Raw genomic sequence first — 60,948 nt, forward strand, 5'->3', positions numbered from 1 at the left:
CGCGGTAAAGAAAACGTCTTTAGCGCCAAATTTTGTTAAGCAAAAAATATTCCGGGAATGCCAAATTTAATTAAGTGTGAATAGTTTGGGAGCTCTAAGTAATCACATATATGGATGTGTTAAAAAACACATAATCGATAAATAATTTTTTTAGGTGTATCCTTTATTGGATAAATCCGTATGCTTTGTTCTTTTTTCAGAAAATATCAAACTTCATTGGGTAATATATGTATCCAAGTAATATCGATATAGCTTAATAAAAATAATAAACGCAATGGTAGATCGAAGTTGGGCTTGCCACTCCTCCGCGCGCTGCCGTGTCGACCGCGGACGCCGCCCCGGCGTGCCATCCCTTCACCTAGCCCTGTCGGCGACGGGGGTGGCAGCGTGCAGCGACTCCTCCAAGCCGATCTAGACCCGCTGGTCATTGATGCGGTGTCGGCGTCCGATGTGGCAAACGTGGCCCGACATTGCGCCACTCTTTTCACTCGTCCTCCTGTGCCACCCTCTTGGCCGACATCAGGGTGTTGTGTGACGATGTGTCGTCGCCATGTGGAGGTAATGGACGAGGCACCCTGGATGGCTCCTCCTCCTTCACGACCTTTGTCACGCCAGTTGCGGCGCGGCGATGATGTCAGTCTGTCGAAACAGTCAAACGTGTTCCGCAAGGGGGTGGCTCCTATTTGACGTGACGTCCGGTTTGGTCTCAGCAGTTTCATCAGAGGGGAGAGGGCTCCTCCTCAACATGTTTATTGGCCAGTGTTGGTGCCGTGCTTAAGTAGCCAGGGCAGGCAGACCGACACTGCTTCAATGTGACACATCGACCGGAGTAGGCTTCTCAGTCCCCGTGTTCATTTATGCTTGTAGCAGTGATCAACGTAGTACCTCACTTGAAGCACCGTGCCGCCACTCATTTCCAGCATCTCATGCCGCCGGTCGTAGTCCACATCCAACTCCGGTTGGAGCAAAAAATGCAGTTGGTCCGAAATAAACCTGCCACACCGATTCCAACAAATCGTGTGGCTGGCTCGAGCGTCCAACAGGGCCACCATCACCATTTCCAACTCTCAGCGTGGCCGGTTGCAGCATCTCGCGCCATGGTGTTTTTGTTATAAATGACCGGCCCAACTAAAGCACAAGCGCGAACCTCCCTCTTGCTCCTGGGTTTCGAGGCCCCCAAAAGCTTCCATGGTTCGGTTCTAGGAATCATCCAGAAGCTTGTCAGTTTTTTTAAGTTGGTTATCTTTTATTTCAGTTTATTTCGGTCAGGCTTTACTATGTTTTCCTGGGTTTTCCTTTTTTTCCCTTTATCTTTTATTTTTACCTACTGTTTTAATTTTATTTATTTTTCCTTTCTATTTTTCTATTTCCCTTTCTGTCTTTTTTTTAATTCTTCATGTTCTTCCAAATGTGCGAACTTTTTTTTAGAATTCCCAATTTTTAATTCGTAAATATTTTTTTCAAACCGTTAACATTTTTCAAAGTCACAAATATATCTTGAATTTGTGAATTGTTCCCTAATTTGTCAAAATTTCCAATTTTTTTGCAAAAAACCTTTGAAACCATAAACCATTTTCAAATTTTTGAAACTTTTTCAAATACTCAAACTCTTTAAAGGTCATCAATATTTTTTAAATTCATTTTTTTAGTTTGTGATTATATTTCTTTGAATTGGTGAACTTTTTTTCAAATTCATGAACATGTCCAGAAGGTGTGAACCTTTTTTCAAATTCATGTTTTTTTTTCAAGACCGCAAACATTTTCAAATTTGATTTTCCCCCAAAAAATTAACTTTTTACAAATGTCAGTGGCCATATGTGGCCGTTCCCAGGATTTTAAGAATAACAAAAGAAATGTACTAGTTACTGTAACACTTCACTGATTTCACCAAATATCCCTTACTGCTTTTGATTTTTATGATTTTCAAGTTTCTCCATCTTCGTTCTGATTTTTATGATTTTCCAGTTTCTCCATCTTTGTTGCCTATAATTTTTTCTGGTTAACTGGGATGTCAATCGTGCAAAGTCGATGTCATGCACTTGCAAAATATTATTGAAATATTGACTAGACTACTTTCATTTTCTATAAACTAGCACAAAGAAGCATCCAATCAGAACAAGTGAACCTGAAGCACACTTCATCAGAAGGTTCCAAAATTTAGCAGTAGTACTGTCACGTGAATGTTAAAAAACTATTCAAAGAACTAAACGGATAGCCATACAACTGTTCATTCATAACAAAAGGGAACATACACATTAAAAAAAAGACCATAGGCTCGTTCATCACAGAGTCACATAGGGAACAATACATTCTGAAGAAGATCCACCCAGCTGGAATAATTATGTTGGAGTAATTCTACCTAGGAGCATGGATGACAAGTGCTCAACCTATATCTTAGCTGCAGTAACAAGCTAAAAGCACAAAGACTACTCTGTTTCATCTGAAGATGGTTCTCCACCCATGTCAAAAATATCACGAGGTTTGAATTTCACCATGGTATTCCAATTCTCACTTCTCGGATTTTGAATATAGAAGACCTGGTCCACTTGGGAAGAAAATACAAAAGGATCATCCTCTAACTTCTCCCCTGTATGTATTTTTCGGGAGAAGTTCACATGAGTGAATCCAAACTCATCTCTTATAATACCAGCTTTGTGATGAACATCATACCAATCACATTTAAAGAAGACCACCTTGTAATCTTTGTATGACAATTCAAAGATGTCAGATAACCGACCATAATAGGACACACCATTTTCAGCAAGGTTCACGACACCACTATTTTGTGTCACGCGTCCTGTCTCGCGACTGATAGTATGAAACCTGAAACCATTAATTATATAGCCACTATAGCGCACCCCGCATTTGCTTGGTTTTGCGGCTAATGCTCTTATCTGTTCTGTGATATCCGATCCATCATCTAGTATAACCTGTATGTAAGAGTGGTTACATTGAGTTCACATGAAACTACAATGAAGGAACATGCTAAAGGTGAATTATACCTTTTGTTCCAACCAGTCAGCAAAGTGTCTACTAATCAAATCCTCATTGTCATCGTCCGTCAAATTTAAGTTACCCGGTTTCCTCTTCTCTTGGTCCACAAATTCTCTGTAATAATAAGACTAATAACATCATGATTTTTTCCAAGTTGTGAAAAATAAAAGAAATAGGAGATAGCATTGAAGCACACCTACGGAGATCATCAAGCTCATCAGAGTGTCGCAAGACACATCGATGTGCTTGAACTAGAAGCTGATCGTCCAATTGGCCTATAGTGACAGCCTTTCCAATTGGCTCACCAACACTATCAAACATGTACATGCCCTTTGTATTATCTGAAGGATCAGGGTTCCTAGATGTTCTTGTGAAACGTGTGGTTCCTTCTAGAAATCTTGAACAAAAGGTCAAGCATTCTTCAACAGTATATCCTTCAGCAATAGAACCTTCAGGATAAGCTCTATTGCGCACAAGTGACTTTAGCCAAACAAATGATCTGAACATCATAAAACAACAATGTTATATGCATAATGGGAAACAATAAATCAAATCATATACTTAGATGCACTGTGGAAAATAACAAATCAATCAAAGTAGCATACCTCTCTAGAGGGTACATCCACCTGTAATGCACCGGGCCACCAAGTTTAGCTTCTTCAACTAAATGCACCATTAAATGTACCATGACAGTAAAAAACGATGGAAGAAAAACCTTTTCCATATTACAAAGTGTCTTCACAATACTCTCTTGCAGTTTGTCAAGCTCAGAGAAATCTAACACTTTGGAGCATAGTTTCTTGAAGAAATTAGCCAGCTCAACAACTAATATCATGACATCTTTACTGGGATAACAGTGTAAAAGTGCCACAGGAAGGATGTCTTGTAGAATAACATGGCAGTCGTGGCTTTTGAGGCCAGTCAATGTCAATTCTTTCATGTTCACACACCTTGAAAAGTTTGATGCACAACCATCAGGTGTCCTACAATTCTTAATCACTGTACAAAGAATCTCCTTCTTTTCTTTATACATATTAAAAGGTGCATGCGGCAATTCAGTTTTACCCTTATCACCTTCATGAGGTTGAAGGCTAGATCGAATTCCAATTTCTCCCAAGTCAAGTCGTGCATTAAGGCCATCCTTTGTTTTAGAATCAATATCCAGTAAGGTTCCAATTAAATTTTCAAAGACATTTTTCTCAATATGCATGACATCTAGATTGTGCCTTAACTTGTTGTGCTCCCAGTATTCCAAATCAAAGAATATCGACTTCTTTTTGAAACAATCCTCAGGCTTCTTTTCAGGTTTACGTGCGACGTTACCTGATTTCTTGTTAGGCGCTCTTTTACGCTTCTGTTTTTCAGGACCTTCAGTTCCTTTTTCACTGTCTTTGCCCTTCTTTTTCCCTTTCCCTTTCTTTGCCACAACAACCTTTTTTCCTAAGACAAACACTCTGCCCTGCAACATCCTCAAAGCTGAGCTACCACTCATTGTTATAGGTGCAAGTTCCATCTCTTCGGTGTTATCAAACTCCTTCTTTCGTCTCCGAAATACATGATTCTGTGGTAGCCATCGGCGATGACCCATATAACAAAATTTCTTACTCTTATTTAGCCAATATGATCTTGTGAAAGGACCACAAGACGGGCAAGCATATTTAAACTATACATTTGATACTTAGGTTCAAATTGTATAATATGATTTACCGCAATCATTCACCTTACATTACAAAACATAAATCGAGAAGTGTCTTTACTAGAAGAATTTATGTGAAGTACATAAAGAAGTTTTCATCGATGACAAAAAATGGATGTCTCCAATGCTTGATTTTTTTCTGCATTCAAGTGACAAACAGCAGAAGGCTAGCTGGTGTAACTAGTTACTAAAAATCTACTCCCTCCGTTCGGAATTACTTGTCACAAAAATGGATGTATCTACAACTAAAATACATCTAGATACATTCATTTCTTGGACATGTAATTCCGAACGGAGGGAGTAAGTAATATCCACTAGTTTCGCTTTGATAAATCAAGAAAAGTAGAGATGACACACAACTTAGGTAATTCAAATTTTGCATCACACTGCTGAATATTCTTCTCTGGCATTCATAGGCAGTTCCCCCTAACCAGATCGACTTAAGAATATTATGTCATAAATGAGCGCCATCCAATCAACAGTACCACTGTTTTTAACAACAATTGTTATTCAACCACCAAAAAGGTTCACCGATTTTTAACAACAATTTTCAAATTGCAATAATACAGTGCATCACAGTAAGATAGAAAGGGAAAACACAAGTGATATATCTCAATTCGAGCTATGTTCCACATGATGCAGAGATATAAAAAAAGAAAACAACAACCTGCGGGCAATCTTCTGGCAGCAGAGGCGTGTGGGTGAGCTCGTTGCCGAGGTCGGCAGCTGAGAGAGAGGGGCGTTGGCGGGGAGCTGCGTTTTGGCGGGGCCAACCGGCGTCCGGGTCTGATGTACATTGGATAAACATTTCAATTTCCATAGTAAGAAGCAAATGAATCACATAGTAATTAGTAAGTAGCAATCATTTGTGATCATACGCAGCGAATGAATCAAGTTCGATTTAAATTTACAAGCAATCACAGAATAATCTTCAATTTGTTTAGAAAATAGAAACGGAGGGAAAGAATAGATGCACTACATTGTGGCTGTTGAGGAACGGAGGCCGGACTGCTGGATGTTGCTGCCGCCGCGCTCGGGAGGCCGGAGGCGGACTGGTGGCCTGGCGCCTGGGGGAGCCGCGGAGGAGAGGGCTGGGCGCCGGAGGCCGAGGGCAGGGGAGTGAGATGGCCGGATGGAGGGGAGGGGAGGGGAGGGACCGAGGGAGAGGCAGGAGAGCCGGCCGCCGCCGCCGGACCAAGAATCGCTCGCCGCCGCCAGAGCCTTCAGCTAGCGCTAGGTTGGGGAAAAGTTGGAATCGAGGAAGGGAAACACGGTCGGCTACTCGCGCGCCTGACCAGACCACCACGTCCCTCGTGTCTGGTAACAAGCGTGGCTGCCTGGTTGTGTTTGGGCTCATGGGCCAACGGCCTAGTCACTCATTACCTTATAATACATGTAGTATTTGTTTTGCACAAAACTTTTTCGTAGTCAAGGATTAGCGCAAAAAGGGCCGGCCATTCCAACGAGCGAACCTAAAAAGAGAAATGCCACCAAAAAATGGACTAGAACCCGCGACCCATCGCGATATAGCAGCTTTGTTCCCCACTGCACCAGCGACTCACCATATGTTAAATTACAACGCTCAAAGATAGATATTATGTACAGAGGTAGATCCGCCTTTTAATCATTCCTTCAAGAAATGAATAACGTTTTCTCGAACAAAATTTTAAAACGTGATTTTTACAAAAAAAGAACGTGAATAATTATTGACCACAGATGAAACTCCAAACATTTGTTGAATTTTTATAAGTTTCAAATAAACATTGAATTTTTTGTGAATATATGCCGAACAATTTTTTAACTACACAGTGTAAATTTTTGTGATATATGATGCACAAATTTTAAATATACATTGAACATTTTTGTAATATACGTTGAACTATTTTTAACTACACATGGAACAATTTTGTTATATACACTAAACCAATATTAAATATATATTGAACATTTTGTGATATACGCTGAACTTTTTTGAATTTTGAACATTTTTTTAAAGTAAAAAAAATAAATCCATGAACAATTTTTAAAATCATGAACAAAATTTGGATTTCGAACCATTTTCTTGAAAACAAAGTATAAAAGTAAAACGAAAAAGGATAAAATGAAAGAAAAGAAACAGAAAAAGGACACAAAAAGGTTTAAAAAAGTAAAAAACGGAAAAACTAGCAAAAGAAAAAAACTCGGTTTAAGGAACCTACTAGAAGGTTCCCAAAACCAGGTCTCGCTCGAAGTGAGTCAGCCCGTGCGCCTCGTTCGCTCGCTTCGCTTCAGCGAAGCAGCGACGAACGGACGGACACGGGCGTCATATAGGATCTGCCCCGAATTCCCAGGAAGGCCCCCAGCTCCGCCATCGCGTCAAGCGACGGGGGAGCTTGGGCTAGGGGGAAACCGGCGTCGGGTGGCAGGGGAACTTTGGCTGGAGGGAGGATATCAGCATATGGCGGCTGGGGAACTTGGCTGGGAGAAGTAGCGGGGGGCTGCGTGGGAGCTCTGGCCAGAGGGAACAACCATCGAGCAGCGGGGGAGCAGAGTGGAGCGAAGCAGGAGTTGAGGCTAGGGGCGAGTGGCGGTGGCGTCAGATCTATGATAGGTGGCGACCGTCGGCGGCTTGAGAGCTCTGGCTGGGGGCAAACGGCGGCGGGAGAGCGGCGGCTGGTGCCGAGGTGCCGAGCAGCGGCGGCGCTAAGGACGAACCCTCATAGTAGATCGATTTGTTTAGTCCAGGAGCCACGTATAGTAGTACAAAGCATATTGCAAAAATACCAAAGGGTATTTAGGTCATTCCACTAGGATTTATCAAGTTAAATAAATTAAAATTCAGCAAAACGCCACTCAGGGCAAATGATCAGTAAATTAATGTAAAGTATATATAAGTCTAAATCAAATGTTGCAACTCATCAAGTGCCAAACTATAATAGGGCAAATCATCAAATCCCTTGTATCTTTCGGATGACTAAGGATTTTTTTTCCAGGGAGAGATGATCAAGGTTTTTGTTTTAACATGAGAATATTAATATAATATTACTTAGAAGAATATTATGAATGTGATGATTAAGGTCGCAATCAAATAACAAAATGCCTCTTGGTCAATTTGTTCTGCAATTACTCGGGTCATCCATTCGAATTTTACCACAACTACAATTTTATTTGCCTTTTGAGTACACAAGATTAGATTATAGTCGCATATAAACGTCTCACAAATCGTCTCTAAGTTAATTAAAATTATATACCTATTTTCTAAATGGCCAATTATAAGCAAAAGTTTGTGACGCCCCATAAACGTCTTAAGAAGCGTCTTTAGCTTGCTAGTGTTCATGGGCACAGAGATGAAGACAAATAGCGTCTCAGAAAAAGCGACCATACAAGCCGTTTTTGTTGTAGTGGCAGGGCTTCGCCTAAGCACAACGACGGTATGACCGGAGGAGTAAACTGTGGAGGGGGCACCACACACGGTTAAGAGACAACTATTGTGCCTTTGGGGTGCCCCCTGCCCACGTATATAAAGGAGGGGGGAGGAGGAGGCCGTCCCAAGGGGGGGCGCCAAGAGGGGGGAGTCCTACTAGGACTCCGTTCCTAGTAGGATTCGCCCCCCCCCCCATTTCCTTCCAATGGAGGGGGGAAAAGGGGAAAGGAGGGAGAGGGAGAAGGAAAGAGGGGGGCCGCGCCCCCTCCCCTTGTCCAATTCGGATTGGGAAAGGGGGGCGCCACCTCGCGTGGCCTCCCTCATCTCCTCCACCATGGCCCATTAGGCCCATTAACTTTCTCGGGGGGTTCCGGTAACCTCCCGTTAGTCGGAAAAATCCCCGATCTTCTTCGGAACCATTCTGGTGTCCGTATATAACCTTCCAATATATGGATCTTTACCTCTCGACCATTTTGAGACTCCTCGTCATCTCCGTGATCTCATTCGGGACTCCAAACAAACTTCGATCACCAAAACACATAACTCATAATACAAATCGTCATCGAACGTTAAGCGTGCGGACCCTACGGGTTCGAGAACTATGTAGACATAACCGAAACACATGTCCGGTCAATAATCAATAGCGGAACCTGGATGCTCATATTGTCTCCTACATATTCTATGAATATCTTTATCGGTCAAACCGCATAACAACATACGTTATTCCCTTTGACATTGGTATGTTACTTGCCCGAGATTCGATCGTCGGTATCATCATACCTAGTTCAATCTCATTACTGGCAAGTCTTTTTACTCGTTCCGTAATGCATCATCCCGCAACTAAATCATTAGTCACATTTCTTGCAAGGCTTATAGTGATGTGCATTACTGAACACGGAGTGACAAATCTTAATCTTGATCTATGCGAACCTAACAAACACCTTCGGGGACACCTGTAGAGCATCTTTATAATCACCTAGTTACGTTGTGACGTTTGATAGCACACAAGGTGTTCCTCCAGTATTCAGGATTTGCATAATCTCATAGTCACGGGAATATGTATAAGTCATGAAGAAAGCAATAGCAATAAAATTAGACGATCATTATGCTAAGCTAACAGATGGGTCTTGTCCATCACATCATTCTCTAATGATATGGTCCCGTTGATCAAATGAAAACACATGTCAATGGTCAGGAAACTTAACCATCTTTGATTAACGAGCTAGTCAAGTAGAGGCATACTAGGGACACTCTGTTTGTCTATGTATTCACACATGTACTAAGTTTCTGGTTAATACAATTCTAGTATGAATAATAGATATTTATCATGATATAAGGAAATATAAATAACAACTTATTATTGCCTCTAGGGAATATTTCCTTCAGGATTTGGGGGAAGTGGCCGGGAGGGGGGGACTGGGGATGAAAAACCGCGTGGGGGTTAAAAAAATAGCAGTAGCGCTGGCCCAGAAAAGCGCTATAGCTAACTTAGCTATAGCGCTGCCTGCCAAAATGCTCTACTGCTATAGGCAGTAGCTATTTATTTTCCTTTTTATTTTCTTTTTTCCTTTTCCTTCTCCTTTTCCTATTCTTATTTACTTTTCATTTTTCCTTTCTCCTTTATTTAAGGAAATTATTTATAGCGGGGGTACAAGGAACACGCTACTACTACATTAACTATAGCGCTTGTTCTCAAAGCACGCTACTGCTACACATTTCTCCTTTATTTTTCTTTTTATTTTATTTTCCTTCACATTTTCTTTTTTACTTTCCCCTTCTTATATTTCTTTAATTTTCATTTACTTTTCTATATGTTTTTCATTTTATTTTATTTTCATTAGCAGTAGCGCTTTTCCCAGAAAATCCGCTGCTACAACAAACTTAGCAGCAGCGGGCTTTACCTAAGCTCGCTACTACTATTCCTAGCCTGCCGAGAACAGTCTGGGAATTGTAGTAGTAGAGCTTCTTCCTGCAGACGTGCTACTGCTATAACCTTAGCTGTAGCGCGTTTTGTGACCAAGCGCTAGCAGTAAATAGCAGTAGCGCTTTTTTTTGACCCGCTCTATTGGTAAGCTTCTGTGTTTAAGGTTTTCCCTAGTAGTGCACGAATATGCCCGTTATATTGCAGAATAACACAGGAGCGGTACAACCAGGGGTCGCACCAGTAGTACTAGTCGGACGAAGCCATCCCAGAACTACTGGGCTACCACCACCCACAACCGCTCCACAAACAGTAGGGAGTCACCTGTGACCGGTAGTTGGAGGGGTACAACCGTCTGGACCAAGTATTGGCGGTGGTTAAGTCCAGAGCGATACAACCGCTCTAGCCAGGATAGTACCGGTACGCCAAAGCCATCCAAAAACTACCCGGCCGCCACCTCCCTACTACCGTTCCACAACAGAAGGGTATCACCCCTTTTTCCGGTGGTTGGAGCAGTACTAGGCCGGTACAACCACCGAGCAGTGAACCTGGAGTGTGCCAAGTTCCAGGCGGTACAACCGCCGTCCTGGAGCACTACGAACCCTAAGGTATCACCCTAGCGCAGTGGTTGTCCCGAAAGTACTAGTTGGCCGGTACAACTGTTTCCACCAGCGTTACAACCGCTAGTGAAGCAAAAACCAGAACTGCCATAACTACTGCAATTGAACTCCAAAATTAGCAAACTCCAGCTTGTTGGATGGAAGACGACAAGCAATATCCAACTGCGAAGGAGAAGAGATGACAATAGGATAAGGAAGAGGACCTTCCCCAAATAAGAACCGACAAACTCTCCAACACTGAAAACTCAATGAATATGAAGAGAAGTTATGAATCTTCAAATTCCGTGGACTTCTTTTTAGATCAATGAATTTTTCCAAGTTCGATGAACTTTTTCTCCATTTTGATAAAGTTTTTTTTCATATTCAGTGAACTGTTTTCAAAATCGATGAACTCTTCCTTCAAAATCGGTGAATTTTTTTTCAAATTCAATTAACTTGTTTCAAATTCGGTGAACATTTTTTCCATATTCGATGAACTTTTTCCAAATTTGATGAACTTTTTTTCCATATTCGAATATATAAGAAAAAGTCAAAGAAAAGCCAGAGAAAACTTAAGAAAATAAGAATAAGGAAAAAAGAGAACAAAAAACCATAAAAAGCGTGGCACGTCTTGTAAACACAACAGTTAGAGGGTGCTCCTATGCAGCACCTACAACACTGCAAATGGGAACTAACGCTCACAGTAGTCCCTCGTGGGTCGGCACACGAATGCGACGCAGACGCGAATTCTATTCTGTGGCACAAAAAAATAGCATAAAATTAAATAGCCTCTTACAGGAATCAAACACACACCCTTACACTGGTGTATGTGTTAGGCTAACCACCGGACCTACTTAGCGCTAGTGACTGAATTCCTCGGGACCTTCCTAAGAACAACTGCAGCCGGCTATTTATTGCACAGAATATTGTACGGTTTACTTTATAGATTAGATTTTGAATTTCTTGTATACAGATTGGGAAAACATGATAATTTTGGGAAAAAATGTGAACAACATTTGAAAGTTCTCAGATTTCAAAAAAAGTTCACAAACATGTACAAAAAGTTCACAAAATCAAAATAAGTTCATGTATTAAAAAAATCACAAACTAAAAAAACATGAAGTTGAAAAAGTTCATGAAATGTCGAAATAAGTTCACAGATTAAAAAATCATCAAATTTGGAAAAAGATCATCGAATACGAAAAAAGGTTCATCGAGTTAAAAAAAAGTTCATTAAATTTGGAAAAAAAAAAGTTCAACAAATTTGGGGAAAACACCAACGGGATGGATCCTCCGTTCATGTGCCTCGAGGAACCAGCTACGATGCGAAGGAGCACGTCGCATGGGTGAAAAAATGTTTATACAATGTAAAAAAATGTTCGTGCAAACTTTGAAAATGTTTCATCCCATTCAAAAAAATGTTCAATATGTATTTGAAAAACTGATAACACATATTCTAGTAATCTTCCAAATATGTATGTAAAACATGGTCATCATGTATTTGACAAATATTGAACATGTATGGTGTATCAGAAAAATATTGCATGTGTATAACAACATTTATTGAAAAAGGTAGAACTGTGTGAAAAAAGGAAGGAAAAACTAAAAAGTGAAGAATAAATACAAAAGGCTGGATCAACAAGAAAAAGCCAAAGAAAACCCATCGTTCATCTAATATGAAAAACAAGTTCATTAATTTTGGAAAGAGTTCATCGAATATGAAAAAAAACTTAATCAAATTTGACAAAAAGTTCAACGAAATCAAAAAAATGCATTGATTTTAAAAAGGTTCACAGAATATTGAACTTTTCTTCAAATTCTGTGAACTTTTTTTTAAAATCAACAAACTCCTTTTGGAGTCCGGTGAACTTTTTCTCAAATTTAGTGAAGTGTTTTCATATTTGATGAACTCTTTTAAAAATCGACGAACTCTCTTTTCAAAATCGATGTACTTTTTTTGAAATTCGAATATATTTTTTCAGATTCGACAAACCTTATTTTCATATTTGACGATCTTTTTCCAAATATGATGAACATTTTTTCCATATTCAGGTAAATAAGTAAAAGTCAAAGAAGAGCAATAGAAAACTTATGAAATAAGAATAAGGAAAAGGAAAAAGGAAGAAAGAAAACAAAAAACCATACAACAAAAGCGAGAAAAAGCATGGCACATCTCGCAAGCACAATAGTTACAGAGTGCTCCTATGCAGCGCTTCGAATGGCAAAATAAGAATGGGAAATGGCACTCACAGCAGTCCCTTGGGGTCCGGCCCACAGATGCGACACAGACACAAATTCTATTCTGTCACACAAAAACTTACCAGAAAACCAGCGTCTTACATGAATCAAACACACACACACACACACACACACACTTACTTTGGTGTATGTGTTAGGCTATCCACCTGACCAACTGAGCGCTAGTGACTGAATTCATCGCGAGCTTCATAAGAACAACTACGGCCGCGCTATTTATTGCACACAATATTGTACGGTTTAATTTATAGCTTAGATTTTCGAGTTTTTGGAACAGTTTGGGAAAACATGATTCTTTTTTGGAAAAATGTGAACAACATTTGAAAGTTCTAACATTTAGAAAAATCACCAACATGTACAGAAAGTTCGTCTATTCAAAAAAGTTCACAAAATCAAAAGAAGTTCATGTATTCAAAGAAAAGTTCAAGAATTACTAAAAAAAATATGACGTCGAAAAAGTTCATGAATAGTTCGAAAAAATTTCACATATTCGAATTTTTTTTATCAAATTTGGTAAAATTTCACCGAATATTAAAAAAGGTCGGTCCAATTTTAAATAAGTTTATTGAATTCCAAAAAAAGTTCATTAAATTTGAAAAAAATCATTCATTCTGAAAGTTCATCATTTTGAAAAAGTTCACAAATTTTGAAAAAAGATCTCATCGATTTTCAAAAAGTTCATTGAATATAAAATAAACTTCATCAAATTTGAGAAACTGTTCATCGAACTTGAAAAAATGTCATTCATTTTAAAAGAAGTTCACAGATTTTGAAGAAAAGTTAATCAATTTAAAAAAAAACTTCATCAAATCGGAAAAATAGTACATCAAATTTTAAAAAATATTCGTGAATTTGAAAACAGTTCATCGAACCAGGAAGAGGAAAAAAGAAAAAGAAAGTGAAAAGAAAAAAGAAGAAGAAAAGGATAAAAAGATGAAAGTAGGCACTTGAAGATTTGTGACTAGGTGGTTTGTGACCGAAGAGAAGATGCTCGAAGCAGGAGGTCGCCGCTTCGAGTCGCCAGCGTGTTCACTTGCAGTTTGTTTTACTGTTTGAAAAACAGAGAATGCAAAGTTAGACGGGCGCCCGTTTGTGAAAACGCAGGCCCATGACGGAGGGTATAGGCGACCGTTTGTGAAAACGCCAGCAACGGGCGGAACATCCTATAGCATGCTCAGCGCGGCGTAATCTCAAATTAAGAAATTCAGTGGCCCGGCCCATTATATAGCGTTCATTTTTTCGTTTTTGTCTCAGCGCGGCGTTTAATTTGTACTTTTTCCTGTTTTATTTTTCTGTTACTTTTTGTTTTTCCTTAAATTCAATTTTTTTATAAAACTATTCATATTTTTTTAAACTAATTGTTCACTTTCGAAATTTTCATTTTTAGGATATTCCAACCAGTAAGTCCGTTTCAAAAATTGTTTGCAAATTTAAGAAATGTGCCAGTTTCCAAATTTGTTCAGGAGATTCAAAAAATATACCATTTTTAAAAATTGTTCAGAAGTTTCAGAAAATTTTCATGTTTTTAAAATATCGCTTGAGGTTTCAAAAAATATTTCCATTTAAATAGTTTTTCAGAAAATGTAAAAATGTTCTAATTTTTAAATTTCGTTGCATAGCTTAAAAAAAGTTCCAATCTTAATAAAATGTTTGTGTTGAAAATATTGGTTTGGAATTTGAAATATATGTCCCCGTCTTGAAAAAAATTTGTGTTATAAATTTTGGTTTGGAATTTCAATGAAATGATCCCTTTTTGAAAGTAATGTCCTAGTTTAAAAAAAATTCCAGAAGTTCAGGAGTTCAAAAATTGAAAAACAATTGTTCAATATGTTCAAAAAAGTTCTTTTTTTTGAAAATGTCTGAGTTTTCCAAATTTCTTCACTAATTTGGAATGTGTTCGCGTTTAATTTTTTTTTTTTGCGTTTGAAATTAGAAAAAATGTATCGGCTCTAGTTATGGTTCGTAACTATTTCGCGCATCACTATATTCAATAACATACGCTAGCTCCACTGGTAATAGCACCTCTTCGGGAACATGAGATCCAGGGTTCGATTTTTACTAGTGTCCAATAGGATCTCCCTCAACATGTGCATAAGCCCCGAATAGGGTTTGCCATAGTTACATCCTTCGCCCTTGCTAGATCCTATTTAGCTTTTAAGAAGCTGGTTTTAGGGCTGGCCCAAGTAGATTTTTTCCATCGGCTCAGGTTTGGCAGGGTCTTTCTAGACGTTTTTTCTTTTGATTTTTTCATGCACACTTTTCACATGTTTTTTCTTCTTCTTCTTTTTTCCTTTCTCGTTTTCATCCTCATTTTCTTTTTAATTTTTACATCTTTATTTTCCACCAACTTTCTTGTGAATTAGTGAAAAAAATTAAGTTTTAGAAACATTTTTCGCATCCGCATTTTTTCCCAATTTCCAAACAATTTTCAAACTCATGAACCTTTTCAAATTAGTGAAAAAAATGCAAATTGGTAACAATTTTTAAATTCCCAAAAATCTTTTTTCAAACTCATGAACTTTTTCCAAATCCTTGACCTTTTCCAAAATTTGAACTCATGATCAATTTTCAAATTTGTTAATATTTTTCAACTCATGAGCTAATGGCCCCGTCCTAGCTGGCTCCCTTCGAGCGCTGGAAGTGATTTGTGGCGTATAACGCGCTGTATAGCAAGCGCTCCTTGCTCTCACAATGCGGCGTCCCACCAAATTACATTAAAAAGTTGTTATTGTGTTCCGTATTCTTCGTTTCCAGTCTTATCCCTTTCTAACCTTTTATATATTTAAAAAACTCTAAAATATTTTTGGGTTAGTTCATTTAATTATAAAAATTGTATACCATGTACTTATAAAATGTTCACCCACTACTTGTTTGTGTGTGATGTCTAGAAGAATAGTTTGCAATGAGAGTAACATATACCCTGGCACTTGCAGTTTCATTTGCCAAATTACATTAAATTTTAAGTCTTTACCAATTGTTACTGGCTAAGTTCTTACACTACTTCCGATAACTATTATCGTTTCTAGATAACTAGCCGCCCATTTGATGGTTTTATACTAGATTTATTTTTGGGATGTCCGATAAAATTTCCTAGTAAATAAAAATATTGTTATAGTTTTAGCGGTTTCTCTTACTTTTAGGATTCTCTTATTCGATTTTTCAGAATCATTATTTATTAATATATTTTTTCAAATTTCTGAGCAGGAAATTTTTGTTCGAGTTATTTTTTTACTGAGTAAGTTCTTTATGTTATTGGGTATTTAATTGATTTTTAGAGTACCTATTTACGAACAAGTATACTTCGACGTCAAAAGATAAAACCACATTAATAATGAGTAAAGTGGCCATTCAAGGGTGTCTTCTTTGTGCACAAAAGGTCCTTTGATCTATTAAGCATATTCAACATTAGTACAAAGTACCCCAGAAAGTAAAAAAAAAATACAATTACAAGTAAGGCCATGGACCACCTACCGATGGCTATTAGCACCAAAACGAGCTGAAGGAGCACCACGGACATCACTACTTCCTCATTGAAGGCATGTAAACCTTGTTGTGGCTGAGAATCAGGGAGTATTTGATCTATGGCCCCAATTGTCCAACACACAAGAACATGATCCGTTGCCAACGAAGAGAATCAAATCACATATAAGAAGGATCCGACCCGCAAACACAACAACAATCATAACATCATATGGTTTCCACATCCGCCGCAATTCATAGATAGTTCGATCAAATAGATCCGTTGGGACCACACTAGTAGAAAAAGGGTCAAATGAGACACATTAGTGTCGGTTTGCATTTGAGCCGGCACTAATGTGTCCATTAGTGCCGGTTCAAACGGTTAGGTGGGAGGAGATCTTTAGTACCGGTTCGTGGCGAACCTTTAGCACCGGTTCGTGCCACGAACCGGTACTAATGAGGCTGTGGCCCCACGAGCACCTTTAGTACCGGTTCGTGGGATGAACCGGTACTAGAGTTTCTTACTAAGCTGTTTTTTAGTCCCACCTCGCGAAGAGAGAGGCACTAGGAGCGGTTTAAAAGCCCTGAGTGCAGAGACGATGAAGAAGAGGCGCAATGCTCACCTTTACGTTGCTTAGCTTAAAGCCTTGAGGAATAGGGTAGACTGCACGGAGCTATGTGCAGTGCAGTCTACACTATTCCGAAAGGCTTGAAGCTAATTAACGAGCATTACGCCTCTTTTTTATTTTTAATAACTTATTACAACTTCGAACTTCTTGTGTTACGGCAAAAACTGGATGCACTTCATGTACAAACTGGACAATACGGCAAAAACTGGATGCACTTCGTGTACAAACTGGACAATCTCTTTCGAAGTATCAGGGCCGGTTTTGGACGAAAACTCATCTGTTACACCGGCACTTCATTTAGTACCGGTTCATGCCACGAACCGGTACTAAAGAGAATGGGGCCCGGCCAGCACCTTTAGTACCGGTTCGTGGCACGAACCGGTAGTAAAGAGGTTGTGGCAGGCTGTTTTTAGTCCCACCTCGCTCCCTTAGCAAGATTTTTACCACCTTAAATATGTTACTTCTCAAACTATCACAAGCACTTGGTCTTCATTGAACTCTATGTGTAGAATTTGTGGTCGCAATATGAGTCTTCACCGGTTTCTAAACCGTTGAGGACTCATATTGACAATTCAGATTGTACACAAAAAGATAATTGATAATCAATGTATTTTTTATGATAATCACCTCGTGTACAAACTGGACAATCTCTTTCGGAGTATCAGGGTTTCGGACGAGAACTCATCTGTTACACGGGCATTTCAATGTTTTTTAAACTTATTTGAACTCCAGCCTATTTTTGCGTTCAGTATGCATCATCCAAAGCGACGTCATCAATTTCCAACACGTTCTGACATCATTTGTTGTTTTTCAGTCATTTACCGATTTGTTTAGAGAGCTAAATGACGGTGAAATTGAAAATCACTACAAAATGAACTCTGAAAATGTTGAAACTTGGCATGGTATCATCATTTCACTCGCATAGCATGTGCAAAAGAGTAGAGAGGGTCACGGCGAAAACTGGACGCACCTCGTGTACAAACTGGACAATCTCTTTCGGAGTATCAGGGTTTCGGACGAGAACTCATCTGTTACACGGGCACTTCAATGTTTTTTAAACTTATTTGAACTCCAGCCTATTTTTGCGTTCAGTATGCATCATTCAAAGCGATGTCATCAATTTCCAACACGTTCTGACATCATTTGCTATTTTTCAGTCATTTACCGATTTGTTTAGAGAGCTAAATGACGGTGAAATTGAAAATCACTACAAAATGAACTCTGAAAATGTTGGAACTTGGCATGGTATCATCATTTCACCCGCATAGCATGTGCAAAAGAGTAGAGAGGGTCACGGCGAAAACTGGACGCACCTCGTGTACAAACTGGACAATCTCTTTCGGAGTATCAGGGTTTCGGACGAGAACTCATCTGTTACACGGGCACTTCAATGTTTTTTAAACTTATTTGAACTCCAGCCTATTTTTGCGTTCAGTATGCATCATTCAAAGCGACGTCATCAATTTCCAACACGTTCTGACATCATTTGCTGTTTTTCAGTCATTTACCGATTTGTTTAGAGAGCTAAATGACGGTGAAATTGAAAATCACTACAAAATGAACTCTGAAAATGTTGGAACTTGGCATGGTATCATCATTTCACCCGCATAGCATGTGCAAAAGAGTAGAGAGGGTCACGGCGAAAACTGGACGCACCTCGTGTACAAACTGGACAATCTCTTTCGGAGTATCAGGGTTTCGGACGAGAACTCATCTGTTACACGGGCACTTCAATGTTTTTTAAACTTATTTGAACTCCAGCCTATTTTTGCGTTCAGTATGCATCATTCAAAGCGACGTCATCAATTTCCAACACGTTCTGACATCATTTGCTGTTTTTCAGTCATTTACCGATTTGTTTAGAGAGCTAAATGACGGTGAAATTGAAAATCACTACAAAATGAACTCTGAAAATGTTGGAACTTGGCATGGTATCATCATTTCACCCGCATAGCATGTGCAAAAGAGTAGAGAGGGTCACGGCGAAAACTGGACGCACCTCGTGTACAAACTGGACAATCTCTTTCGGAGTATCAGGGTTTCGGACGAGAACTCATCTGTTACACGGGCACTTCAATGTTTTTTAAACTTATTTGAACTCCAGCCTATTTTTGCGTTCAGTATGCATCATTCAAAGCGACGTCATCAATTTCCAACACGTTCTGACATCATTTGCTGTTTTTCAGTCATTTACCGATTTGTTTAGAGAGCTAAATGACGGTGAAATTGAAAATCACTACGAAATGAACTCTGAAAATGTTGGAACTTGGCATGGTATCATCATTTCACCCGCATAGCATGTGCAAAAGAGTAGAGAGGGTCACGGCGAAAACTGGACGCACCTCGTGTACAAACTGGACAATCTCTTTCGGAGTATCAGGGTTTCGGACGAGAACTCATCTGTTACACGGGCACTTCAATGTTTTTTAAACTTATTTGAACTCCAGCCTATTTTTGCGTTCAGTATGCATCATTCAAAGCGATGTCATCAATTTCCAACACGTTCTGACATCATTTGCTGTTTTTCAGTCATTTACCGATTTGTTTAGAGAGCTAAATGACGGTGAAATTGAAAATCACTACAAAATGAACTCTGAAAATGTTGGAACTTGGCATGGTATCATCATTTCACCCGCATAGCATGTGCAAAAGAGTAGAGATGGTCACGGCGAAAACTGGACGCACCTCGTGTACAAACTGGACAATCTCTTTCGGAGTATCAGGGTTTCGGACGAGAACTCATCTGTTACACGGGCACTTCAATGTTTTTTAAACTTATTTGAACTCCAGCCTATTTTTGCGTTCAGTATGCATCATTCAAAGCGACGTCATCAATTTCCAACACGTTCTGACATCATTTGCTGTTTTTCAGTCATTTACCGATTTGTTTAGAGAGCTAAATGACGGTGAAATTGAAAATCACTACAAAATGAACTCTGAAAATGTTGGAACTTGGCATGGTATCATCATTTCACCCGCATAGCATGTGCAAAAGAGTAGAGAGGGTCACGGCGAAAACTGGACGCACCTCGTGTACAAACTGGACAATCTCTTTCGGAGTATCAGGGTTTCGGACGAGAACTCATCTGTTACACGGGCACTTCAATGTTTTTTAAACTTATTTGAACTCCAGCCTATTTTTGCGTTCAGTATGCATCATTCAAAGCGACGTCATCAATTTCCAACACGTTCTGACATCATTTGCTATTTTTCAGTCATTTACCGATTTGTTTAGAGAGCTAAATGACGGTGAAATTGAAAATCACAATGAACTCTGAAAATGTTGGAACTTGGCATGGTATCATCATTTCACCCGCATAGCATGTGCAAAAGAGTAGAGAGGGTCACGGCGAAAACTGGACACACCTCGTGTACAAATTGGACAATCTCTTTCGGAGTATCAGAGTTTCGGACGAGAACTCATCTGTTACACGGGCACTTCAATGTTTTTTAAACTTATTTGAACTCCAGCCTATTTTTGCGTTCCGTATGCATCATTCAAAGCGACGTCATCAATTTCCAACACGTTCTGACATCATTTGTTGTTTTTCAGTCATTTACCGATTTGTTTAGAGAGCTAAATGACGGTGAAATTGAAAATCACTACGAAATGAACTCTGAAAATGTTGGAACTTGGCATGGTATCATCATTTCACCCGCATAGCATGTGCAAAAGAGTAGAGAGGGTCACGGCGAAAACTGGATGCACCTCGTGTACAAACTGGACAATCTCTTTCGGAGTATCAGGGTTTCGGACGAGAACTCATCTGTTACACGGGCACTTCAATGTTTTTTAAACTTATTTGAACTCCAGCCTATTTTTGCGTTCAGTATGCATCATTCAAAGCGACGTCATCAATTTCCAACACGTTCTGACATCATTTGCTGTTTTTCAGTCATTTACCGATTTGTTTAAAGAGCTAAATGACGGTGAAATTGAAAATCACAACAAAATGAACTCTGAAAATGTTGGAACTTGGCATGGTATCATCAGGGTTTCGGACAAGAACTCATCTGTTACACGGGCACTTCAATGTTTTTTAAACTTATTTGAACTCCAGCCGATTCTTGCGTTCAGTATGCATCATAATAAAACAGAAAATAAATAAAACAGAAAAGACAAAAACTATATAAAAAATTTACTCAAAAATAAATAGCAGAAAATAAATAATGCAGAAAAGAAAAAACTATATGAAAAAAATTTATATTCACAAAGAAACTAAATACAGGAAAAAAACTACTCAGAAATAAATAGAAGAAAATTATATAAAAAATTGTTGGGGCGCTGTCCAGTGGGCCTGCCAGACCTAGGGTTTGCAAATACAGGCCCAGAAGGGCCAGCAGGCTCACAGGGCAGCGCGCCGAAGTTAGGCCCAGAAGCCTGCTATATAGAGAAGTTCGAAGGAGCAGCCGCGGCTGGGTTTATAAACCAGTGCGGCTGCCCTTTGCTCGGCGAGGTGGGACTAAACATTGTGCACCGCCGGTGGCAGCGCACAACCATTAGTACCGGTTGGTGGCTCCAACCGATACTAATGAGTGGGCCTTTAGTACCGGTTGGAGCCACGAACCGGTACTAAAGGGGCAGTTTCCCGCCCCTTGGCCTCGCGAAAATTAGCCTTTAGTACCGGTTGGTGGCTCCAACCGATACTAAAGGCCCCTCCTATATATATGGCACTTACGAAAAATTCAGTTTCATCGACCACCACTTCTCCAACTACTCCACGCGACATCGCGGCCGCCGCCGCGCCATCGCCCATCGCACGCCGCCCTCGCAGGCACCGCCGCCCTCGCCGCCCCCGCCGCCCGTCGTCGCTGTCACCGCCGTCGCCCCGCCGCCCGTCGTCGCCGTCACCGCCGTCGCCGCCGCCGCCCGTCGCCGCCGCCCCGTACTACGTCGCCGTCTCGATCGCGCCGTCGCCCCCGGCCCGCCGCTCGTCGTCGCGCCGTCCCCGTCGCATCGCCATCTCGCGCCGCCCCCCCCGCTCGTACGCACACACACATATACACACACACATACACACACACACAGACACACACACATATTGTTTTTACTTATTTTCTGTTTTCTGTTGTTTAGATTAATGTTAGATAAATTACATAGATAAGAATGTTAGAATGTTAATGTTAGATGAATTATATGGAAAAGATGTTAAATATTAATGTCAATTTTAGATGAATTTGCTAGATATTAATTAGGTATATATATGAGATTTGAACTAGTTGAATTAATATAACTAGTTTATTTTTAGTATGAAAATTAACAGAACAAGTTTATTTTTAGTAAGAAAATTTAGGTATATGAGATTATTTGAACTAGTTGAATTAATATAACTAGTTTATTTTTAGTAATGCTTAGTTGAACTAGTTGAATTAGTAGAACTAGTTTATTTTTAGTAAGAAAATGTAGGTATATGAGATTTGACGATCTAATTAAAATATTACTATATATAGCTACTTTATATATTTTAGTAAGAAAATTAATAGAACTAGTTTATTTTTAGTAAATTCTTAGTTGAATTAGTTGAATTAATAGAACTAGTTTATTTTTAGAAAGAAAATTTAGATATCTGAGATTTGATGATCTAATTAAAATATTACTATATAGAACTAGCTACTTTATTTTAGTAAGAAAATTAATAGAACAAGTTTATTTTTATTAAATGCTTAGTTGAATTAATAGAACGAGTTGAACTAATAGAAGTAGTTGAATTAGTTGAATTAATAGAACTAGTAAGTGTTTAATGTTTCACCTATATGAACATAGGAAATGTCGTCTGACGACGAAAAAGATTTCATTAAGTGCGAATACTGTGAAGACCAGCACGGCCTGTGCGACAGAAATATCCTTGTTGATGATAGGCGCTTCAGCATCAAGATGGTGAGACCTTCGAAGTGGATACAGTAAGTCACAACGACAAGTCTTTTTTCATAATTAAGCATGACTTATATATGCTTCATTTGCTTCAACTTATAATTTTAAATTTTCACTATTCTACTAGCGCATCCCCTGCCATGCAAGAATTTTTGTCTTGGATAAGATAGGTTTCAGTGCTATGGAAACTATGAAGGTAAAGAGAGTTTACCTGAAGACCGAGCATGGTTATACTTTCAACGTCAAATTATACAACGCAGACATGTACACCTATTTTGAATGCAAAACTTGGCAAGCACTATGCCAGGCTTATGCATTTGAGCCTGATATGGTTATCACCTTTGATATTCGTCCGGAAGATGATATTGAAGGTAATAGAGACATATGGATCGATGTGCAGACGCCTCCAGTTCTACCATTATGTGAGTTTCTCAACCATATTTATGTCTTTGATATTGTTTATTCAAAAATAGTTGACAACTAATTTCTATTGACAGCTTATTTCCATTCAAGCAAACATGTCCGGCGCTTGGTAGACAGGACCTACAACTGTCCCGGAGCTGAACTAAACTGCGAGGAGATAAGTCATTATGTTTCATGGCTTGAGGATCTTCATACTGTTAAGACAAATTTTCTTCCTGCACTTAGAAATGTTCACTACTGGAATCAGGGATTTTGTCGTCTGCCAGTTCTTTGCCGTCCGCTAGCAGACGGCAAAGAAGGTCTTTGCCATCAGCTACCAAAAAGCAGACGGCAAACAACTGGCAGACGGCAAAGAAGGTCTTTGCCATCTGTCAATTCTTTGCCATCAGCTGGCTGACGGCAAAGAGAGAGGTGGCCCCCACTAACGAGCCGATTAGAAAAAACTTAACGGCCCCCCTCTTTGCCGTCTGCTAGCAGACGGCAAAGATAAAAAAATGCGGACGGCAAAGGATTGGCCGACGGCAAAGGCTAACTAACCTAACCTAACTAACGGCCGATCGAGCCCCCCCCCGCCCGTTACTCCTCTCTGTTTCTATCCCTCTCTCCTCCCCGACGCCACGCCACCAGATCCACCCACCGCCGCCCGGCGCCGCCCCCGCCCCCACCCCCGCTTGCCCCGTCGCCCCACCACCCCGCCGTCCCCACCCCACCCGCCGGCGCCCCGTCGCCCCACCATCCCGCCGCCCCCGCCCCCGCTTGCCCCGTCGCCCCACCACCCCACCGCCCCCACCCCACCCGCCGACGCCCCGTCGCTCCACCATCCCGGCGCCCCGGCGCGCCACCACGTCGCCGGCCCACCCACCCCACTGCCCCGACCGTCCCATTGCCCCGACGCGCCAGCACGTCCCCGGCCCACCCGCCCCACTGCCCTGACCGTCCCATTGCTCCGGTGAGTTATTTTTTCTTTTTTTCTATTTTTCATTTTTTTGCTGTTTAATTGTTAGTGATAGATTTAGTGCTAGATATGTGTTATATAGTGTTAGTGTTAGAAGAAAAGAAGTAGAAGAAAAAATAATATGTAGAAGAAAAGAAGAAGAAGAAGAAAAGAAGTAGAAGAAGTAGAAGAAGAAGAAAAGAAAAGAAGTAGAAAAAAGATGAAAGAAGAAGAAGAAGAAAAGAAGTAGAAGAAGAAGAAAAGAAGAAACGAAAAGAAGTAAAAGAAGTAGAAAAAAGATGAAAGAAGAAGAAGAAAGGAAAGAAGAAGAAGAAGAAGAAGAAGAAGAGAAAGAAAGAAAGAAGAAGAAGGATAGAAGGAAACACCCCGACCCCCTGACCCCGACACCACACCCCGACACCCCGACCCCCTGACCCCCCTGACCCCGACACCCCGACCCCGACACCACACCCCGACACCCCGACACCACAACCCGACACCCTGACCCCCTAACCCCGACACCCCGACCCCGACACCACACCCCGACACCAACACGACACCCCGACACCCTGACCCCTGACCCCGACACCCCGACACCGACACCACACCCCGACACCCCGACCCCGACACGACACCCCGACCCCCTGACCCCGACACCCCGACCCCGACACCAGACCCCGCCACCCCGACCCCGACACCCCGACCCCGACACGACACCCCGACCCCAAAACAGCACCCCAACCCTGACACGGCACCCCGACACTGACACGACACCCCGACCCCCGACACCTCCCGAAAAGGTGCTCTTTGGCCGTCCAGAGGCCGACGGGGTCATATATTTGTGAATTATGAGTTAGGTCATATATTTTTCGATTTTGTTATGAAAAACATCATATATAATTGTGTTGATCGGGTGGATTTAAATGTGCAGTTGTTTCATCGCTGCGAGGTTTGGTGTTCGACGACCTCGCCGTGCGTTTGACGAGCTCTGCCCCTTCGTTCGTGGGTGAGCACAAATGACATGTCCTCCTCCCCCATCAATTATTTGCTCTGTTCCGGTGTTCGTGCCGATGAAACTTGATAGCTAGCTATATATGTGTCTTGAATCATCAGTATGCGTAACCAATATGTGTCTCCCGTTCGAAAGCGTTATAGTTATAAATATGCATGCATTTGCATATTTATAACCTTGATTCTTTCGAATTGTCCAACGCTATCCATGGATAGCCCGAGTATGTGTAGATTGGGTTCGTTTTCCCATATGCTTTGCTCCGGATCCGACGCATAAATTTCGTCAGTGCCTCCCATGTTGTTCTCCGGGTACACATCCTCTCTGTTTATTGCAGAGACGTGTATCAAGAGAACAGCGGGGAGGTGCTGCCGAAATTTTGCGTCGGATCCGGAGCATAGCATGGGAAAATGAACCCAATCTACACATACTCGGGTGGGATTAGGACCTATCATTACCTATTAGAGTGTAGGTTGCATGGACGTAATAAAATTGACAAAGTAGATCAACTGATGAATATATACATGGTGAATTATGTATATATTTGTTGTGTGTCCAGTAGCTCTGAAAGTCAAGATGAGTGATCGTGCGTGGATGTATACCGGTCACACTGGTCAGAACAAATGGAGCGCTGAATGGTTCACAAAAACCAAGGGGTTTGTGCAAGCCGCATTTGCAAATGGCCAGAGGAAAACCTGGTGCCCCTGTTTTCGGTGCGGCAATTGGGAAAAGAGGACAGAGGATGAAATGGGCAAACACCTGCAGAAGAGTGGTTTTACGCCCAATTATACGGTGTGGACATATCATGGTGATTCTGCCCAACGTGACAGAGCTGAGGTGGATCGTCGTTGCACCGACGAGCATGGTACCGGGGTGGAAAACATGGTGCAAGACTATGATGATGCTCGGGATTCGGACGAGGAGATGGAGGAATCTGCAAAGGCCTTCAATGAAATGTTGGAGTCTTCAAAACGTCCGCTCCACGAGCACACTGAGCTTTGTCCGTTGGATGCCATCTCACAAGTAATGGCTCTGAAGGCTCAGTTCAACTTGGGCAGAGAATGCTACGACGCAATAATAACAGTATTTGGACGCTTTCTACCCAAAGGCCATGTAATGCCTGCAAACCTGTACCAGTCGGACAAAATCCTCTGTGCACTGAAGATGCCCTATGAGAAGATACATGCCTGTGAGAAAGGATGTGCCTTATTTAGGCTTGACTATGCGGACTTGAACTATTGTCCCATTTGCAAGTCTTCCAGGTATGTTGTGGTAGACAACGGTATGGGTGAGAAGACACAGACCAAAATCCCCGTTAGTGTTCTTCGGTATATGCCAATCGTACCAAGACTTCAACGTCTTTTCATGGTCGAAGAGACGGCCAGACAGATGACATGGCACAAAACAGGCAAAAGAACTGAATTAGATGCAGAATGGAATCTGATGATGGTACACACATCGGATGGTGTTGCGTGGAAAAAGTTTGATGAATTACATGCTGACAAAGCGGCAGATCCGAGGCATCCTCGAGTCGGCATCAGCACGGATGGGTTCAGTGTGTTTGGTATCATGGCAGCCCAATACAGTTGTTGGCCCGTATTTGTCTTTCCACTCAATCTCCCCCCGGACAGATTATGCAAAGAAAGAACATTTTCCTAACGTTGATCATTTCAGGGCCCAACTATCCGGGGAAAAATATGAATGTGTACATGCAGCCGCTTAAGGACGAAATGCAAGAAGCCTGGGATAATGGGTTCAAGACATACGACGCCTATAGCAAACGGAACTTCATAATGCGTGTCTGGTACATGTACTCGACGCATGACTTGCCGGCGTATGCGCTATTCATTGGCTGGTGTGTGCATGGAAGGTTCCCGTGCCCCACATGCAAGGGAGCTCTTGAGTTTCGTTGGCTCCAGGCCGGTCGCAAGTTTTCTTGCTTCGACATGCATAGACAGTTCCTGGATCCTCGCCATAAGTTCAGGAAAGAAAAGAAGAACTTCATCAGAGGTAGAGTTATCAAAAACTCTGCACCACCTGCGTTGACAGGCCAACAGACCCTGGATCAGTTAAACGCTCTCGAGCCAGATCCAGAGCGTCCAGGGTACTTCAAGGGGTATAATTCTAAGCACGCCTGGACTCACAAGACATGCTTATGGGATCTGTCTTACTTCAAAGACCTCCTTTGCCCACACAACATCGACGTGATGCACACTGAGAAGAATATCGCCGAGGCACTTTTTGGTACATTGTTCGGCATAGATGGGAAGTCAAAGGATAATACTAAGGCTAGAGTCGATCTGGAGGCGCTATGTGATAGGCCGTTACAAAACATGAAAGAACCGAAAGGAAAGCAGAACTGGACGAAGCCAAAGGCATGGTTCAATCTTGGAAGGCCAGCTATGAGGGAAATTATCTTGTGGGTGAAAATGCAGTTGATGTTCCCCGATGGGTATGTAGCGAATCTAAAGAGGGGAGCGAGTCTTGATAAATTGAAGATATTTGGTCTCAAGAGTCATGATTGGCACATATGGATTGAGCGGGTAATGCCGGTGATGTTGCGTGGCTTCATCCCTGAGGATGAATGGCTAGTACTGGCAGAACTCAGCTATTTCTTCCGTGTTCTTTGTGCGAAAGAACTATCGCCTGGCGTGCTAGAAGAAATGGAAGAGTTGGCGCCAGAGTTGATCTGCAAGTTAGAGAAGATCTTTCCATCGGGCTTCTTTAATCCAATGCAGCATTTGATTTTGCATCTCCCGACCGAGGTAAGATTGGGGGGGCCCGTGCAAAATCGTTGGTGCTACCCAACTGAGAGGATGCAGAAGACGCTTCGACAAAAATGTAAAAATAAACGTAGAATTGAAGCATCGATGGCTGAGGCATTCATCACTGAGGAGGCGGCAAACTTCGTGACAGCACACTACGAAGCCAAAAATCGTCATTTGCATAATCCGAAGCCTCGGTACAATGCTGACGAACCTCAAAAGGGTGGATCCAACCTCAGCCTACTCAAAGGGAATCTCGCACCAGCCAGTGCTTCGAAACCAGTATCTTTGGATAACGAAGAATGGCGGACCATTACGTTGTATATCTTCAACAACCTGACAGAAGTGCGGCCGTACATCGAGTAAGTTCTCGGTACATTGTTTTGCAACTTCTATTTCCTTTGAACTGCTCTTATTCCTGGATATTTCATACAGTTGATACGTCGCCATATTCTCGTATGGAGCGGTAATCCAAAAGGATTCCGTCGAAGAGTATGAGCTTCTCGCAAAGCAAGGAGGCGGCTATCCCGGTTTCATCTCTTGGTTCAAACAAACGGTAATTTCTATTAGACCATTTCATTACATTCGCTAATTTCTGCCTAATGCAACAATCCTTTTGTATTAAACTTGTAGGCTAATTCAGAGTCTATGGACGCCGAATTGAGACAAGTCGCTAATGGTTTTGACTATAAGGTCCGTTCATTTGACAAATACGACATCAACGGGTATCGCTTTCGTACCTATGGCAAAGAGCTATCTATGGCCGACCGAAAGTCTACAAATTATTGTGTATCTGCTATCGGCGAAGGAGGTACCGAGTATTATGGGAGAGTTGAAGCAATTTATGAACTTATATTCTATGGTGACAACCCACCGAATGTCGTACTCTTCAAATGTTATTGGTTTCAGCCGAAGGAGACTAGAAGGACTCATCAACATATAGGGCTAGTTGAAATCAAACAAAGCACCCATTTAGATGTTCCTGATGTCTATATTACGGCTCAACAGGCGACCCAAGTATTCTATCTACCCTGGGCCTGCCAAACTAATCCAAATCTGAAAGGTTGGGATGTCGTTTATGAAGTGCCGCCACGTGCTAGACTATCTCCCCCAAAGGAAGAGGATTATGAACCTCACATTAACCCAGACACATATGAAGGAGAATTCTTCCAAGAGACACGTCTTTCCAAAAAGCGTTTCAAGAACCGCTATACTTCACCCCAAAATATTGAAGTAGACAGCGATAGTGAATCCGACATAAACCCAGAGGAGGAACAAGAAGAGCCAGAACAAGAAGAGGTTACTGCTGCGGATGACCTGTCAATGCTTGACCGATTACGTCAAGGTGGCCTTCCACATGTTGATGCCACTGAACCCTATAAGCCCGTCATTGATTATAGTGATGATGATGATTATGCATTTATTGATGATAGTGATCGAGATTATTAGTAGTGTCAGGTATATAATTTTTTTATGTTGTACTTGATGATGATACACTTAAGTGATATACATATTATTATTCATGTCGGCATTTTTTTTATGTTGTACTAATTTCGTTTACTCTTTGTCATGGCAGGTGTTGAAAGATGGTGGCCGCTGGTAAGTTTCTTCTAGTGTTTTGCTTAACAAATGCATAAAGACCTAGACTTAGCCTTATTTCCTCCCATATGCTTACCACAATGACCTAGAGTTAGCTTCTTTTCCTCCAAAATGACTTAATAAGCTTACTGACCTCCAAAACCATCCATTTTACCTAAGTTAGCTCTAAAACGATCTATACTTGGCTTTGTTTCCTCCAAAATGACCTAAGTTAGCTCTAGTATGCTTAGTTAACTAGGTTTGCTCAATAATGACATGTACTTAGCTTACTTATGTCAAAAATGGCATAATTAGCTTAGTTAGCTCATAAACAATCCATTTTACCTAAGTTAGCTCTAAAATGACCAATTATACCTTACTTAGCTCATAAATGATCCATTTTACCCAAGTTAGCTCTAAAATGACCCATTTTACCTAGACTAACTCCAAAATGATCCAACCTATGTTAGCTCTAAAATGACCCATTTTACCTAGGTTAGCTCCAAAATGACCCATCTTACCTAGGTTAGCTCCAAAATGATGCATTTTACCCAAGTTAGCTCTAAAATGACCCATTTTACCTAGATTAGCTCATAAACGATCCATTTCACCTAGGTTAGCTCACAAACGATCCATTTTAGCTAGTTTAGCTCCAAAATGACCCATCACACCTAGGTTAGCTCTAAAATGATGCATTTTACCAAACTTAGCTCATAAACGATCTATTTCACCTAGGTTAGCTCATAAACGATCCATTTCACCTAACTTAGCTCAAAAACGATCCATTTCACCTAGGTTAGCTCCAAAATGACCCATCTTACCTAGGTTAGCTCTAAATTGATGCATTATACCTAAGTTAGCTCATAAACGATCTATTTCACCTAGGTTAGCTCATAAACGATCCATTTCAACTAAGTTAGCTCATAAATGATCCATTTCACCTAAGTTAGCTCATAAATGGCATATACTTCTTCTTCTAGTCACCTTTTTCTAACTTTCTTATTTGCCTTTTTGCAGATTTCATTCACTTCATGGAAGCTAGCTTGCTACGATGGAGTGCTTGTTTTTTCCTTCATTCTCCTCTAGTATTCTTCTAGCTTGCTATGATGGAACTTGCTATCTTGATGAAACTTTGCATTGTAATATGTATGGATGGAACAATGTGTATGTGCAACTTGCTATGTATGAATGGATGGAACTATATATGTATGCACGATGAAACTTATGTGCTGGATATGTCATATGTTTGTTGTTAAATAGCCCTGTGAAATATATATATATATATATATATATATATATATATATATATGTCATATATTTGCTGTGAAAATTGCTGGATTAAAAAAAAACAGAAAAAAAGAGGCACCTTTGCCGTCAGCCGCTGATGGACGTGGGACCAGAGTCCAACTTTAGGGTGCAGTCACTGCCTCACCGCCTCGAGCGGGACTCAAGCCCTAGCTAAAGAATGGACATGGGACCAGAGTCCACCAGACCTCCAAGACCAAGAAGGCCATCAAAGACAGAGCGGACTAGCGGCAACCTCGACGAGAGAGTGGAACATGTAGTGACATTCTAACATAGCTCTGTACAAATGAGTAATGTACAAGTGCCCAAAAATAAATAAGGCACTGCTAAGTATTTTCAAATTGGAAAAATATTTTTGATGCACACGATTCCAATCACAAATGAAGGAAACACATAATTCATCCTCTGAACAATGCATTCAAGAGTTAGAAGCGAAGATTACAACACAAGGGTCAAACGCATAAGTGGCAGATGACACATTTAGATAAGATCAGAATGCGGTACTTGCTGAATAGAAGCAAGAAATTAAAGAGCTCAAAAGGAAGCAACAACAATAAATAGAAATTGTCAAGATAGATCAGGAAAGAAAAACCATTGCTTTCAAAAAAAGCAACAAGAAATGGAGGCAGTTCTTAGTCATCTCTTAAGGAAGTCATCACAGTCTTCCCAGGAGTCTGTTTCACACACCATTTACTGATAGTGCATTACTGTTTGTCATGATGCTTTCTCCCAGGTCCTATTTGCAGTGTTTGATAATACGCCAATTTGGATGCTCATTTTAACTCTCAAGTCTTGTTGTTAATAAAAGTTCTGATTGCAATGTTTCATTACAATTTTTTGGCAATTTAAATTTAATTTCTCATACAAATTAAACTATGCATGATTAGAGTCTATATAAAACATGTGACAGTACTGGTGACGAAAATTGAAGCACGCACCAGCGTCGTTACTCTACTTTTAAGCACCCACGTCAGCCATGTGAGTAATATTGTCAGCCCATATGTCTGTATCGTGGACCGGTCAAAACTAATGCCCAACTTATTCCTGATGGGGCGCCATCGGCGATAAAATCTAATGCAGACCCACATGGAAGCAGCCATATCAGCAAGGGATAATTAGATTTATGCCCCTAGTTGTGTCCCACTCGTCTGTTTTACCCCTAATTCCCAAAAGTCACCGGTTCTGTCCAAGTCACTTTGCTCCTCTTATGCTTTTGCCCTTTGACCGTTTGACCGTCAGTTTGAAAACTTCATAACTAATTCATACTAAATCAGAAAAATGCAAATAAGATACCAAAATGTTCAGAAAAACATCACCTATATGTCAGTGTCATTTGCATTCATGAAAAAAGTGTTGGAAAGTGCCCATCCGAGTTTTAGCTCTTATGCTACCACCATGAATAGTACAATCCAAAAAGTTCAAAAAATTCAAAAAAAAATTGGTGGCAAAGAATGACAAATGTTTTAAGTGCCTGCCAAGTTTCATCAGGGAATAACATTTTTGGGTGCCGCGGCAAAAAAAAAAACAATCAGCACTCCAAAATAGATTATTTTTTGCCACGACTTCCACGAATGTCGTTCCCTAATGAAACTTGGCAAGCACTTAGAACATTTGTCGTTCTTTGCCACCATATTTTTTTTGAATTTTTTTGAATTTGTTTAAAGTTTACTATTCATGGTGGTATCAAAAGAGCTAAAACTTGGATGTGCACTTTCCAACACTTTTTCATTAATGCAAATGACACTGACATATAGGTGATGTTTTTCTGAACATTTTGGTATCTTATTTGCATTTTTCTGATTTAGTATGAATTAGTTATGAAGTTTTCAAACTGACGGTCAAACGGTCAAAGGGCAAAAGCATAAGAGGAGCAAAGTGACATGGACAGAACCGGTGACTTTTGGGAATTAGGGGTAAAACAGATGAGTGGGACACAACTAGGGGCATAAATCTAATTATCCCTATCAGCAACTGCTGGCCCATCTATCAGTATCTTTGACCAATCAAACCCACGAACCGATTACTAGTGATAGATTATCGTCATAAAAATGATCTTAGGTGACTGAAAGACCTATCATAGGTGACAATCTGAGCCGTCATCGAAAATCGTCTTTAGTGACAAATTTGAGTTCATCAGCTATGACACGATCTTGTGTGAAATAAAAGTGGTACCATAAAGCATTTATTTTATGTGATGGCGCTTCGGTGGTGGTGGGGTTGACAGTCGGTAAACATCAACAAACAAATTTTGGTGACGAAAACCGGTTTTATGAAACAAGTGGGTCATCACAAAAATGACTACGTTTTGTACTGTTGGTATAGTGGAGCGACGCAACAATTGGAAAGGTCTTCCAGATGATTAAAAAACTGAAGAGGGAGCTCGCCATTTTGCAGAATGGCCCCCGCCAAATATTCCCATCACATGTAGATATAAAAACTACAGATCGGCTGGGGGAGTTATACCACATGGAGGAGATCTTGTTTAGGTAGCGTTCGCGTGTGGATTGGCTCACTAAAGGCGTTTCTAACCGATCCCCTAAAAGTTAAGGTAGTATCTGCCGGAGAAAAGTTAGTGAGTAAATTTTTACTCCGCCAACGGTGACCGCACCTAGTCGATCCCCTATATTTAGTGGAGTAAAAACCAAAGTTTCTTGATTTTTTGTCCTAGCAGCATGAACTTCAAACACTGCACAATACATATCTTAAAGACATTCAAATTAAAACATGCATAGCATAACCGTCATAAAAATAAAGTTTCATCATTTGTTTATTTTAAATTAAAACATGCAAAGGTCACCCAAAAGATATCACTTCGAATGTTTGATCCAAAATCACCACAAACATAGCATGTATATGTTGTGGATTGAGCCAACCAATGGCATGCACCACCAACCCCTCGGCTACCAACACTCAAACAAGGTCGTCGGCGAAGAAATCAACTCCACCATCCTCTCGGCCACCATCAACACCACCACCCTCTTGGCCACCACCATCAACACTACCACCCCCTCGCCACCACCATCACCACCCCCTTTGTCACCACCATCACCACCATCACCACCAGCACCCACTTGGCCACCACCAACATTCCAAAGAGAGGCTTCCAAGATCGCCCACGAATGCGCTCCCAATACTTTCTAGCGGTTTCATAGATTTTGTTTGGATTCATGAAAATGATAGCATGTTCTTCGGCCTTCTTGGCATTAGAAATCCTCTCCTCCTCAAGTGCAAGCCCACGCTCCTCCGTCTTCAACTTTCTCTCTTCGGTCGCCAACTTGTCATTCCATTTCTCATCCTCCAACACCTTGAGCTCATTCCACCTCGCCATCTTCTCTTCTTTGCGTTCGGCCGCCAACACCTTCTTGGTCTCGATCATTGCCACAATTTCTTCTTTGTAAGTGCCACCGAATGCATTTCTCTTCTTTCTTTATTTTGCAATCTTGTTTTCGTCTATTGTTGGCATCTTTGTCAACCTCGTCCTCCTCCTCAACGGATATGCTCAACCTTGATCTCTTTGGAGTGTTCTTCACGATTCTTTGGATCCACTTCTTGTTCTTGCATAACTCTTTGTAGCAATGATGAAACATCAGGGGCTTGTGGCCTAACTTGGTGTTTCTATGCTTGAATAGTTCTTTGATGTAGAGGCCATACTCTACCACTAGCACACCGCTCGGTGGTGCATAATTCACTTGGTTGATGCGACCAGACCATCGGCTACATTGGTCATGAATGGTGCTCCAATAATGCCAAGAGAACCTTGCTTACAGCTTGATCACACGTCCACGGAGTTGTTGTGGTGGTCGGTAATTCTCTCCCAAAACATGGTCTTGATTTGATCAGTTCTGATCGTTGCATCCATGGAGATCGTGCACCAAGCATCGCAAAGAGAAATATCCTCCTTTTGATTGTAGTTGGTGGTGCGGCACCTTAGCACCTTCGTGCTTGCTTTGGTCACCTCCATAACCTCCTCTTCCTCAGCCAACTCCTCATCGGCCACCACCTCTTCGGCCTCCTCATCCTCCTTGGCCTCGTCCACTTCCCCAATCACCTCTTGTTCCATGTCTTAGGCTGCCTTTGAATGATGCCAAAATGAGTCGTAGTTGAGCTCATCAAGTCCAATGGCAGCCGATGACTCCAAAGGCGCGAGGAATACAACCGTGCTCATCTCCGCACTACGTTAAGAACCAAGGTTATCAATCCAGTACAGTAGAGATAAGTATTTCCCTCAATTAAGAACCAAGGTTATCAATCCAGTAGGAGAACCATGCAACACCTCGTTAGCAGTACCTACACAGAGAATAACAAATATTTGCACCCAATGCAAACAAGGGCTTGTCAATCCCTTGGCGGTTAATTGCAAGGATCAAATATCATAGTAATAGATAGATAAAAAAATGAAGTAAATAAAATTGCAGCAAGGTATTTTTGGATTTTTAAATATGATAAATATAGACCCGGGGGCATAGTTTTCACTAGAGGCCTCTCTCTTGAACATAGCATACGGTGGGTAAAAAAAATTACTGTTGGGCAATTGATAGAAAAGCGAATAATCATGACGATATCCAAGGCAATGATCATGTATATAGGCATCACGTCTGAGACAAGTAGACCGACTCATGCCTGCATCTACTACTATTACTCCACACATCGACCGCTATCCAACATGCATCTAGAGTATTAAGTTCATAAAGAACGGAGTAATGCCTCAAGCAAGATGACATGATGTAGACAAAGTTAACTCAAGCAATAGGAATAAACCCCATTGTTTTACCCTTAATGGCAACAATACAAAAACTTGTCTTGTCCCCTTCTGCACTGGGATAAATATCACCGCAAGATTGAACCCATCACAAAGCACCTCTCCCATTGCAAGATAAATCAATCTAGTTGGCCAAACAAAATCAATAGATCGAAGAGAAATACAAAGCTATAGCAATCATGCATAAAAGAATTCAGAGAAGACTCAAATAATATTCATGGATAATCTGATCATAAACTCACAATTCATCAGATTCCAACAAACACACCACAAAAAAGGATTACATCGAATAGATCTCCAAGAACATCGAGGAGAACATTGTATTGCTGATCAAAGAGAGAGAAGAAGCCATCTAGATACTAGATATGGACCCATAGGTCTGTGGTAAACTACTCACAAATCATCGGAGGGGCAGCAAGGTTGATGTATAGGCCCTCCGTGATCGATTCGCCCTCCGACAGGGTGCCGAAAAAGGCCTCCAGATGGGATCTCGCGAGAAAAGGAACTTGCGGCGGCGGAAAAAGTGTTTCTAGTTGTTCTCTGTTGGTTTCCCTATTTTAGAGAATTTATATAGACGGAATTAGGTCAAACGGAGCAACGATGGGCCCAAGAGGCACCAGGGCATGCCCTGGTGGCTCGTGGCAACCCCCTTCGTCTTCTAAATACCTCCTGAATCTTCTAGTGTCTCTTATGTCCAGAAAAAAGTCAAAAAATTTCGTGCCATTTGAACTTCGTTTGGTACAGATTTCCTGGAAAACCAAAAACAGACAAAAAACAGCAACTGGCACTTGGCACTAAGTTAGTAGGTTAGTCCCAAAAAATGATATATAATTGCATATAAAACATCCAGGATTGATACTATAATAGCGTGGAACAATAAAAAAATTATACATACGTTGGAGACATATCAGCGGCCGTCGTCCGCGCCGGAGGAGTTGCCGTAGGGTCCGCCGGGGTAGTTGCCCGAGGCGTTGGCCTAAGATGAGGACGCCGATGTGGCCTTCATCTTTTTTTTCGCAGCCACCTCGGTGAGCGAAGCCGTCGCTGCCGCCGTCGGATTTCGATCTTGTTTGGCTCCGGCGGGAGCGGCAGGAGCAGTTAGAGGAGGAGCTTGAACTCGGTGGGTTTTCTTCATCCCCAAACTCTTCTTCAGCGTAGGAGGCGGCACGTGGGTGATTTTCAGCGGCAAAAAGGCGGCGGCGATGGCCGACGGGTTGAGGGAAGGTCCGAGCTATCCATTCCAGCCGACCAGATGGTCATCGGCGGCAGCGGCGGGAGACAAGGCAGCGCGGGCGGGGGAGGGAGAAAGAGATGCGCCCGTTTTATTCAGCCGTGGCGGGGGTGAGTAAATTAAGGGAGATTTGAGGGGATATTGGGAGGTGGAGTAAATTTTTTACTCCATTATGTCGGTTAGGGGATCGGCTAGGTGTGTTGTAAGGGAGTATAACTGAATTTTTACTCCCTTATGGCCTTATTGGGGATCGGTTAGAAATGCCCTAATGGAGGTAGAAATACCTAGTACTTCCAGTACCGTGCTACTATGCGTCGGCAAAAGAATTTAATCAAAATTTTGTTGCGCGAGGACGGATCAATGACTCAAGACCCACCCGAGATGGCGGCCCAAACTAATTCTTTCTACAAGAATATATTCATAGCTGAAGGTACCTTGGGGATGGAGGTCGTACTAGATGTTGTTCCAGCAAAGGTGATTCCGGACATGAATGTGCGTAATGGCGCCTTTTTCTAGCGACGAGGTGAAAAAATCTCTCTTTCAGATGTACCAAGAAAAGCTTCGGGCCCTGGCGGTTATCCAGCTCACTTTTTCAGCGACATTGGGAGTTATGTGGCACTAAGGTCACTAATGTTGTCCTTCATATCATGTGTGTGATCTAGAGGTAATTAATGAAACAATCCTAGTGTTAATTCCAAAGATAAAACATCCTACTCAGCTATCTTAGTTCCAGCCTATAAGTCTTTGTAATGTGCTTTACAAAATATTGCCTCGAAAGTTATTTCAAATAGGTTGAAACAGATATTGCCTCAGATTATTTCGGTAGAGCAATCCACCTTTGTGTCTAGAAGGTTGATCACAGATAATATCATAACTGCTTATGAGTGCCTTCATTTTATGAAAAGGAACAAAGAAGAAAGAAGTATATTTTGTGCGATCAAGTTGGACATGATGAGTGGGCATATCTGGAAACTATCATGACCATGATGGGTTTGCACCATCCCGGGTATCTTTGATTATGAGGATGGTAAGTTCAATTAAATTCCCAGTCCTTTTCAATGGAGGCAAGTTGGAAGAATTTGAACCATCCACGGGGATCCGGGAGGGGACCCAATTTATCCATCAGCGTGCACCATATTGGTTCTTGGTTTTTATCTCTGCAATACTAGGCTACTTGGCAGTTGGCACTTCACTTTTGCTAGTTTCATCATGCACATGAAAGCATTTGACTGGAAACTCCTCCCACTGATGAGATGCAACATTTAGTTATGTATGCGTCTAAAACATACAGTTTTTAGGCTTGAACACTAGTAATTTATGAACCTCAGCTGCCAAAAAAAAGATAATTTTTTTCACGAATGATGTACTTACGTGATACTATTACCTTATATAATTTCTTCTTATGAAACAATTATATCAACTGTGGACCAATGTATCTTAGCTTATTCATCCCCGTTTTTCTTACATTCCTACCGCCAGATATTATATGTAATATTTCCATCATGCAACATATTTTATTACTTGTAGATTGTTTGCACCGATTGATTTGCAAAGATCTGGAAAGTCAATTGTCATCAAGCTCTTTACTGTCTTTCTGTTTTCTTCTGTGAAAAATGAATCTTGTATGTAGTTATTTAAGTGACATGTGTTGAGGCTTTCTACAGTCATCAAATGTGCGCGTTATTGACTGATTTAATCTCCTTTTGCAGTCCAGAAAATGTAATACGTACCGAGAAAGGCTCACAGCCGCTCTATATATAAAGCAATGACCAATTCAACATACAACTCAACACACACCACTCGGCACCACAACACACATACTCAAGGCACGATACAAGGGTGATAAGGATAGATATAAGCATCCTACTGCTCCAAGCAAACTACAGGTAGGAAGAAAAGGGCACTACTTGAAGCTTTCGGGGGTCTCTCTTGACCAAAGAGATGCCCAACAAGATGAACCAGGAGCTCCAAGACGGCGCCTTCAAAAAGGATATGACACCTTAGTGTCACCACCGCTTGATCCAGGGATTCGGGTTTCCCCCGAAGCATCAGGGGGAACAAAAAGGAACCGAGACGACGCCTTCAAGAAGGGGACGACACCATAGATGTTGTCGTTGTCGACCTGGCAGGGACATAATGGCTTTTCAAACCGACGAGGCCTCTTCATCACCCAGATGGTGTACATGAAGCCACCGCTCGCCGCACAACCACCACCGGTCATTGCACCCTGACCACCATGCCACACACACGACCATGGTAGCCAGACCACATCCGAGCCACGAACTCTGCCCACAAGCACCGCCGCTCCTGATACATCCATTTTGCATCATGTTTTCCTCTGATCTTGAACATGAATATAATGTGTGAATAGTTCCCTTTGTTCTTGAGGACATGGGGGAAGTCTAGTTATAAGTAATCATGTGAAGTCGGTATTCGTTCAATGTTTTGATGATGTGTATGCTGTTGTTCCTCTAGTGGTGTCATGTGAACGTTGACTACATGAAACTTCACCATGTTTGGGCCTAGGGGAAAGCATTGGGGAGTAATAAGTAGATGATGGGTTGCGAGAGTGACATAAGCTTAAACCCTAGTTTATAAGTTATTCTGTATGCGCCTGATTTGGATCCACATGTTTCATGCTATGGTTATATTTATCTTAATTCTTCTTTCATAGTTGTCGATGCTTGCGAGAGGGGTTGATCCTAACAGGGTTCTTTGTTCAAGTAAGAACAACACCCTAGCACCGGTCCAGCCACATATCAAATTACCAAAGTAGTGAAGGTGAATCAACTAAACATGATGAACGTGACTAGACAAGAATTCCCGCGTGTCCTCCAGAACGCTTCGCTCATTATAAGAAGTACTCTTTGCTTATCCTTTGCTATAAAAAGGATTGGATCACCTTGATGCACTCTTGTTACTATTGCTACTTGTTACAAATCGCCTTGCACAAAACTATCTGTTACTACTATTTATAGCATTTGTGAAAGTGTTAGTTATCGACTAGTGGGTGGTGAATAGGTGATTTTTATGAAAGTCTTCGAAATAGACAATGTCTTCAAACACGCGAAACTAAAGCAGCAACTACACATGATACAACAGAAGATAAACTACACTAGACATGCTAATGCGTCACAACAGTTGAAGTGGTATGCAAAGACAAACAACAACTAGGTAGAAGAGAGCAGTGCAGTAAGTGTAGGGGAACGCAGCAGAAAACAAAAATTTTCTGACCTACGCACCAGCCCAGGACCACTATGGAGACTGCATACATGGTTTGATCTTTTTGTTACCGACTCGTAGCGCAGCGGGAAGTAGAGTCGATGATGATCGGCGGTGCAGATCCCCGCAGCTAGGATTTACAACCTCCCAACCGCGAGGATGTATACCCTCATCTGCTCCTCAGACAGCCCTCCGGGAGGCGGTCGAACAGCCCCTCGGACGGTGTCGCGGACAGCCCTTCGGGAGGACCTTCGAAACTTGAACGGTCACTCGGACAGCCCTTCGGGAGGACCTTCGAAACTCGGACGGTCACACGGACAGCCCTTCGGGAGGCACTCACGAACTAAGACCGAAACTACGATCTCTCTACAGAGTTGCACACATACGGTGTCATCTATCCGGCAGGGCTTCGCCGTCCAGAACTAGTTCCTGCCGGAACCCAGACAGCCTTACGGCTCTACGAAACTCTTTTCGTGGGAGGGAGAGAAGAAGCCAGATAATGCATGGCATGTGTATGAGAGCAAGGGATGAGTGTGGAGGGCTTCCCCTCCACCTCTGTTTATAGGAAATCCCAAGGGGGTAGGGTAGTTTCACAAAAAACCCAAAATGCACATGAATGAAGTCCTTCCACAAGGACCTAGGAGTGAAACCAAGGAACAAGAGGGTCCCCAAGGGGGGATACCCCATGTGGCCGGCCACACCCCCATGAGGGGCCCAAAAAATGGCTCCTATCCATCCATGTCATCCCCAAGATCTTTTGGAGCAAAGCCCCAAAAGGTGGCTTTCCATAAAGTAACCATAAAGCTGATTTTCACTATTCACGACGACATTTTTCAGCGTATGATCGAACTGAAAATATTTATGTGGGCTAACAAAATTTCCAGTACCCACTAAAATGATTTTCAACGCGTTCCGAAACAATTCCGGTTTTAGTGATTTTCATCTGCGAAACGCATCTGAAGTGGCTCCGGCAGCTCCGGAACATTTCCGGTTTTTATCTCAGAAAATTCCAAAAAGCTTCCAGAATGATTCTGGCATCCTCCAAGAATTATCAGGCATGTGCCGAAACCAATTTGACTTAATGGTGTATCCCAAAACAACTTTTCGGTATCATCGAAACTTATCCGATGACCTCTCTCTGCGGTACGATTCCGCTGTCCGAAACTTTTCGGTGTCCGAAACTTTTTCGGTGATTTTCTCTCAGACTCCCTGTCTAGTATTCAGCAGATAGATGACCCTTAAGCGTGTGACCCTATAGGTTCGGTGAAGTATAGACATGACCCGGAACCCCTTCCGATCAATGATCAACATCGGAGCCGTGGACACCCATATTGACCCCTATACCCACACGAATAAATATTCGAGTGAACCTCCAGTTGCCGTGTGCTATTCCTGTTGCTTCGCGATATGTTACAAATACCCGAGGTGAGACATGTTGGCATTCCCGTGGATCAACAACTTGTCCACTATGCTAGTTACCTCGTTACCGGTATTGTTCTCTTTTCTCGTTATCGTGTTCCGGCATCCCCGTGATCAAATCACAAAGTGTCTGGCCAGACGATGATGGATACCGTAACACCGAGAGGGCCTAGAGATATCTCTCCATCGTTGGAGGAGCAAATCCCAATCTTGAGCTATCAAGTTACTTGACACACTTTTCCATGAACCCGTAAGCCGCCGTAATAGCCACCCATTTACGGATGACGTTTAACAAACCCCAAAGTTCATGAAGCAAGCATGAAGAAACTCGATACTCTCATGGTCTAAGGAATCATGCAAACGTTAACCATCTCTATGTTATGTACCAATAAACTTGTGACGAATGTATCTCATAGCATAACATCAATTCGGGTCGATTCAACACAAATGTCCTTCCTGACATTGTGCCCTCAAAGTTGCTTGGCATAGACATGCCCATGATTGGGAAAACATAATCATCATGCAACACTTGAGCTAGTCTTAGAGGCATGACTAGGAATACATTTTATCGTTTATTATTCCACACGTGCATATGGGTTCTCCCCAGAGCCTTTATGGATATACGGGCTCGGGAACCACAACAGTTATAGCATGGAACATAAACATAATTATGAACAGGGAGATAATCAATAACATTTATTATTGCCTCTAGGGCATATCTCCTACAGTAAGATAGTGTGAAGAAAGAGAAGCAGTCTAAGGGTAAGTCTTCACACAATATCTTCGAATAGAACGAGCAGACAAAGTCTTCACGAAGCTAAATAGTAAGTAAAGGAGTGAAGTGATAGAACTAGGTGCTCGGAGAAGACACGTGAATTGTTTGACCAGTTCCAACAGTTGTGACAGTTGTACGTCTGGTTGGGGAGGTTGAGAATGAACTCTGAAGACCGCGTCTTCACTTTATTTCCCTTGAGTTAAGACTCGCAGATCTCACCCAATCTCTCTGGTAAGTCTTCAAGGTAGACTTCCAAACCTTCAAAGACTTCATTCACTGGCAATCCACAATGACTCTTGGATGCTCAGAACACGACGCCTAACGGGCTGGAAGATCACAGTCTTCAAGTGTAATAAGTCTTAGGTTCATGCGGAATAGAAAGGCTTCAGTGATGCTCAATCACTTTCGGACTCTGCATGTTTTGGGTTTGTCCTTGCAATGATTATCTCTCAAAAGCTTCGGAGGCGGGTTGCTCTCAAACGACAAAAGTCGCGCACTAAGTCGGAGCAGCCATCAACTTATGGTGGATGTGGTGGGCTATATATAGCCAGGAGGCAACCCGACATGATATGTCTGGAATGACCCTGGGTCATTGGGGAACTAACACGTGTCCAACGATCAGATTTCAAACACACGCGATAGCTTTACTTGGGCTTTAAGTAAAGTTGACTCAACCAACTTTGGATGAGATTTTCTCTCATTGTCTTCACTCGAAGACATATGATTTTATGTTGAGCATCACGTCAGTTTCTGATTTTGTTTATCTGGACCCCACATAATAGTATGGTGGTTCCTATGACTCAAAAAAGAAGAAAATGAAACTACCAAAAGACTATGTCTTCACACTTCATTGTCTTCAGGCGAAAGTCTTCGTGGACCATTGTCTTCAAGATGAATGTCTTCGCGAACCACCATTATCTTCAATATCTTCATACATTTTTAGGGGTCATCTTTGATGGGTAAACCGAATCGATAGGGACTTCTACCTGTGTTATCTTGTGAATCTCACAAACACATTTCTCCCTCAACCAAGTTTGTCGTCAATACTCCAGAAACAACAAGGGGTGGCACTAGATGCACTTACAATTTGCAGAGAATATCTTGCTGAAAACCACTTGTCATTTCCTTCTACTCCTTGTTGGGTTCGACACTCTTACCTATTAAAAGGACTATGATTGATCCCCTATAGTTGTGGGTTGTCGGCTCCCACCACCAAGGCCGCCGCCCTGGCATCCAAGACCCCGACACTACCCCACCCGAGACGCACAGCTACAATGAACGAAGAGATGAGAGGAAAAGGCCACTCCTTTACCATTACTGGATGTCCCCCAGCCCCAAAAGCCACCCTTGGTTTGGCGAGAACCGGTCACCACCGCCCCGCCCTGCCTCTCCCGAGCAATGGACGAGCTCCTCGGTGGCACACCAACAACCAACGAAAGGCAAGGATGATTCCACAGCCCTCTTGGCAGGGGAATCGTCCCTCAACGGTGGACGCCAGCTGGGAGAGAGCCAGCCCTCTGATGATAGGAGCACACCATGAAGAGGGGATGGATCGAAGGATGAAACAGTCCACCTACAAACAAGTCGGCGCCGACGGAGAAGCAAACTGTCGCTGCAACTGGAACCGCCAACGTGTCGTGTAGCAACAAGCAGTAGGAAGGCCACGCACCAGACCACACCCGCGCCACCGCAGCTACCACGTCGAGCCATTGCTCTATCCCGTGCCGGGCGCCGGTACAAAGCCGCCAGGTCCGACCAAGCACGCGTCCACTGGCCAGACCTCTGCCTGCCAACCCCACCGCCAAAGCAGTAACAGTCGCGCCGCCGAGATATGCAGCCCCCACGGGACCCTCCTGGTGCCCGATGGGCCAGATTCCACCAGCCGCCGCCACCATAGGCAGTGGCCCCGCCGCGCCAACCCTCCGTGCCCGGCCCGCAGCTCCATAGCACCATCGCTGAGCTCGACTTGCATTGCCGCACCAGGATGAAACGTTGCGCCGCCACACTGGATCACCGGCCCGCATCGAGCCCACACACGATAGGGGGAGAAAGGGTCCCGCCACAGCCAGCACCTACCGGGCTTTGCCCGGTGGCGCGGACTGGCGGTGGCAAGGAGAGGGAAGAGAGGAGTGGAACTATGGGGCCAGCGCCTAGGGTTGGCCCCACGGTTGATCATGGGAGTGACACGAGGGGAGGGGGTCGCAACAACCAATTCTCTTGCCGAATCGTCAAGAAAATGTAGAGCCTGTTTGGAACTGCTTTGCTCCTTAAAATTCAGCTCCGCTTGAGAAAACACAAGCCAAACAGAGTAGCTCCATGATATCCCGCTCCACAAAAAAAAAACAATCTGGGGTACAAATCCCAGTTTTTTAATAAGCTCTTCAAGGGGTGCTTCAAAAAACTTTATAAGTTGGAGTTGGGGGGAAATTAGTCACCACTGCCACCAGTAAGTGGATACCCCGTCGTTTCCCCCCCTCATTCAATCAAATAGATCCTTTCCATCAAAATTCCCATTCTTGAGGCTGGAGCTAGATGGAAGCCAAACATTCTCTTTGGTAGTGCTACAACTTTTGTATGAAACTGCTCCAAAATGGATTGGTGGAGTGGAACAGATTTTGGTGAAGCAGAGCTGTACCAAACAGGCCCGTAATCAATATGTTCAGCCTCAATTTTCAGGAGGGTCCTACTGAGTTGTATTTCAGTGAGTTCCAAGGGGAACAAGGCGATATTGCCTTTCTCAAACTGATCATCCCAAAGGTGCTAGAGGTTGCCGTGATTATGATGGCAACTTCTCATCCTGGTTGATCTGAAAAATTTAAGACCTCCATGTTTTACTGAAATCTGCTGCCTCACTTTATGATTTATTACACATGAGAGGATGCATATAGTGACGACACTAGCACAGTTGTTTTTCTGTTCCAGCAGGCTACTTGGTGCTTTGTGCTAGTTCCATGCATGGAAGTATTGATCTGTCATTTCTCCAACGCCATACTTTGAGGCTTCAGTTATGCATGGTGGTATTACAGTGGAGACTTCTCGTGTTAAATCCATCCGCACCATGGTGTCTAGTGGGAATCAGATTTACTATGAACTGATTATTGGCAATGCCGCGTAACCTGTATATGTTATTAGTTTGCATGCCTCAGTATGTGCTCCTTGCAACATTTCATTGTGACAGGTTTGCACATTGCATATCCTAGTTTCCTGATAATTATGCACATCAACGTACACTTATGTACACTTGCAAATTTTGGTGCAATTTATCTTGACAGTATGTGTTCACTTGCAACATTTTGTGCAAAAAGTATACAAAATAAAATTGTGTTCGTTCAAAAATAAATTGTGTGTCTCTGAATACATACTATTCACTCTCACCACTACTTGCGGAAGGTCAGTGATTATCCACTGGAACCAGGAGGGGACAAGCATAAATAATTTAGCAGTCGTTTCAAATTTCAAAGTTGCAGCAATAATAGGCCTCAAACAAGCTTTTGCTGCAAAGCATGGAGCCTACATCTCAGTATGAAACACAGACAAGCAGAAGCATGGGAAACTTGCTACAGCATTTGCTCCAACTGTAAGATACACAAGTTACATCTTAACAAGAACATGAGAAAACAATATGCTGGTCGCATAGGCTACATTCTACATTATTACTTAAATTAACTAATAAATATTGCAAGAAAAAGTAAGACACTATGAGAAGTTTCCACTGCATGAGATGAGATTCTCCTGATCAGTTCTTAGCGGGGAGAGCATTCGTTGTCCATGATCCGAGCTCGGTTGTCCAACTCGACGAAATGCTTCAGGTCTTTATAGGGCAGCACCTTGGCATCTTTCCTCCGCGGCTCGCCCAGCACCGGACGCTTGTCGATCAGGTGCCACAGCCAGCCAGGGTACTCAGAGTCTGGTTGGATCTTCGGGTCAGAACCCTCTTTCAGGATATTTGCCCCAAACACACACGTACTCTTCATTTCTTTGCTGAGCGCGGGTTTAGTGTCAGACGCGCCACCTTTTCCACCCTTCTTTCCCTTGGTCGCAACCACAAAGCCTCTTGTCCCCAGCAACTGGGATAGTGAGGAGGCTTGCTGGCACCGAGTGAGTAGAACAAGTTTGACCGTTGAACATAAAAATAGAAAAGCCAAGCCCACTGCTGCTCAGCCGCTCACATGGGCCGCACGGGTCGCATGCATGCATCGCTACACAAGACAACACGAGCAAACAACACAAAATAATCTGCCAACTCGCACGAATTGTAATGCATTTGATCCAATGCTTGTCAACGTGAAAGAGACCAAACTATATCTCAGCTAGCTGAGTTTTAGCAAAACCGTATTTGTTAATCGCGTTTAAGTGGATGCTAAGGGATCCCATCTTTGAGCCGAGGCGTCCATTATAGATCCGATGGGCCACGTAGTAATTTTCAGACTTTCATTAAAAAAGGCATTTTCACTGGACACTTCGCCATAATCTACAAGAGTTGGAGAATATGTATCACCCTTTTCTAGTCCGAATGAATGTCACAATTAACGGTCTTAGGAGTATCCGATGTCAAATGAGGCAAAACATGAAATAAACTTCTGAAATTGGGTAACTTGGAGTAATTTTACTAAAATAAGATAGTAGTTATTTGAGCACAAATATGGTGTATAAAGAGGAAATTTACTCAAACTTTCAAAGTTTCAATACTCCCGCATCAAGTTACGGTGGTACATATGATCCTATGTTATCTAAGAGCGGAAACCCAAAGCCGGTCACCTCAAATCATACTCAAACATCCATGGACGTGTCCAACCAGTGCTCGAACAGTAGATAGAAGAAAAAAGGTAATAGAACCGGAGCCCTCGTATCATCTCTATACATCCGAGCTGTCCATGAACCCTCATATTCAGACTATATATGGGGACGATATGAGGGCTCGCGCACGCGTCTGGATGCACATGATCAGTCTGCCACGTAGGACGTGGCCCACCCCAAACCATATTTTCTCTTTCTTTACTCTTTCTTCTTCTTCTTCTTCTTCTTCTTCTTCTTCTCTCTCTCTCTCCATCTTCACCAATCACATGTATGTGACCGGACATATAGGGGTGAAAATGAGGAGCATGGTTACATGAACGGACATATAGGGGCTCACAATGACACGCCCAGACATTGACCGGACACATCCACAGACATATGAGGGGCCAAAATTACCAAGTCCGGCCATGGATGCCCTAGCTCTCCACGACCTTACATCAATGACTTGCCAAGGAATAGTCAATTCATTAATAATTCAATATATGCCGAATGTGTGAAAGGCCATGATAAAAGATATTTTGAGCTACATTATAGACTTCTCGGTGAATGCCTTGACATTGTTGTGTAAAGTGAAGAGGAATAATACTCTATCAACACATGCATACATAATATGCGATGGCTATTTTTTTTTGATAAATGACTTTATTACTTAAAATATTTAAACATTACACCCGACCTCTGCATAACTGAAGGCGATGACTATTGAGTAGTTGTGGATAATTGGAGGTAAATTCATCTTGATAAATACTTGGCTGCAAATTCAGCAATATTCTTATCGGAACTCCCTCCTTCCTGCATTGCCTCTTTGGCCATCTTCATCCATTTTGTGGCATTTTTGCGGTATTCAACCTTTCCCTCCCCATCCATCACCTTCCTGATGCACCTCTCCACCTCCTCCCTTCTCACCAAGCCTTTCTCATCTGTGTGCATCCCCACGCCGATGCCCCATGCGCTCTCCACGTACTTTGCCGTGGTTGGCTGGTCGGCCGACCTCGGCATCGCCACCATTGGCACGCCGGCAACAAGTGCTTCTGTCGTTGAGTTCCATCCACAATGAGTCAAAAAGCAACCTGTACATCCAAAGTTGGCAATATCATTGGCAAATGAATCAGATAACTAGTACTGTATTTGTTTAGAACCTACGTAGTACTTATCAAAGATTGACAATTTTTTCATACCTGTGGCCTTATGCGCGAGAACCTCAAGCTGGGGACACCAAGGGACAATCAATCCATTTTCCTTGCATCTGCCGTGGAGTTCTTCAGATATCTTCTGTGCCTCGTTGGACCTCACGACCCAGAGAAATGGCCTGCCTGAATCGCAGAGCCCATTTCCAAGCTCGTCAAGCTCGCCGGCGTCGAGGCTGTAGACCGTCCCGTAGGACGCGAGGACTACCGATCCAGCCATGCCATGCAGGGCGCGTCGCTGCTGAAGAAGCTGACGCCGTAGGCCTTGTTGGACGGCAGGCGGCCGTCGTCGAGGAAGAAGGACGGCAGCGTCGGGCCGACCGTCTTGGCGCGCCATCTGGACTCCATGTACTCGGCCTCCTGCGGTTCGAGGTCACGGAAGGAGTTGACGAGCACGTCGCCGGCGTCCTCGAGGCCCTCGAACTGCCGGATCGACACGTCTAGGTATTTGGGGTACAGCTCCGGCGACACGAGGAACGGCGACAGGTCCTCGGGCCCGAGGTCCACGCTCACCGCGCCCCGGCGACGCAGCGCGCTCCCGTCGGCCATCGGCAGCGGCGCGCGCCCCGCCCACGCCTCCCCGTAGATGAGGTCCACGGCGCACGACTGCGACATGAACGCGGCGGTCGGCACGCCCGCGGCCTTCGCCACCCGGGGCGCCCAGGACATGTGCGGGTCGTAGACCATGACGGACGGCGCCCTCCCGGCGAGCGTCTCGGCGGCGATGACCTGCGCCAGCGTCTCTGACCCCACGGCCTCGGCCCTGCGGCAGTACTCGACGGGGTCCGGGCAGGAGGCCATGCCGCCGGCGTCGAAGCCGTCGGAGAAGGCGGCGACGCGGAAGGGGTCGCCGGGGGGCTGGCCCGTGGAGAGCACGTAGCGCGTGGCGGCGAGCGTGGGGCGCAGGCCGTGGTACGCGAGGCGCCGGCCGAGCTGGAGCATCGGGTTCATGTGGCCTTGCGCCGGCAGCGGCACCAGCAGGACGTGCGCACCGCCCCGGTGCTCATCACCGGACGACGTGGTCGCGCTCTCCATGTCTCTGTTTTCTCAGACGAAACTCTGTTTTGCTCTGCTTTGGATGTTGCAGTCAAGGGAGTGAGTGTACCATGAAAGTGTTGGCAAATATATAGGGGCGCTGCAGGATTGGAGTAGAGTGGCGGGCAAGTAAGATACTATGGGATGGGAAGCTTCTCCGAGCATGGCTGTGACCTACCAACTCACTTTCACGCTTAGTTAATCACGTTGACAGGGAAGGTGCTCATGTAGTTTCCCCATGCCAGGACTTGCTCTTTTTTTCAAGAACAAAGACGCAAGATGCGTCCGGCTTTATAACTTAATAAAGCCCACAACAAGGCGAGTAGTTCACAAGCTTATCGGCCAACATAGCACCGCAGCGACCACATATTCATGCCGAAATACATAGGAATGAGCACGCAGGCTCAACGGCAGCAACAAAAGGAAATATGCATCCGGAGAAGATAAATGCGATGAAGATCGGATGCTCCTAATCTTGTCCACGATAGACAACATTGCTTCAGCGTCCCACCGTTTTCCCTAAGGCATCCATAGCTGCAAGAACAAATGATATTTGAAAAGACAACCATCCGGGTGTGATGGGAAGACTACCTCTATGGTAATTTTATTTCTAAGCATCCATAATGCCCATAACAGCGCCCCTACACATCGCCATACGATCCTACATGTGGACCCATGTTGGGCTTGGATGATTTCGAGCAAATCTACAGATGGTCGGGTTCCACGATTGCCCCATGGCCTCACGCACTGGGCTTCCGAGCAGTAGGGATTTTTATCTTTCATAAGGTGGATAAACTTATATTTGAAAAAAAGAAGATGAACAAATTTCTAAGATAACTTAATCTTCATTAGATTCTAATTGGAGGTAAATGGATTAGAAATAATTGTTGTGTTTTAAAATTTTGTTCAGTGCACCCCCTGTTGAGCAAGGGGGGACTTTCTGGAGAAGATGAATGTGACCATCGATGAGGAGCTCACATTTGAGGTCAACCTAGTCATTTAAATAAAGGCACAAAATTAAATGTTTTTTTTCACCAACCAAGCAGAGTGAACCTTTTTCGGATGCCCTCGTTGGAGAGACCAACAAACTACAAGATGGAAGGTGAGAAGATGGTCTTGATGTTTTTTGGTGAACCTGATGACGACATCATGGTGTTCTATGACTCCCGCGACTCACCAGAGTTCTCGGTGGTGATCCATAGTTTGTAGGCATGCTAGCTATATGTCATTAGTACTTCATTGAACATGTTATGTGGTATTATTGTTATGTTGAAGTGTTAAATTGTGTTGTATATATATGGTACTAGGCTATATGGTATTACAATTATTGTTAAACTTAAGAGTTACAGTTATCATCATTATTAAACTATGCTACATGATACTAGCCTATATGATATTATTATTATTGTTAAACTTAAAATTTAGCCATTTGGCTGAAGACGCTACTGCATTATTTTTCTGGGCTAGGCGACGATACCAGTGGTGGGGGAGCATATGAGCCTACCACTAGAGACTTGTTAGCAGTGATGGGTGCCCTCCACTGCCCCGCCCGCCATCGATGAGCCTTTTTCGCTTGCCATTGCTAGTCTATGTTGCAGTAGTGATTTTAATGGCAATTTCATATTTTGTTAAGCATACATTCTTTTGCATGGTTTTTTGTAACTTAATGGCACCTTTGTGTGACAAATATAGTAGGTGATGATCGGCGATGCAATAGTTTAGTTAGCTACTGAAGCTCATTACAACCACCATAGCGGACGAATATCAGGTATATCTTTAAGTTCTATTAGTCATTTTCTCTAATGCCTAGAATGCAAGATTTTGTTTTGATGATTCAAATATATTACCATGAACATAAGATATAGCTATCTCCAGTAAAACATAATGCGGTACTTAAATTTGTTATAAAGTGGTACTTAATTTTTTATATTTTCTCTATTTTGTTGTGTGATATATATTATATGGTTTTAGCATGCGTGTAGGTAGATATATTATTTAAGTATCTCTATGATCCTAACAATAATGATCATCTATCACATGCTAGCCCTACTCCGCACTACTAGGAAAAGGCTAATTAGTGGCGCACCTGTTTTTGCATTAATGGCGCACTACAGGTGCGCCACTATTATCACGCCATTAGTAACAAAATAGTAATGGCGCACCTCTGGTGCGTCATTAGTATCCCAGATAGTAATGGCGCACCTATAGTGCGCCATTACTATGCCTATCTGGTGTGCCATTACTATCTGACTTAGTAATGGCGCACCACATAGAAGTGCGCCATTACTAACAATTATTTTTCAAAAAAAATTCAGAATTTTTTTTTCAATTTTTTTTGGTTTTTCTTAATCTCGGGTCACTATGGCTTAATCTCAGGTCAATATGCTTAATCTCAAGACAAATCACACTCCATGGTCAAACTTCCCGGAAGGTCACCCATCCTCACACTCCTCACACTACTCCAGCCTGAGATCCAACCCCAACACCAGCTCACTTCACAGGCACTTGTTGATATATCTATCATATCAATCCTATTAAACCTTGTTGATGTCTAGGACTTTGTTCATGTTCATGAGTGTGATGAAATTTTGAAAAAATATTTCAAACTTCCCGGTCATATTACGTATCATATTTTGAAAAAAAATTCCAATTTTTTTCCTGTTACTAGTGGCGCACCTAGCAAATGGTACGCCACTAGTAAGTTTGAATTTTTTTCATTTTCCCCCTCTAGATCTTAAAAGCCCCGTATCTTTCGTTCTGTTAGGTTTTTGGGGATTTTGAAGATGTTGAACGGGGTTCCCCTAGTTCAATTCGTATGTAACTTTTCGAGTAGATGATTTTTCATATAAAAAACTTTTTAATCCGAGTTCGTATGCAAAAGTTATGCCCATTTAGTAAATTCCAGAGAGATTTTGCAAATAAAGTCGAATTTCATATTTGTAAATTTTCCCAACAACTAGACCACATATCACATGGGAAACTTATTTTCTTTTATTTTTTTGACATTTCCATCATTTTTCTTTTATTTTTTTAAACTGAAAAGGCGGTCTGGGGGGTGCATTTAGCACCAGGGTTACTAATGGCGCACCACACACCAGGTGCGCCATTAGTAATTTTGAAAAAATAAATAAATAAATTGTTAGTAACTAGTAATGGCGCACTGTCCACTAGTGCGCCACTACTAACAAATTTTTTTATTTTTTTAATCAAAGCTACTAATGGCGCACGGTGGGTGTGGTGCGCCATTACTATATCAACTAGTAATGGCGCACTATCCCCTGGTGCGCCACTGCTAACATTTTTTTCAAAACTACTAATGGCGCACCACACACCAGGTGCACCATTAGTACGGATTGCAACCTACAGATGAAGAATCTGCTTCATTGTTCCCACCATCTATATCAGATGTTTAATAAGAATAGGAATCGAATAAGCTGCTGATTGACTGAGGAAGCATTTGAAAAGAAAGGAAGGGTGATGCTTGTTATGTCAATAATGGCGCACCTATATCTGGTGCGCCACTGCTATATAGCAGTGGCGCACCACATACATGGTGCGCCATTAATGTCCATATCAGCTATAGCCCTTTTCCTAGTAGTGCCGGTTCTTGCCTTATCCTCAAAGGTAATTATGTTAGCCACGCTTGCTCCAAGGGCTCTAACTAGTGTGTCTCTATTTTTTCTTTCCTAACTATTCAGTTCTAACAGTTAAAAAAATAATAATTTCTAGTATAGATATTGGTGATTTAGCTCAACCATTATTAATTGATAAACAATTGCACCATTCTCGACCATGACGCTGGCTTCAACCTCTTTAAGTTAGATGGTTATGATGTTAGCTTAATCACCTCATGATTCAATTACTAGAAGCCTTGATAATTCAAGTGCACAAATAGAATATAATCAAAATTAAATTGTTCGCTGGTAAGCATCCAATGAAAAATGGTAGTGTAAGAGTAGTGGGCAGAAGTATGTGGGTTTGGTTTAGTAACTTACAAAGTCATATGCTATATTTTCAGTACAACTCAGGCTAGATTAATGAACATTGTATTACCTTTCCAATATTTTCTATTTACATCCCTACCCAATTACATTTTAATATCTCTCCTATTTGTTTCCACTCTGCTGTCTATGGGACGTGCATGCCAACTTGAAATGCAATATTTTGCTACTCCCTCCATTCTAGAAAGTGGCATGGTAGAAATTATTTTGGAATGGAGGGAGTACCATCTATTTTTTTACTTAGTAGCACTACCACAAAATTCCAAATGACATGAATGTTCTACAATATTCACGTGGGAAATTATTTGCAATGCCACGAATGTTTTGCATAAAGTGGTGTCAACCCAAATATCTTCTCCATGTTCTTTTTTACACATGGAGAAAATATCTTTTCTTGCAATATTTATAAAAAAAACATGGAGAAGATATTTGCATTATCACCACTCAGACTAAAACAATATGCACAAAACATTTTAAATAAAATTTTGAAAGAATATATATTAATTTAGTACATCTGTTAGAGTTGTATACCCACCTGTTAAAAAATGCATGATGTTTTACACTTTCTGAAATTGTAACTTAATTTAATATGTATACGCTAAAAGATTAAATGTATTGAGAAAATCATACAAGTCTCAATTTTTATCTAATATATTTTCAACAAGTTTTTACCTAATAATTGTTAATGACAACAAAGTTTAATCATCATTAATAAATGACATTATCTTCGCAAAAATAATAATAAATGACATTATGTATTTTATACCAAAGATAGCAAAAATGACAAAAGCTGAATATCTCGATCATCGTGAGTATATGTAGTTTATCTTTGTATAAAATTTAAATAATAAAATTAAAACTTGATGAAGATGATGCTCACGCATGCGTGCAGGCCACTTTGCTAGTTCTGAGAAATAGTTTTCAAATAGCAAGCAGTTACTAGATAATTAGTGCCTAATACATAATATAAGTTAGTTTGCACTTTTAGAGTGGGCACCATGTCTACACATATACACATAACTAGAAATGGGATGATCTAATTTTTAATAGTATGTGTATTCTTTACTTGGGTAATTACCTCCCAAAGGTCATCATCAAAAGACAAGAGACTCTTGTGCTTTGTCGCGCTAATACTTTTAGTACACACAACACATTAACACTAGCATAACCAAAATGGTTCTAATTATTATTGCAAAAATGGCTCCTAAGCCTGGTGACTTTGTTGTTTCTTTGCCCTTGGAAAAGTGCGGGGGCTCAGCAGGAAAGTGGCAGCCAGGACATGTGCTTCCACGTGACATCGCTCTCATCGCAAACACCTGTAAAATCTTCAGCAATCACCATTAGCATGCATGGTATCAAGAAGAAAAACACTTATAAATATGTCAGCTGTATATACCATTGCACTCATTCATGTATGATGACAATGACACAAAAGTTAGAATCTTTTTCATGACTACAAGAATGATACACAAATGGAAGATCATAATGAATTTCCCATGCCACCATAAATTTGCATAGTCAAGAAACACTGTGACCTAACTCAAACCATGACTCCAAATCCCGCGCAAGCAAGAGAACTTCACAATAATGGCAAAGCTTAAGGTAAGTAGGGGGGCACCGCCCCCTCCACCCTCAATTTTCAAATTTTGTATTTTGCCACCCCCTCTCAAAGACAATCTTCTCAAGCCCAGCTATTGCGCAGCAACATGAGGGTGCAAGAGACTGCAAATACTCTTGGTAGAAGATCATGGCAAGGCTAGGAAGTTCAAACTTACAACTGCCCTTCGTCGCCGCCAAAGTCGCCGAGAGTGGCATCGACACAAAAGACATGATCACAAGGAGAGAAAGTGTCGTTTCCCTAAGGAAGATAAGTGGAAGTGAGCAAGAGTAAAGGAATAGAACTGGAATTATTTAAGAGTAGCACAAGGAAAAACTTCTGGTATAGCAAAAAAATCATCGACCAATTCTCATCCAAATCAAAGATTTCTACCAAGACCAAAATATTCTGTTGACAAGATTGTAGTAACTATCCAATGATTGAACAACATTTTAGAAATTAAATCAAATTAGAACAGACAATCTAAGCAATTAAGAAACAAAAATTTGAAACCTAAGTGCGAAAAAATGCCATGATCCCGCCGTCCCCACCCGGCATGGCTGGGCACTCAATGGGTTTTCTTGGCGGCACACGATCTCGACACCAGCGATCGGTCCATGGTCGTGAGGCATGATCTCATGAGCAATGGATGGCTAGGTATGGCCGCTTGTACATCGATGTTGTAGAGAAAGCACACCCGCAGAAGGTTTTCAAGGACAATGATGTCAGTGAATGTCGGGAATGAAAAGTTCTGGATGGAGGCCAACCAGATCGCCGATGTTACCGATGATGGGTTCAAGGCAACCAACATCGGGATATAAGCCAGTATTTACGAATAAAAAGGGCCGGGCACTGGGTTTTGGACACGAACGCCAGCCATGACGACCTTCCGGCATGCATCGATTGGGGGACCAATGGTGTCGTCGCTCCCGTCTAAGACCAAAGACAATGTGGTAAGCAGCACAAACCTTTGACGCTTTTGTGGTGTATACGGATGAATAACCTGCATGAATCGTCTATCAAAATTCAAGCCTCGCAAATCTGGATCTCACCTAAGTATCTTAGACTATGGCAGTTCTTGCAAACATATTGTTACTGAATCATACGATCATATTTTCCTCCTTCCATAACTCCAACAACTAGCAGTTATTAGCAACCGCTCAGTTTTAAAACAAAAGAAACTCAAACGTTCAGTATATGCTTAGTAAATTAGGATTATCTCTCTAATAAAAAATGGTGTTAATTTGAAAAATACTTGGCTGCAAAATCTGCCATGTCCTTGGCAAGAAACTATGTTTTGCTCTGCTTTGGATGTTTCAGTCGAGGGAGTGACTCTACGATGGAAGTATGGGCAAATAAATAAGCGCTAGAAAGGGTACCTCTTTTTGCTTGGACTTCCAGCAGTTTAGCTAGCTGCAGGATTCTAGCAGAGTGGCGCGCAACCAAGATAGGTTTTTTTTTGTTCTGTTATGGGAGGCTTCTACGAGCATGGCTATCACCTATCAAGTCACTTTCACGCTTAGTTGACAGCCACATGGAAGGTGCTCATGTAGATTCCACATTCCAAGACTTCCCTCTCCAGCCGCAGTTATTTTTTTCTTTCTCTCCTTTGTTATGTTTCTCTTGTTGATATTTTGTTGGAATGGGATCTAGTCTGGCAGAGATGACAGGGATATGGGGATGAAAGAAGGCGGCACTCCCGCCGGTAGCTCACAAAAAATATTACTTGGAGGAGAGAAGATATTTGTCTCTCAAGCTATAGTCAGTTTTCTATTTCGAAAGATGGAGAAATTTATATTCGCAAACAAAGAAATTTATAAGACAACCTAATCTTTTGTACAATCTAATTTGGAGGTAAACCGGGTAGAAATAATTACTTAAGATTTTTGAAGATCATTTGCGGTAGTTAATTTTTACTAATATTTTGGGAGTGGCGATGAAGCGTTTGACTTGATCGTCACATGGGTCTAACCGTGGAATATGTTTGTCAGAATCAAACTTCAATGTTAAATAGGGTAAAAATATGGAATAAATTGTCTGCAGAGAACAAACTGTGATTAACAATTGAATGGCCTGAGAATTACGGTAAATTTTGCTAGATCGTATTGCACATTTTCTAGACAAGTATATTGTGCAAGTTGAGGTGACGAGGATGTTTTTTTTTTGTGGGAATCTGATTTATTCATCAACTGTCAAGGTAGATCTAGGTCCGTAAACACCTAGCGACAACTACAGACACTGGAGCGAACCAAACACGCACAATCATCATTGCCGCTACCTCGTCGGAGCCGGACAAACCTTATTATAGTACACAACGGGGAACAAATTGTAACAGATAAACTACAAATGTGTCCATATCTCCCTGCATTTTTTGGAGGACATGATCAATTATTCCTTGTTCCTTTCATGGGAAGATAGGATTTTTTTTTTCCTGACAAAGGGTGGGTTTTTGTTTAAAATGTAACATTGAAGGGATACAAACATAAAGAGCACACAACTAGCCTCTGCATAGATAAGATGCACACGATCAACACCAATTCACACACGCAGAAAACCACACTAGCAACTAGCAAAGTCAAATAAGATCGTAGCTATGCCATGGTGAAGTAAAAAAGATAAAAACAAACGATGAAAACGGTGATCAACAACTGCGTCAGCACTAACCATCTCATGACATCACATGTACTACGATAAGATTCTCCAACAACAATGCCCCGTTGTCGCTCTGCTCAAGTGTTTCCGAGTGATTGACTCCGTCTTTTGCCGTGGAGCTGGGCGGGAACAACTTCCTCGTTATTTCCATCGCCACCGGACAGAAGCGTAGCAACAAATCTTGCGCGTCACTCTGCTTCCATGCCTATAAAATCCACCGAAAGAAAGCAGCATCCAAGAGACCCCACGAAGCTTAACCATGGAGAGCAGGCCGGCGGCCACCGCCAGCTCGTGCGTCGGCCATGGAGGCGGCAACGAGGGTGCGACCGTCCTCCTCCTGCCGTTCCCGGGGGCGCTGGGCCACACGAACCCGATGCTGGAGCTGGGCCGCCGTCTGGCTCACCACGGCCTCCGCCCCACGTTCGTCACCACCCGCCACGTGCTCTCCGTCACCCCGCCCCCCGGCGCGCCCTTCCACGTGGCCGCCATCTCGGACGGATTCGACGCCGGCGGCTTCGCCTCGTGCCCGGACCCCGCCGAGTACTTCTCCCGGCTGGAGGCCGTGGGGTCCGAGACGCTGCGCGAGCTCCTGCTGTCGGAGGAGGCGGCCGCGGTGCGCGTGCTGGTGTACGACTCCCACCTGCCGTGGGCGGGGCGTGTGGCGCGGGCCGCCGGCGTGCCCACCGCGGCGTTGTTCACGCAGCCGTGCGCGGTGAACGTCGTCTACGGGGAGGTGTGGGCGGGGCGGCTGGCGCTGCCGGTGACGGACGGGCGTGAGCTGCTGGTGCACGGAGCGCTGGGCTTGGAGCTGGGGCCGGAAGACGTGCCGCCGTTTGTGGCGGCACCGGAGTGGTTGGCAGTGTTCCTTAAGACGTCGATTGAGCAGTTCGACGGGCTGGAGGACGCCGACGACGTGCTCGTCAACTCTTTCAGCGACATCGAGCCGAAGGTGAGTCGTACATTCATACTTGCGTGCTCCTGCCACTCAAACCGTTTGATCCCCTCAATTAGGGGTGGTTTTGGTCTGTTAAACTGGTTTTCTTGATAGATATTCTGATAAAACCACAAGCGAGGTCTGCAATAATTAATGTTTACATAATTTTAGACAATTTTGTTAAAGCACATCTAGATGTGCCCTAAGTATTAAGTCCTATATCATTGATTTTACACACAGATTCGTGCAGACATTTTCTATTCTCTGTTTCATTTTTATTCCTAGTTTGATTGAGTCACTTAGATATGCAATGACTATTGCACATCTAGATGTGCCCTAGACAGACCAATTTTTAGACATTGCGGTAGCAAAATCACTACAAAGAAAGTTAATTACTTTCTCCAATCAGATTGAGTTTATATGACATGCACATATTCAATATCTACTTTCACAATCACTAAAACTAATACTATATACACGACTGCATTGTTGGAAACTTTTTCAGAATGTGGATCTAATGGTATGTTTTTTCTTTATGTCACATGAATCATATTTGGATACCTGCAAAAATAAATAAATCATATTTGTTGCTTAAACTGATGGTGAAAATTAGTCTTACAATATGTGTGTGACTTGCGACCCGAGCGAAGGGAGTGGTTTTTGAAGTAATTTTGATCGTCGACACTATGGAAATCGAGCAGGAGGTGGATTACATGAAGTTAACATGGAGAGCAAAGACTATAGGTCCCACCTTGCCATCATTTTATCTCGGCGATGATCGCCTGCCATCCAACAAGTCTTATGGTTTCAACATTTTTGTTGATGACGCGGCGTGCATAGATTGGCTTGAAAAGCATAGCATCTCCTCTGTTGTGCTTGTATCAAATGGGAGTTACGCAAACTATGACGCGACTCAGTTGGAGGAGCTTGGCAATGGTCTATGCAATTCTAGCAAACCTTTCCTCTGGGTTGTTAGATCCGACGAGGCACACAAGTTATCTGAGCAACTCAAGGTGAAGTGTGAGAAAAATGGATTAATTGTCTCTTGGTGCCCCCAGCTTGAGGTTCTAGCACACAAGGCCATTGGTATCATGCCATAAACCAAATTTCTTTTCCTCTTCATATGAAATTGAATTAAAAGGTTTGCTAAAATGAGAAAATAAAAATAACATTCTAATCTTTTTTCATAAATATATGTGTAGGTTGTTTTGTTACCCATTGTGGATGGAACTCGACACTAGAGGCAGTTGTTTGCGGTGTACCTCTTGTGGGAATTCCGCACTGGGCGGACCAACCCACTATCGCAAAGTATGTGGAGAGCATGTGGGGTATGGGTGTGAGATTGCGGAAGAGTGAAACTGGAGCACTAAGGAGTGCAGAGGTCGAGAGGTGTGTTAGAGAGGTAATGGATGGGGAGAAGAAGGATGAGTACCAAAGGAATGCTACGAAGTGGATGAAAAAGGCTAAGAAGGCAATGCGGGAAGGAGGAACCTCAGACAAGCATATTATTGAATTCGTTGCCAAGTATTCGTCAATTTAAAGTTTCAACGACGCAATCTTTATTTCAGAGTAAGCAAGCATGCAATGATTCCATGCATATATATAAGTTTAGAGGAGGCGACATTTTCCATATGTAATTGTAGTGCTATCTTCTCACCATTTTGAAGGATACTGAAATTTTCATATATCAATAGCCAGCAGGAAAATGGTTTACACATTATGTGTCAATGTAACGTTTTCTATAAATTTATATGTGGACTACAACTATTACTAACAGGTAACTCTATACTATGTAGATGGTATGTTCTTAGTGTTCCACATGGAAAAGCAATTGCCCATGTTAAAGTAAGCCGATTATTCTCTATTTCATGGACAATGCTTTAGATACATATGCAATTAGTCCTACTAGCACAATGTCGGTGCGTTCCCATGAAATAATAAAAAATACATTCATTATGTAATTTGGAAATGTGTGTCACATGATGGCATGTTTTCATCCATATAGCAATGAATTGAGGCTCTTTTCCATTCCTTTCCTTCTCAACAATCGTTGTGTCTCCTTAATCGCGCTATCGTTCCAGGGATGTAAAGCGACATCTTTCTTTCCACCCCTTCCTCCCTCCAACCTTCACTCTCACCGGTGTGTTTGATCCATCTTTTCAAAATCTGGTACCTCTGCATATTATGGTTTTTAACGACTAAAAATATTATTTTGATCTACTCTTTGTCGATTAGCTAGTTGAATATTCGCTTAATTCTTATTTATTACTATTTGATTAGTAGCCGTTCTCTTCGGGCGCTCTTGCTCTAGCATTATCGTCAGTTCAAAAGTATGTTGCTCACCTTACCGTAGTTATCTTGTTTTTTCAAACCTTTCGCAAATTTCTAAAATGGCCCTCATGTACTGCCATAGTTGATGAATTATATGCCTTGTTTACAAGAACTGGTTCTTACCAACCGTTAGAGACAACATGCATTAAATTTCTTATTACAAAT

At 42.3% G+C, this 60,948-nt stretch overlaps 2 protein-coding genes and 2 pseudogenes across 3 annotated transcripts; 1 reads left to right on the top strand and 3 right to left on the bottom strand.

The window, feature by feature from the left end:
• Positions 1-2,257: 2,257 nt before the first annotated feature.
• On the bottom strand, positions 2,258-5,946 carry LOC123051193 (uncharacterized). Of its 2 annotated transcripts, XM_044474004.1 has the most exons (6): positions 5,670-5,946; positions 5,358-5,476; positions 3,600-4,555; positions 3,191-3,493; positions 3,003-3,108; positions 2,258-2,930 (listed from the first exon to the last, which is right to left on the bottom strand). In XM_044474004.1, the coding sequence occupies exons 3-6, from the start codon at positions 4,505-4,507 to the stop codon at positions 2,427-2,429; spliced, it is 1,821 nt and encodes a 606-aa protein (XP_044329939.1). In that variant the 5' UTR covers positions 4,508-4,555; positions 5,358-5,476; positions 5,670-5,946; the 3' UTR covers positions 2,258-2,426. The 2 variants fall into 2 exon arrangements, with proteins under 2 accessions (XP_044329939.1, XP_044329938.1); XM_044474003.1 differs by lacking the exons at positions 5,358-5,476; positions 5,670-5,946 and having other exon boundaries at positions 3,600-4,952.
• Positions 5,947-32,897: 26,951 nt separating this feature from the next.
• On the bottom strand, positions 32,898-34,903 carry LOC123055562 (uncharacterized; annotated as a pseudogene).
• Positions 34,904-47,622: 12,719 nt separating this feature from the next.
• On the bottom strand, positions 47,623-49,314 carry LOC123048408 (UDP-glucosyltransferase UGT13248-like; annotated as a pseudogene).
• Positions 49,315-57,771: 8,457 nt separating this feature from the next.
• LOC123051194 (UDP-glucosyltransferase UGT13248) lies at positions 57,772-60,204 on the top strand. The gene is made up of 3 exons (XM_044474005.1): positions 57,772-58,467; positions 59,154-59,538; positions 59,655-60,204. The coding sequence occupies exons 1-3, from the start codon at positions 57,778-57,780 to the stop codon at positions 59,990-59,992; spliced, it is 1,413 nt and encodes a 470-aa protein (XP_044329940.1). The 5' UTR covers positions 57,772-57,777; the 3' UTR covers positions 59,993-60,204.
• Positions 60,205-60,948: the final 744 nt, after the last annotated feature.

This window comes from Triticum aestivum, chromosome 2D (assembly GCF_018294505.1).
Source record: "Triticum aestivum cultivar Chinese Spring chromosome 2D, IWGSC CS RefSeq v2.1, whole genome shotgun sequence".
NCBI lineage: Eukaryota > Viridiplantae > Streptophyta > Magnoliopsida > Poales > Poaceae > Triticum > Triticum aestivum.

Bases quoted from the DNA above. Each gene is read 5' to 3' on its own strand.
- LOC123051193 (XM_044474003.1), bottom strand. From the start codon at position 4,582: ATGGGTCATCGCCGATGGCTACCACAGAATCATGTATTTCGGAGACGA. The intron at 3,494-3,599 runs GTATGCTACTTT...TATGATGTTCAG, and splicing joins TGGATGTACCCTCTAGAGAG to ATCATTTGTTTGGCTAAAGT. The intron at 2,931-3,002 runs GTATAATTCACC...TCTTACATACAG, and splicing joins CTGACTGGTTGGAACAAAAG to GTTATACTAGATGATGGATC.
- LOC123051194 (XM_044474005.1), top strand. From the start codon at position 57,778: ATGGAGAGCAGGCCGGCGGCCACCGCCAGCTCGTGCGTCGGCCATGGA. The intron at 58,468-59,153 runs GTGAGTCGTACA...GAAATCGAGCAG, and splicing joins TCAGCGACATCGAGCCGAAG to GAGGTGGATTACATGAAGTT. The intron at 59,539-59,654 runs GTATCATGCCAT...ATATATGTGTAG, and splicing joins TCTAGCACACAAGGCCATTG to GTTGTTTTGTTACCCATTGT.